This window comes from Emydura macquarii, unplaced genomic scaffold (assembly GCF_026122565.2).
Source record: "Emydura macquarii macquarii isolate MOO-44397 ecotype Brisbane River unplaced genomic scaffold, CSIRO-AGI_Emac_v2 contig_2897, whole genome shotgun sequence".
Lineage (NCBI taxonomy): Eukaryota > Metazoa > Chordata > Testudines > Chelidae > Emydura > Emydura macquarii.
Genome location: NW_027133034.1, coordinates 49,711,564 through 49,783,652, shown reverse-complemented (window position 1 = coordinate 49,783,652; position 72,089 = coordinate 49,711,564). Strand labels below are relative to the sequence as shown.

The following is a 72,089-nucleotide window of genomic DNA, read 5'->3' as shown; positions in this document are numbered from 1 at the left end:
AGGATTACTGTTGCTGAGGACTGAAAGAAATCTAAATACTCCATCACTGTTTAGACTGCTTACAAAAATTAGGGAGGTCTTTGCTAGGGAAAAAAATTACTAGGATGATTCATATGACAGGTATCTGAACCCATGGTTTTCCTCTTTTCTGCTGAAGCTAATAACTGGATTAAAAAGCCAGCCCTCTGCCAGAACTCTTTTCTTCAATCAGGTTTAGTCTACACATTTGTACTGGTTTAGTAAAACTGGTCTATACTTTTCTGTCAACCCTCTTACTTTGGTTTGAGTGGCTTACTTTGATTTGTCTGAAATCTATTCTAAGGCCTTATCTACACTACAAAAACTTGTCAACATAGGATATGTCAACTTTCAGATATAATTATAGCAGTGACTGATGTCCACACTGCTCTCCTTGGGTTGGTGGAGTGCATCCTCACCAGGAACACTTCCACCGACCTAAAGGGCAGTGTGGGGAACTGAGACCCATCTCTCACTCCCTGCTAGGAGCTTAGAGGCTCCTGGGCTCCCTGTGGGCTGCCTCCCACCCCCATTCCCTGGTACCAACTGGGAGCCAGGGCAGCCACGTGGGGACTTCTCCCCTCCCTGGTCCCAGCCGAGCTCCAGCTGCCCACGTCCAGGGGAGCTGGGGCAACCTCCCTGCCTTTCTTGTCAAGTGGTGAAATTGACAAAAATGACAGCTCCTCCACTGCTATAAGGAGACACAAGGTCTACAGAATAGAGTCTATAAAATAAAACCACCTTGTCGAGAGGTGTAAGACTTTTGTTGGCAGAGCTAGGGTGATGCAGTGTCAGCTGGGCTCCCCAGGACATGGGCGGCTGACACTGCGTCACCCTGGCTCTGCTGACAAAAGCCCTACACCTCTCGACAAGGTGATTTTATTTTGTCAGAAAAAAGGGTAGTTTTGTTGGCAGGGATAGCTGGTGTACACACTAGTCGACTTTTGTGGACAACTCTGTAGTGTAGACCAGGCCTAAGTGACCTCACCTGAACCAGGAATATTTCTGGTTTAAACTGAAATATGTGTCCACACAGCCTTTTGCACTAGTTTATGGTGTGATTTTTAAACTGATTTAGTTAAAGGTTTGTCTACACCGGTGTGAGGGGGCTAATCTACAGCTTTAGTCCAGTTTGAAAATGCTTGCCAACACACAATGCAATCCATTTGTAGCACACTGACTTCTCTATTGATGTTGACCTCTTTCAAAGCGAATGAATTTTGCTGCAAAGTGAGTTAGGTTGGTCCATTATTTGTGTGCATGCAATGCTGCTGCAAACTACTTTGGCAGTCTTCCAACAGTTATGCCGCACCATGTGTGGGCAACCACTACTAACATGACTGTTTACCTGTGTGCCCTCCGCAGCTCCTGGGGTCAAGCTGACCACATGTCCCCACCCCATTTATAAACTGGTGCACAGTCAGATTTTTGTCCATTCACTCCTGATTCCAGTTTGTCACAGCAACTGCAATATTCCTGAACCCCTACAAACATGTCTCCAGCAGCCACTTGGAGCTGGGATGAAACCTTGGATCTCCCCACCATCTGGGGAGAAACACTGGAACAGGAAGCACAGGGACAGGAAAGAGCTCTCCCATTGGCTTAATAGCCACTGCCTCTCATGGAGGCAGAAGTTATGTTTGTAGGAGAAACTCTCCTGCCAACACAATGCTGTCTACACTGGCACTTAGGTCAGTATACTTTACATCGCTCAGGGGTCTGGATTATTCACACTCCTGAGAGACAAATTATACCAAAGTAATTTGTAGCATAGACATAGGTCTCTCACCAACAGGAGTTGGTCCAATTAAAAAAAAAAAAGAGAGTTCTCACCCAACTTGTCTTCTCCTTAACACAGAAAATAAACAGTCTCGTATGGCACATGATGCGGTTAACATGCTGTAAGTTTTTAGGTATCCATTCCCTGGCACATGATTGTCTCAATCTTTATATTTTTCACTCATTTTAAAAAAGAAAAAAAAAAAAAGGAAAAGAAAAGAACATAGCTCTCCAAGCCCTTTTCTATTAGCCTATAAGTGCATTTGGAGCTGCCTGAAGTGCATGCTTTCTAGACCCAAGTCACTGCAATTCTAGTGAATGTGCTCTTCATTCACACACTGGAGTGGATATTATAAAGATTCTACTGGTACCTAGATTACTTGCACACTGATACCCATTTCATGGTTTAATGTGTTTGGATGGACTGTGCACTTCAGACAACTGTGGACTAACTTTTCAGCTAGGCTTCTAGCTGGTCTCCATCTATGTGCAACTCTGCATGCACATTCACCTACATGGGCCCAAATACTTGCAACGTTCTCCCACAAACCCATTTACCTAGCAAGCTTTGCAGGTACAAATTCTAACATTTGCACATGTGCAGGCACTAGAATTATCAAGCATTTGTGCTGACCTTTGCATCTGCAAAGCGTGGGCATAGCTATGTATGTACACAAATGGAGGTTGTGGGCCTAGAGCAGATGTAATGAACAGACAGAACATTAAGTGCACCCTGAAACCATCCTGGGGCTCTAGTTCAGAACTGGCTCAGAAGGCAAGTGCCTTCCTCTGGGGTTATATCTACATTAGCATTTACCCCACTGCTGGTCTAGCACCAGTGCAAATCCACCAGTGGTAGCAATGACAGAAGTGCGAGTGAAGATGTGATGGTAAAAATGCCTGCACCCCATCATCTAACCTTGTTGAGAGCTAAACCAGGCCTAAGCCAGCTGTGGGATAAAGGCTGCATTCACACTGAATGTTCAGTACATTCATTTCCTTCCTTATTCCCCTTCTACCCTTATTCCCTTTCTACAAGAGCTCAGTGTTTTTCTGAAAACGTCTACGAAGCACTAAAGATAAAAAGGTGAAATACTTAGCACTTAGTAATAATGCTTTGTTGGTGTATAGCACTTTTCAACATCACAGGGTTTCAAATGGCTTTACAAACATTAACTAAGCTGCACAACACCCTGTGAGGCCGGTCAGGAATAGATGGTGAACTGTGAAACAGCAGCCACCTCCATAATGGAATGCAGCAGCAGTTTACCAGTGCACAGCTAAGACAGGAAGTGAAGAACACTATATACAGTTGAAAGCGTAGGGGAAATTTAGCTCTCGGAGATGGGATTTGGCCAATATAACCACCATGTGACAAGGACCTTGGTTGTACAACTCCTCTGAAAGATGGCACTTCCAGTAGCATTAGAACATTGTCTGGGTACTGACTTAAGGGTTGATCCTATGATGTGCTGAACACTCTGGCCCCAATACAAGCATCCAAGTCATGAGCTTCTCTTTAAGCATGAGTAGTAAATGAGACTTGAAGTCAGTAGGCCACCTCACATACTTAGAGTTAAAGAGCCATTTATCGAATCACCAACACCACTTCCTGCTGCTTCTTTAGATGTAGCTCATAATTACTCATTTCCATCTTGCTTAGCTTGTGAGGATCACAGCTAAAGCAGTATAGCTGAATGATAAGTAATTTTTAAAAGGGTTTTAAAAATACACTACAAAAGGTTGTTATTCTCAGGGGTGTTCTAACGTGCCTTTAATGGTTTACTAATGCAAATCACCGCCTTTAGTGCTGCACTAAAGCAGAACAGCAGAGTACAGAATGACAGAAGGCCATAAAAATTAAACAAGTACATCAGAAGACATAAGATAGTTAGCTTGCAAATGCTGCTGAGCAGCAAAGTACATAAAGAAGTTACTGAACTGTAAATAGGGGATTTTCCTATTTACTACCTCTGCCCCACAACAGAGGTGAAACAGCATCGTGAAAACAAAACGTCTCTACAACCTCTGCCCTTTGTTAAGCTATCAGCATCAGTACAGCAGCAGCAGGCGACCAAGGGATGTAAAAAGAACAAACCAGAATCACATGTTTGTTTTATTTACTTAAGAGTAGCAGAGGGAACATACAGAACAGAAGCAACCCAGGAAAAGAACGAACTAGTACGTTGTAGTGCGTTACAGCCAAGTGTCCCGCTTCTGATTGTAAGACCTTCACCAAGTTCCACCAAATAATCACCAGTGCATCATCTCCTTTATAAAATGTGTATGAAATTAGTGGAGCAGTTTAAAACATTAAATAATGAACAAAGAGAATATCTATGATACATATTGGACTGGATTTTTCTCTCCTTTACAAGAAGTGGAATCGGGAGCAATATCACTGAAATCATAGAAGTGTGGGGCTGGAAGTGACTTCGAGAGGTCCTCAGGTACAGCCCCCTGTGCTGAGTCAGGAGCAAGTAACCCTAGACCAGTGTTTCTACACCTTTTTGATAGCAGGGACCAGATTTTTGCCTTCATAGACTGTCAGGAACATCTCAGGGACTGGTTCTGGAGAAACCCTGACCTAGTCCATCCCTGGCTGGAGTTTGACTAACTGGTTCTTAAAAACACTAATGATGGTGATGCCACAACTTCCCTCAGAAGCTTACTCTGAAAGCTAACTACCCTTCTAGTTAGCTCTCCCAATATATAATCTAAAGCTCCTTTTTTCTACCTTTAGTGGACATGGAAAACAAGTGATCAGTCCTCTTTATAAATTCCCTTAACATATTTGAAGACTTATCAGCTCCCCTCAGTCTCCTTTTCACAAAACTAAATATACCCAGGTTTTTTTTAGCCTTTCCTCATAGGTCAGATTTTCTAAGCCATTTAACGTTTTTGTTGCTCTATAATTTGTCCTCATCTTTCCAAAAATGTGGCACCCAGAACTAAACTAAGCACCCCAGCAGAGGCCTAAACATTACCAAGTAGACTAGGGCAATTACCTCCAGTGTCTTTTATATGACACTCTTATTAAAGCACCTTCCAGGGGAACTTCTACTCACCACAGATGGCATCTCCTGCTGGCTACTCTGAGGATTAGTTCTTTCAGCTTAACTTCTTCTTCTTACGGTGCCTCAACCCATCATCTTGATCAGTCAGTCTGCAACTGCTCTCTTGCTCCAGGAACTGCAGCTTCCTCTTCACAAGTCAGGTCTCCAGCCAGGTCACTATGAGCTTTCTTTTTCCAGGGTAATATCAACATCTGCCTCACTGTCCCAGGCAGCCCGTAAGTCCACTGCCCTGGCAAGGCCACTCCCTCAGTGGCTGGAGCACATGATCCCAAACAACCTCCAATCACAATTGTATATAATTTTTTAAATTAAAAAAACTCTCTGCTCTGGCCAGGCAATCACAAATCTTCCTACCACTCCTCTAAGCTACTTTCTACCTTGCCTATTTCAGACTTGCAATCTCCACCCTTCTAGCCAAACCCCTTTCTTCTGAGTCTGCTAGACAATTCCCTCCTTTTGACTCCAAATCACTTTCTCTGCCTTATCCTAGGAAAAGTATCTGCAATAATCTTCCCTACAGTCATCTTTCTACTACCAGCTCCCTGGTTTTATAGAAACCCACCTGTTCCTGCACAGGTGAGCGTCCCTTAATTAGGGCTCTCCTTTCATCCTAAATATCCCCCAGCTTGCAGCCTAATAGGTTAATTGACCCATCTGGCCTGTGTTAACCCGTTCAAGGCAAGTGTGGGGAGCACACCCCATCACAACACCCCACAATAATAATAACTGCTTCACATTGTTGATTCATATTCAGTTTGTGATCCACTACACCTTCAAGATCCTTTCCAGCTTTCCTACCACCTAGCCAGTTTATTCCCCATTTTGTTGTACATTTTGTTTTTCCTTTCTAAATGCAGTACTTTGTGCTTGTCTTCATTGAATTTTATCTTGTTGAATTCAGAACAATTCTCCAATTTTTCAAGGTCATTTTGAATTCTAATCCTGTCCTGCAAAGTGCTTGCAGCCCTTCTCACCTTGGTGTCATCTGCAAATGTTATATGTGAACTCTCTGCTCCACTATCTAAGTCATTAATGAAAATATTAAATATTGACCTCTGTGGAACTCCACTAGGTATGCTCCCCTCCCCCAGTTTGACAGCAAGGCATTGCAAACTACTCTTTGAGTACAGTCTTTCAACTAGTTGTGGACTCATCTTATAGTAATTTAATTTAGATCTGTCTAAAACTGTCACATGGGACTATCTCAAAAGCCTTAGTAAAATCAAGATATATCATGTCTACTGCTTCTCACCTATCCTCTTAGTCAGTCAAAGAAGGAAACTAGGTTGGTTGGCATGACTTGTTCTTGACAAATCCATTCTGGTTATTTCTTATTACCCCATTATCCTCTAAGCGCTTACAAACTGATTGTTTAATGATTTGTTCCAGTAACTTTCCAAGTATCAAAGTCAGGCTGACTGGTCTAAAATCTCCCTGGTTCTCTTTGTTTTAAGGATAGGTACTATGTTTGCCCTTCTTCAGTCTTCTGGGACTTCACCTGTCTTCTAGAAATTCTCTAGATAATTGCTACTGCTTCCAAGACTGCTTCAGCTAATTCCACAAGTACCATAGGATGAATTTAGTCAGGTCCTGCTGATGTGAAGACATCTAATTTATCTAAATATTTTTTAACTTGTTCTTTCCCTATTTTGGCCTGCATTTCTTCCCCTTTGTTGTTAATATTAATCATGTTGAGTATCTGGTCACGTTTAACCTTTTTAGAGAAGACTGAAGTAAAATAGACATTAAACACCTCAGCCTTCTTGATGTCATCAGTTGTTAGATCTCTTTCCCCACTTAGTAGAGGACCTCCACCTTCCTTCATCTGCCTTTTGCTCCTGACATATTTAAAAAACCTCTTCTTTGTTGATACTGGATGCTTAGTGATCAGTGTGGATACCAGAGAGACACAGTATGCCCGATTTGCAGATCAATAAGGTTTAATGTGCAAGGTTTTCTATAAATATACTAGTTAAATACAAAGCCTAAAATTAACTACAGTATATCATACTCACTAAACCTAGAGAGCTAAGCAGTCACTCAGAAGGCTGTATAGAAGAATGGCTTTCTTCAGGGGCTCTGCCAGGGAGTCAGTGGATCCTGTGGTCCGACCAGCAGCATCTCCCGTGGAATCAGGCACTGATGGAGCGAATCCCTTTATTTAAGTGGTAACTTTTTATACCTTTTAATACACAGCTTTCACCTAATTACCTTTTTACTAATTATTACATATTTTATTACCTACATCGGTTCTGACCCTTGACTACATTCTATTCTCACTATGATAATTGGGGTCATCAAAACAACATCTGGTGAGAGGAGGGGCAGTGAGAAAATATACCCCTTGGCAGTGGAAAAGTGTAGCCCTAGACGTTCAAGGATAACTTGTTATTCCCCTCACCATTATCTATGTGCAGCTGCAAGCATGCATGTTATGCACTTCATCTTGTTATGTGCCGTGGTATGCAGAAACTGAGACATCGGCAAGATTACTCAGTGTCCTATTTGTCTCTGCCAGCTGGAAGATGTCAGGCTGCAGAGGCCAGAATTGGTCAAGCAAGCAACTTAAGCTATGCTAGGCCTAGTCAAGCAACTCAAATTGCACTGGGCCTCCAACATTCTTATTGACTTTTATGTGCCCTAGCCTTTCTGATTTTGTCCCTGCATGCTTATGCTACTCTTTTGTACTCCTTCTTAGCAATGTGTCCATGTTTTCACTTTTTGTAGGATCCCTTTTTGATTTTCAGGTCATTAAAGAGCTCCTGATGGAGCCATATTGGCCTCTTACTCTTCTTCCTTTCTTTCCTTTGCATTGAGATAGTTTGCAGCTGTGCCTTTAATATTGTCTCCTTGTGAAACTGCCAGCTCTCCTGAACTCCTTTTTCCCTTAGATTGTCTGCCCATGGGATCTTACCTACCATTCTCTGAGTTTGATGATGTCTGCTTTTTTAAAAAGTCCACTGTCCTTATTCTGCTGCTCTCACTCCTTCCTTGCCTTAGAATCATAAAATCTATCATTTCATAATCTCTTTCACCCAAATTGCCTTTCACCTTTGGATTCTCAACCAATTCCTCCCTGTTGGTCAGAATCAAGTCTAAAACTTGCTGTCCCCTGGTAACTTCCTCCACTTTCTGAAATGGATGGGTTTATACTGATGTAAAAATAGTATGAGAGGAGAATCAGGCCCATTGATTCCTGAAGATAATACTTCCAGTTATTTAATGTTATTAGTTAGTAACCATAGTTCATAGTGACTTTCAGGCTCAAGTACTTTACAACACAATGAGTTAAATTATTATAACAAACACATATAAGGTGCTATCACCCTGGAATCTGGGATCCTTGTAAGGCTTAAAGTAGGTTATTAAATCCTGAATAAGAGGACCAAAACACCAACATCCATGCAGAAATCTGGAGTTGGTACATTAATCAAGCCGAAATCCATTAAAAGAAAGAAAATTAAATAATAGTGCAGAAGAATTTATTATAGGTGGGGCTTGTAGTACTGCCTATTATTAAGGTTTCCAGACACTTCCCATCATAAGAACCTGTTTTCAGTTGCTTATAACTTTGCATAACTTTAACCCTTTGAGCTGAAATTTTCCATGCCTAGTATTTGCCTCAGACTGAATTTCTTGGGGAAAACATCAGTAAAATGGTTTATCTGTTTCTGAGAACTAGCCTAGAGAAAAACATTCTTTTGCCTGTGTTAAAAAAAAATTATTGAGACCTTTTTCTCTGAAATACTCTACTACCCTATGCTCTGGAGCGGGAACTTGAAATTGGCAGGGGGTGGATGGCCTTTGTGTCAGGGATGTGCCTTTTGCCATTCCTATGGAAATCCACCCAATTTAGCCGCATTTTAAGCCTTTGAGAAATCACAGGTCACACATGCTCAGTAGAGACTTGTTAGAGTTTAACAGCTAAAATCTTCAAAGACGCTGTCCTCCCAAAGAATGCTTGAGACTCTCACAGCTGCTAATACTGGCCTGACTGAGCATGCCCACGGCTACTGGGTTGAAGTGGGACTTTCCCTTTAATGGCTGCTCCAGGCCAAGGTGGGGCTGAGCGCTGTAACTGTGAGCAGAGAATCTGTCTATCTTGTGATCTAAATCAGTGGTTTCTCAACCAGGGGTATGTGTATCCCTCGGGGTAGGCAGAGGTCTTCCAGGGGGTGCATCAACTCATTTAGATATTTGCTTAGTTTTACAATAGGTTACATAAAAAGCACCATGGAAGTCAGTGCAAACTAAAATTCCATACAGACAATGACTTCTTTGTACTGCTCTATATACTATATGCTGGAATGTAAGTACAATATTTATATTCTGATTGATTTATTTTATAATTATATGGTAAAAATGAGAAAGTAAGCAATTTTTCAGTAATAGTGTGCGGTGACACTTTTGGATTTGTATGTCTGATTTCGTAAGCAAGTTGTTTTTAATTGAGGTGAAACTTGGGGGTATGCAAGACAGACTCCTGAAAGGAAAAAGAAAAGTAGTCTGGAAAGGTTAAGAGCCACTGCTCTAAATGACTCCCCTGCTGGCATCCAGGCAGCATGGAGGAGGAAGCCAACTCATTTGAATATGGGGGTGGCGGGACAAAATCTGGACCAGGAGAAGGGAAAGGAGTAGATTGGGACAAGGACTCTGGTGAGACTGGGACTCTAGGGGAGAGGAAACTGTGCCTGGAAGCTACAAGTGGGAGACTGGGACTGTATGAGCAAGGAACCATAGGCAACCTTAATTCTGATATTTCCTAGTTTTTGAGTGCTTGACTTTACACATTCATAATGTTCTCTTCATGTATTTTTGTGTGTAATATAATAGCTAGGGTTCTCTTTTTCCTCTCTTATACTCGTGGAAAGCAGGAGTAACTCCACAAAAGTCAATAGAGCCACACTGAGGAAAAACTGGTGTACATGAGAGGACATTCTGACTCTATAGTTACATAACTAATGGAAACCTAAAAAAGATGCTAAAAACATGAGTGTGAAAGTGTAAAGTGAAAACAGTAATTATAATTTAACATAAAATTATATTTTACTTTTAGCTAGAGTTGTAGATACCAAAATAGGCTTTCTGTCAGACAACTGATTCACTCCAGTTGAAGCCACTCTAAGGTAGCATTCTTTTAAATGTTTCCAGTTCCATGTGCAGGGCCAGTTAGACAGGCAGAACTTCAGGGTCTCAATGCATGGATGAGACAAGGGTGTTCAGAGGCAGGATTTATGTTTATTTGGAAACCTTTTGGGACAGGAGGAGCCTATACAGAAAAGATGGGCTCCACCTAAACCAAAACAGAACCAGATTTCTGGCATGTAAAATTAAAAAGGCCATAGAGAAGTTTTTAAACTAAGGGTTGGGGGAAAAGCTGACAGGTGCCGAGGAGCACATTGTTCAAACAGACACATTCCTTAGGAGGATTTATTAAAATGGATGATCTATTTCCTAAGCAGGAGAGGATAAAAGTTGAAAAAGCACAGAGCAGAACTAAAGAGAAACAGTCAAATGAAATAGAGTCCCATTCAAGTACATTACATGAAGGTAAACAACTAAATATTGATAAATTTTGTAAGTGTGTGTGAGCAAATGGAAGAAATTTAAATACTAAGATGGGTAAACTTGAGTACCTAGTATTAAATGAGGATATTGATATAATAAGCATCACAGATGGAATGATAATAATCAATGATACATGGTAACACCAGGGTACAAAATATATAGTATAGAATCAAGTATGGTAAACATCTTGAATGAATCAAATAGTATCATAGAATCTTTATGGATAGAAATTCCATGCTTAAATAATAAGAATCTAGCAGTGGGAATATACTACCAACCACCTGACCAGGATGGTGAAGGTGATTTGAAATGCTTAAGGAGATTAGAGAGATTACAAAAACAGAAAACACAATAATAATGAGGGATTTCAACTAGTCCCATATTGCCTTGGACCATGTCACCTCAGGATGGGATGCAGAGAGAAAATTTCTAGTCATCATTAATTACTGATTCTTGGAGAGCTAGTCCTGGAACCCACAATGGGAAAGACAATCCTTGATTTAATCCTAAGGGTAGGACAGGATCCAGTCCAAGAGGTGCATATAGCTTAACTGCTTGGTAATAGCAACCATAATGTAATTAAATTTAACATCCTTGTAGGAGGGAAAAGAAAACCCACCACTGTAGCATTTAACTTCAAAAATGGGAACTATACAAAAATGAGGAGGCTAGTTAAATGAAAATTAAAAGGAACAGTCACAAGACTGAAATGGCTGCAAGCTTCATGGAAACTTTTGAAAAACACCGTAATAAAGGCTCAAACTGTATGTATTCCCCAAATTAAAAAAAAAAAAAAAAAGCCAAAAAATGCCACCATGGCTAAACAACAAAGTGAAAGAGCCGGTTAGAGATATAAAGACATCTTTTAAAATTTGGAAGTCAAATCTTACTGAGGAAAATAAAAAGGCACATAAACTCTGGCAAGTCAAGTGTAAAAGTATAATTAGAGAGGCCAAAAAACTATTTGAAGAGCAACTAGAAAAAGATACAAACTAACAGCAAAAATTCTGTTTATATCAGAAGCAGGAAGCCTGTTAAACAATCAGTGAGGCCACTGGATGATGCAATTGCTAAAGGATCACTCAAGGAAGATAAGGCCATTGCAGAGAAAATAAATGAATTATTTGCATTAGTTTTCACTGCAGAGGATGTGAGGGAGATTCTCACACCGGAGCCATTCTTTTTAGGTGACAAATCTGAGGAATTGTCCCAGGCTGAGGTGTCAGTAGAGGAGGTTTTGGAACAAATTGATACATTTAACCAGTAATAAGTCACCAGAACCAGATGGCATTCACCCGAGAGTTCAGAAGGAACTCAAATATGAAATTGCAGAACTACTAACTGTGGTATGTAACCTATTGCTTAAATCAGCCTCTGTACCAGATGACTGGTGGATAGCTAATGTAATGCTCTTCAAATTATTTTTTGGCCAATTTTTAAAAAAAGGATCCAGAGTCGATGTTGGCAAACAGAGGCCAGTAAGCCTAATTTCAGTACCTGGCAAATTGGCTGAAACTATAGTAACAAAGAGAATTATCAGACACATAGATAAACATGATTTGTTAGGAAAGAGTCAACACGACGTTTGTAAAGCAAAATCATACCTCATCAATCTATTAGAATTTTTTGAGAGGGACAACAAACATCTGGACAAGGGTGATTTAGCTGACATAGTGTTCTTGGACTTTCAGAAAGCCTTTGCCATGGTCCCTCACCAAAGGCTCTTAAGCAAAGTAGGCAGTCATGGGATAAGAGGGAAGGTTCTCTCCATGGACCAGAAACTGGTTAAAAGATAGGAAACAAAGGGTAGGAATAAATGGTCAGTTTTCACAGTGGAGAGCAGTAAACAGTGGGGTCCCCCAAGGATCTGTACTGGGACCAGATATTCAACATATTCAGAAATGATCTGGAAAAAGGGGTGAATAAAGAAGTGACAAAGTTTGCACATGATACAAAATTACTCAAGATAGTTAAGTCCAAAGCTGACTACGAAGAGTTACAAAGAGGTCTTACAAAACTGGGTGACTGAACAAGAAAATGCAGATGACATTCCGTGTTGATAAATGCAAAATAATGCACAGTGGAAAACAATCCCAAGTACACTTACAAAATAATGGGGCCTAAATTAGCTGTTACCACTCAAGAAAGAAATCCTTAGAGTCATTGTGGTTAGTTCTCTGAAATCTTCTGCTCCATGTGCAGCAGCAGTCAAAAAAGATAAAGTTAGGAACCATTAGAAAAGGAATAAATAAAACAGAAAATATAATGCCACTATATAAATCCATAGTACTCCCACACCTTGAATGTGGTTGCCCATCTCAAAAAAGATATATTAGAATTGGAAAAAGTACAGAGAAGGGCAAGAAAAATGATTAGGGGTTATGGAATCCATATGAGAAGATATTAAAAAGACTGGGGCTGTTCAGGTTGGAAAAGAGACAACAAAGGGGGGATATGATAGAGGCCTATAAAATCATGAATGATGTGGAGAAAGTGAATAAGGAATTGTTACACAAGAACTAGGGGTCACCCAATGAAATTAATAGGTGGCAGGTAAAAACAAACATAAGGAAGTATTTCTTCACACAATGCACAGTCAACCTGTGGAACTCGTTGCCAGGGGATGTTGTGAAGGCCAAAAGAATAACTGGATTCAAAAAAAAATTAGATAAATTCCTGGAGGATAGGTCCATAAGTGGCTATTAGCCAAGATGATCAGGGATACAACCATGCGCTTTTGGTGTGTCCCTAAGTCTCTGACTGCCAGAACCTGGAACTAGATGACAGGAGATGGATCACTCAATAATTACCCAGTTCTGTTCATTCCCTCTGAGGCATCTGGCACTAGCCACTTGCAGAATACAGGATATTGGGCTAGATGGACCACTGGTCTGACCCAATATGGCCATTCTTACTTTCTTGTGAAGCCAAGCAAAATCAAGCCACTTCAAGTGTCAGCTTTACCTGTTTTAAGCTTTGAACTATTTTTAACTGTATTTAAAAAAATATAAAACATTTAATCATTCAAATTAGAAATGCACAATCTTAGACTAGTAGTGTTTTGAAAACAAGACACCATACTGCCACATGTAAACACTTCTGTAATTGGACTGTGACCATGTAAATCATTATGATTATCACAGCTGCCAGCTGACATTCCAAATCTCAGAATCCAAGCAGGGGGCAAATACTTCATTCAGGGGCACAAACATTTGCTGGCTTTTAAACATGTGGGAATAGAATGTTCTTCCTTGGCTAATTACAGTGATCTAGACAATCAAGGAGGTGGGTGGTGGTGAGGCGACAGAGTGATTTTCTTATCTTGCGTTCACATTGTTCTTCTGATGCCAGGAACAAATATTTTAATGTTTTCAGTGGTATGAAGAATTAGCAGGTGTGTTTATTATTTATTTATTTATTTACTAATGTTGGCCTGTGGACATTTGCGGACAGATCCTCAGCTGGTGTAAATAAGCATGTATTCACGGAATTCAATGGAGCTGATTATACCAGTTGAGGATGTGGCTCCTACTTTTTGGGGCATCCAATTTGCAGGCTGTTTTATCTTCCAGAATATCATATCCCATGTTTGTGCCACATTTTTGTCACATTCATGTGGTATAATCTCTTCCCTCCCAAAAACATACAAATAAAAACTAAAAAAAGAGAGCAAAATCACATGACACAACAGTTAAAGTCCCAAAGATAACACATCTTTATAAGGTACAATTCACAGCGGCTTACCTAAATTAGTTGTGGCAGCTAATAATAATAATACTATGTCAACAATGACAGAAGGCTTAAAGGTGCTGAGAATTGAAACTGACAATGTGCCTAAATACGTTTTCTCAAACCTTTCAGTATATTACACTGAATCAAGCCTTCTGATCATTATTCCTGATCAAATCTAAAATGTAATTTTAAATGGTGGCTATTGGGATTTAGAATTTCCCAAAGACAGCTGTTAACAGCGTCTAGAGGAAAGCTGGTGCTTTGAGCACAAGCTATGGGACTGCTGAATAAAATAGCAGACAGATCAAATTTCAGCACAATTCTTTAAGTGTAAATCTTTTTAAAACCTGCGTGATGTACACAAATAGGGAGAAAGAGAAATCTCTCTCAGGTACAAGACGGCTAATCTTAGTTTTGAGACCAGCTAAAATACGGGAGGGAAAAAAGCAGTTGCCACAGCAGAGAATGATTACAATCCTTAAACCAAATTCTGAAATCCTTGTTCAGTTTTCACTTAGTCCCTACTCAGGCCAAATTCCAGTTCAAGATCAATGGGAACTCAGCATGAGTAAGGTCTGAGATAAAAATGAATTAGGAGTTGAGGAAGTGGCAGAGCCCCTAAGGAGTGTTCCATATAGCGAATACAAGGTAAAGTAGATAAATCTGAAGGGCTATCAAAGCCCATTGAGGAATTTATTAATCAATGACTCAGGTGGAATATATTAACCCATAATGCATTCCAAAGACTTCACGTTGTCTACAAAAGACTAAAAAGATCCCCAAACACTTGATAAAATAAAATAAAAATAAAACAAAGAAAAATATTGTAACACTATATAAATGCACTAACCAAAGCTTTTCTACAGAATCTACCATTGTCTCATGAAGCATATTGTACAAATCAAAAAATGGTAAATTCCATCGCCAAATCATTGCCATATAAAGATAGAGGAAAGGTTTAAAAAAAAAGTATTTATACAACTAAATAACAATCATCTCAGAAAACATCCACCTATCAGCTGTGCATTCCATTCCCTAATAAGTTCCTCAAACTCTAAATCCTAAAGGGATGGGAAAGGAACTGGTTCACCCAATTATCTGTGCCCTGGAAAAAAGCACACAAAACCAAATGCACTGCACATATCATTTCCTTCCGTAAAATCATTTATTCCATAAGATCATTATTACATTGTAAAAGGCCCCCACAATAAAAATCCATAATAATAATCAAACAGTGCACACAATCATAATCTCCATTGTCACACAACAATCCTGTCAGGAAACTCTCCAGAAAACCTGGGTCTTAAGGCCCTTGACAGCAACAAATATACACCGTATCCTCAAAATAAAACACCTCCATAATATTTTCCCGTTAAACCTTTTGTTGAGACCCGATCTCCTGACATCATAATTCTAAATAAAATAACTTTCCATGAATACTTCAGCCTATTTGTATCTGTTTCCAAGGATTAGTCCCACAGGCACACAATACCAGGAATTTGCACAATGTCAGGCACTGCAGGGTACCAGGAGTTGCACACTACATAACATGTGCTAATGCTTCAGGGCTTGCATGTTGCACCCTGAAAATGGCCCAGCCATGACTTTTATGTTTCACTGGGCACAGTATTCTTTTTGAACCTATTGTTTATTTGCTATATGCAGAGCAACATAGGACCTGTCAGACTGGATCATGCCTGTGGCCCACCAAGTGCAGATTCCTGGCTCCAGCAGTAGCCAGAACCAGTTGCTTCAGGGAAAGGTACAACAAACCCTGAAGTAAGAGGTTATTGCAAAACCTGCCATCAGAGAAAATTACCTTTTACCTCCCATGACCCCTTAAAGCATGAGGACTTCGAGAACTCTTAGTTGTCATTTTAATCCTTCCCATTATAACTCCGTATGCTCTTGTTATCCAGCTAAATGGCCAGTCCTGTTCTGAATCCTGTTATGTTCTTGGCCTCAATGACATCTGATGGCAATGAATGTGATGCTGGCAGACCAGGTGCCAGCTCATGCCAGGGTCCCTAGGCCTCATTGGACATTGACAAATGCATAGCTGGAAAACAGTCTGGCTCATCTGTGTGTGAGTATTGTTAAAACAAGCATTAGATTTATAGAGCTGTGGTTAGTGTTTGGACTTTATGAAATGCTTGTAAATTGCTGCATGCAATAATCTCACTTATAATATCTGTATCCCATGTTATACGGTAATATCTAAGTGTTTGCTCTGTAACTATAAAAGTGTTTGCTATAAAACTGGAAACCCCCCCCAGTCAGGAGAGAGGCATTAGTGTGAGATACTTGTTTACCACAAGAGATGTCATCTTCTGCCCAACAAAAGAAGGCCTAAAGACACCAGACAAACCATTGTGGAACATCAGTGGACAAAAGACTTTGTAGACTGCTCTCCCCAGCCATGAAGAAGGGATGTGCACAAACCTCAGTCCATCCCACTTTGAACTCTGGGGGAAGGGAGTAAAAATCCCAGATCACAAGGAACTGTATGCTGCTTGAAATTTGGAGAGGGCAATATTTCTAAGTCCATGTCTATATGTACAGCGCTGCAGTGGCGCAGCTGTAGTGATACCACTACACCGCTGCAGCGCATCTGGTGAAGAGCTCTCTTCCATCGGCATAAACAAACTACCTCTGCGAGTGGCAGAGGCTATGTTGGTGGAAGAAGCTCTCTCGCCGACATAGTGCTATGCACATGAGTGCTTATATTGGTGTACCATGTTGCACAGGGAGGTGGAATATTTACACCTCTGAGTGACATAAGATTTCTTGACATAGGCTGTAGTGTCGACATAGCCTAAGTTTAAGCAAGGGATCCGCAAGCTGTTTAGCTTGGGTTGGCTCTAAAGGACATATGGAGCTTGCACATTACAGCAGATTCTATTACGTTTTGAAACCTAAGACTGTAACTCACTTGTGTGTAGGTTCACCTGCTTTAAACTTGTAAATAACTCTCATTTCTTTTTCTCAGTTAATAAAACTTTAGTTAGTTTATAATAGGATTGGCTACAAGCATCGTCTTCAGTGAGAGATCTAAGGTACAATTGACTTGGGATAAGCGACTGGTCCTTTGGGGCTGGGAGTAACCTGAATATTGTGATTATTGGTGCCATTCACCATCTATCACAAAGGCAGGCTTGACTGGGTGGCAAGATAAACTGGCATGCCCAAGGGGGCTGTCTATGTCTTTATGTTAAGGCTGTTCTAGTGCTTGTGGAGTTCATACTTGGTTGGTGAAATCTAATCATAGAACACAACCAGTTTGGGGTTTGTGCCCTGGGTTGTAACAGTCGGCCCTGACGTTGGCCCCCACGTTCATGAGCCACTTCAGACATCTTGACAATGAGTTCCACCTGCTAACTGTGTGAAACAGGACTTCCCTTCATCAGCTTTGAACTGAGTTTCACAAAAGGTTGCCTTGCTCTTGTATTACGAGAAAAGGAGAGTAGATGTTTAACCAAGCTCACTTCTGTATACTATTCATTAGACCACTCTTATCATGTCATGTAGTTTGCTCTGCTTTTGGTTTTCTTGGGATTTTCTTCTGTCTGTCTACTAGGTATTTATATGGCCCCCATCACAGTAGTATACAAGTGCCAACTAAATATTGTTTATTTATCCGCACAATACCTTGTAAGGTAGAGAGGTATTATTATCTCCATTGTACAGCTGACAAATTGAGGCAGCGAGCTTAGGGGACTTGCCCAATGGTGTCACAGGGCAGAAAATTATTACTATTATAACTTTTATTGGTATGATGGTAGTACCTAGAGACTGACTGAGCATGGGGCTCAGTTGTGCTAGGCACCATGCAAATGCTAAACTGTCTTGTTGCCATTACAATCCAAAGTGACAAGAGAGAGACCAGGTGGAAGGGAACAGATTGTAACACTCAAGCAAAATAATCAATGTGAAGGTGGCAAATAGGAGGTTAGTGCTACCATTTTTGGGGGGAGGGGGGGAGGAGGGAGGAGATTACTGAAAGACAAAGGAAAGGGGATGTTGAAGTGATAGGATGAAAGATCAGGGCAGGGAATTAGTTTTTTAAAGCAGAACACACCATTAGGTCATCTAGTCTGATCTCCTGTTTATCACAGGCCATTCAATTTCACCCAGTTACTCCTGTATTGAGCCTAGTAACTTGGGTTTCACTGAAACGTGTCTTCCAGAAAGGCAGTTTGTCTTGAGCTGAAGATATCATGAGATTGCGAATCCACCACTTCTCTTGGTAAGAGGAGGGAGATGAGCCTGGAGGGCAAGTGGAATGAGGCTGAGGTGAAGAGACCAAGAGGGGTTTGGAGCAGGCAGCCATGAGGAAACAACATCAGAGTGAAAGCTGTGGAAAGCAGTCTGACGCTGATCACCAATCACAGTTGCCAGTTCCTGCTGGACCACCTGTTGAGCCTGATTTCCAGGCCTTCAGGATGCACTTGGGTCACAGGTTTTTCAGCTTTTCAATCCTGAGGGCTAAAAACTTCATTTTTAATTAAAGCAGAGACTCTCAGCTAATCACATGCATCCAGGAGCTGGGGCGTTAGAAAAACATCAACTGTGGCAAGACTCCTGATAAAATTGTGAGCATAAAATGGTAACTAACACAGCTTTCTTCTCCCAGTCCACATGGCTCCAGGGTGTACTGCATGTACAGTGCCCCCATGGTGGAAACAAGTGGGGGCAGACAGTTGTATGTCTGGGGGGAGCTGGAAAACAGTTGGCCTTACCTTTCTCCTTCCCCCCACAATGCTACAGTACCTCCTAAGGCTGCTTCTGTGTCTGTTCCTGCTATCTTTAGATTCAAGCAGGTATTGAAACCAGCTCTCTTGAGCCCCAATCCAGCACCTGCCCCATAAAGCCACACTGTGAGTTGCTTTGCAAATAATTGATATAGGCTGTGAAAAGCAATGAACACAAAACAGGAATTAGGGAAAATTCTCAAGCTTTTTCTTCCTTAGTGCACCACTCCAAATGCCAGCTCTGAAACAGCTGCAATAACGATGGCAGGTCCCAGCACACTGGGGATGTGTAGTCTTAAAAACTACTAACCCATTTTCTGTGTTTAAAAACCCCTCTACTTTTCTGCCAAGACCTGGGCTTATGATGCTCAGATTTCCCTGCAATAGTTGAGAGGCTGGCAAACATCACTCCACAAGAACTAAGCAGGGAGAGACCCATGACCCCAGGTCTTGGCAGATAGATGAAGGAGGAAGCAATTTTCAAATATAAGCGTATTTCAGATTTTCAGTGCATGCCTGCGCTGCGCCTGCTGTGGCTGGTTTTGGAAGGGAGACCTTACTCTGTTTGCCTACTATTTCGCTGACATGGGGAGAGCCCCTGGAGATGTGCTTGTGTGGCCAGCACGAGTCAGGAACTGAGCATTATGCCTTTAAGAGAAGCACATGACGTGTGGGATCCGCTTGCCAGGCAGAAGAAAATGTCTCCGTGCGGCTTAGCTGTGGCAGAGGCAGAGGACAGAGTTTCCCAGGCCGCCTCCTCCCCGGATGGTTAGGTGAGTGCTGCTGCTGCGGGCTAGGTCAGATCTCACTGGACAGGAGTGAATTGGCTGGCTGGGATCCTGCACAGCGCCGGGAGCACCTGCACACTGTTGTCCTGTGCTGCGGATGGGGCGCTGTGAGCGCCTGCCTGCAGCCTGGGCTGACTGATGTGCTCCGGTCTCACGGGGCTGCTCGGTTAGCACGAACGCGCCAAGTGCTTTGAACAAAGGAAGGGGAAACGTGGCTGTGCCGACAGCAGGGGGCTGCCGCGCTGTGCAGCTTTTCTCCCCCCGCCAGAAATATGAATGAGAGCTGCCATTGTAATGTAGAGCCCCTGGCCACGGGAGCTGGGGCTCCAAACATGCCAAATGTTGCGGGGCCGATGATGCAAGTGTGAGAAATGCCCATGAACCACAGTTCTTTGCCGGAAATGTGGTGGTGTTTCAGGTAGGACTGGGGTGGGCCATGTGATCACCTCAACTGTGGCACTCCAGCACTAATCGCACTTGCCTGGCTGGAAATTTAAGGTGCTTCTGCTCCACTGGAAATTGATGGCAGTTTTCCAACTGGCTTTTGAATTGAAGAGTTTTTGGTTTACCCCTTTTTTAATATTTACTTTCAAACTTCCTTTTTATTCATTATGAGACTTGCATCCTACCGTATAACCTTGATTCTTTAAATAGCATTTTGTGCTATTTGCTTACTTTATACAATTTGATTTTTTTTTTTTTTTTTTACAGTGCCCAAAGAAGCTGAAAAAGCTACAGGAAAGCCAAGAAATGTGCCCCAAGTACTGCATTAAAATGAAACATCTCAAGAGACAGTATGTCTGGCCCTGGGTAAAAAGGTATCTTTAGCTCACCCTTCGTTATTTAGTTATATTATGTTAGTGCCCAAAGGTCCATCAGGATTGAGGTGCTATTGTATCAGGTGCTGGACAAAGTTGTTAGATGACAGGTCCTCGCTCAGCAGAGCTTGCACTTTAATTTAAAACAAGGTGCAACAAGTGAGTAGTCACAAACAATAGGAGGGAAGGTGAAGGTAACAGCAGAACATGTAGTTACATAGGCAATCTATGTACATGACATGATAGTTCTAAAGCAATATTTTATTATACAAATCAGAACCCATCCCAGTCCTCTATCTAGCTGCTTTGCTGAGCCTTCTATGTTTGAAGAGACAGGTTCAGTCTGTCTCAGCATGCAATTGCAACAAAAATATTGACCATCTACAGGAACAATAGTGCAGAAATTTTGATTGCATGATCCTGTCTGTTTGGTAACATGAGGATATCGTGTATACACATTCTTATAATAGAAAACGTACTGGTTTGCAACTTTCTGCAATCAAAGTTCATCCTGTCTTAAACAGATGCTCTACTCCCACATCTCATCCTGGTGGCATTCTTTCATTCTCAGCCATTGAGCTCAGTGGCTTATGTGTATCTGATACAGCTGATTGAGGCCCCAAAGGTAAGAAGACATTTTGTTCCTGCCAGAATACAAACCCTATGCATTCAGTGTTGTGTGTCTTGGAAAAATGCTTTGCAAATATATGACACAGCTGAGCCTTTTCTGAAATACTAATATGGATCCAAAAATGCACAGAACAGGGTGCTGTCCTGAGTTTTAGTGAATGATGGCATAGCTGTTAATTTTCCCTCTAGTTTTGTCTAGTAGTTGTCTTCAGGTATTTCCATATTCTTTAGTATTATTCTTTCACTATTCTATGCAATGCTTTAGAAATGTATGTTCTGAGAGATGTGCCAAGTAATGCTTCCAGTGAAATTTATTGGTGCTCAGTATTCTTACCAGTCTGTTTTCACACCTGGTGCTGGGACAAAGCAACACTTTTTTCTATAACTGGGTGATCATAGAATCATAGAATTGGAAGGGACCTCAGGAGATCATCTAGTTCAACCCCCTGCTCAAAGCAGGACTAACCTCAGCTAAATAATCCCAGCGAGGGTTTTGTCAAGCCGCAGCTCAAAAACCTCTAAAGATGGAGATTCCACCACCTCTCTAGGTAACACATTCCAGTGCTTCACCACCCTCCTAGTGAAAAACTTTTTCCTAATGTCCAACCTAGATTTCCCCCACTGCAATTTGAAACCTTATTTTGCTCCTTGTTCTGTCATCTGCCACCACTGAGAACAGCCTAGCTCCATCCTCCCTGGAACACCCTTTCAGGTAGTTAAAGGCTGCTATCAAATCCCCCCTCATTCTTCTCTTTTGCTAACTAAACAAGCCTAGTTCCCTCAGCCTCTCCTCATAAGTCCTGTGCTCCAGCCCCCTAATCATTTTTGTTGTCCTCCACTGGACTCTCTCCAACTTGTCCACATCCTTTTTGTAGTGGGGGGCCCAAAACTGGACACACTACTCCAAATGCAGCCCCACCAATGCCGAATAGAGGGGAATAATCACTTCCCGCGATCTGCTGGCAATGTTCCTACTAATACAGCCCAATATGCTGTTAGCCTTCTTGGCAACCAGGGCACACTGCTGACTCATATCCAGCTTCTTATCCACTGTAACCCCCAGGTCCTTTTCTGCAGAACTGCTGCCTAGCTCATCGGTCCCCAGTCTGTAGCTGTGTATGGGATTCTTCCGTCCAAAGTGCAGGACTCTGCACTTGTCCTTGTTGAACCTCATCAGATTTCTTTTGGCCCAATCCTCCAGTTTGTTTAGGTCCTTCTGTACCCTGGAAGATGGTAGATATCCTATCCCTACTCCCCCTATCTTAGTGTCATCTGCAAACTTGCTGAGGGTGCAATCTACCCCATCCTCCAGATCATTAATGAAGATGTTGAACAAAACCGGCCTCAGCACCGACCACTGGGGCACTCCGCTTGTGACCGGCTGCCAGCTAGACATGGAGTCATTGATCACTACTCATTGAGCCCTATGCTCTAGCCAGTTCTCTATGTATTTTATAGTCCATTCATCCAACCCGTACTTCTTTAACTTACTGTCTCTCACAGTATTCTTATCAGCATCAAAAGCTTTGCTAAAGTCAAGGTATATCATGTCCACTGCCTTCCCCACATCCACAGAGCCAGTCACCTCATCATAGAAAGCAATCAGGTTGGTCAGGCATGACTTTCCCTTGGTGAATCCATGTTGACTGTTCCTGATCACCTTCCTCTCTACTAAGTGCCTTAAAATGGATTCCTTGAGGACCTGCTCCATGATTTTTCCAGGGATTGAGGTGAGGCTGACCGCTCTGTAGTTCTCTGGATCCTCTTTCGTCCCTTACTTGAAGATGGGCACTATATTTGCTTTTTTTAAAGTCATCAGGGACCTCCCCCAATTGCCACGAGCTTTCAAAGATAATAGCTAATGGCTCTGAAATCACATCAGCCAACTCCCTCAGCACCCTTGGGTGCATTGCATCTAGCCCCATGGACTTGTATATGTTCAATCTTTCTAAACAGTCTTGGACCTGTTCCTTCAGCACTGCAGGATGTTTACCTCCTTCCCATTCTGTGCCGCCCAGTGCGGTAGTCTGGGAGCTGGCCTGATGGTGAAAGGGTAAGGGTCTCATTAACAGGAGAGACTATACCAATATTTATGGAGGATTGAGAAGGTAAGGCAGTTATATCCAGTACTGAGTCTTACTGGTTATAGCCTCCAAGATTAAAATAGTGCAAAAGCAACTCATGTTCCTCTCGTAACTTGAGGGGAAACAATAATGCCTTTGCATATATGGCTTGCACAACCTGATGACTGTTTTACTTTGGAAAGTGTTCTTTATAGTGATAAGTTTAAGGGAGTAGGTTGTCTAGCCAAAGGCCCTATTTAGCACTCTACTTAAGCTACACTCTCATTCAACTCAATGAGTTATGACTCAAACCATAAGTGCTGAGTAAGGAACTTGGTACAGTAGCCTGCTGTTTAAACCACTTTTAGACAAAAGGTGGTTATTTAACAGAGATTACTTCTATCTGCTATTTCTCCTCCACAAATATGAAAATGATGGTTTGTTAGAGTAACACTGCTTTTCCTTCAACAGGTTCTTCTGACAACTCACTGTGGAATTTGTCAAACCTACATTGACTTAGTTTTCAAAAATTTTCAGTTGTTGACCTATTTTTAAAGTGATGGAGAGACAAGGTGGATGAGGTAGTATCTTTTATTGGATCAACTACTTTTGGTGGAAGAGACAAGTTTCAGAGCTTCACTGTGTTTTTCTTCAGGCCTGGGGAAGATAACCCACATGTCTGAGCTAAATACAACTTGGGACGGATTACTAAACATGAGGAATTCACACATGCTGTAGGAAACCACTGAACATGGAATGGGCAATAAGGTTAACACGCAGTAGTACATGGTACAGATTGTTGTAATGAGCCATAAAACCAGTGTCTATTTCATCCATGGTTTTTAGTGTCCAGCAGAATTATGAATTTAAGTTCCCAAACTTGTCTTTTGAAGGTTTGTGCAGGTTTCCTGTGAGGACTGAGGTCGTATATGGAGTGATTGCTGTGTGTAAAATGTTCACCCATGGATGGTATGATGTTTTTGTCTTATTTTTCTGAGTTAATTCAATACTTTAAACTGATGATCATTTATAGAAAAAATGGACCAAGTTACAGCAATGAAAAGATATCTAACTAACATTGTATATCTTTACACACAACTCTTCTCCCAAAAGAGGAGTGGAGAGAAAGCTATTACTCTGTAAAATTACATTTCACTCAAATTGCTTTTAATCAATTTGAACTCTTTGAATGTACAAGTCAAAAATCCTTCAAGACAAACTGTGAGACACTTATTAAATATCTACAAAATATTGGCAGTGGAGCAGTTCTCTTAAAACTGTAGCAATTAATACTTAATACTCAGGTTCTAACAAACTTTTGGAAAGACAATCCAAGAGGGAAAACTACTGCTTCTATTGTAATTGAATACTTTAGTTACATTACTGTCATTTCACAGTAAAATCTGACTAGTCTTTGCAATGGTATTTTATTTAATGTTTAATATCAAGATCTGGTTATTTCTGTCAAGACTCTAGATTTGCAAGCATGGGGCATTATCTTTTTTTCATTTGTCCTTTCCACCCACTATAGTTCCCTTTCCTTTACTAAGTTATGAGGCTTCATATATGCTACCTTCCTTCACGGGCAGAGGGGGTGAGAAAAATGTTAGCTAATGCTAGAAGGGCAAAGTGTTGCAGAAATAGGCAAATAAAAGGGAAGGTGCTGTTTTCATCTGAACTTTGAAAGAAGACAACTGCAGGATCAGGTACTGAAGGAAAAATTTTCAAGGGACCTATGAGGTTGACAAGCAAACCAGTTTTTGGACATAACTGATTTACATGATTATCTGCCTGAACCACTGATCTGAAAAGTAAGTATTTGCTAGCAGCAGTGAAATACAGTACCTGTAATTCCTTTGTTGTGGTGATGCAGGTTCACCAGGTTCTTACTGCATATGCATGGACAGGAATACATTTCTCTTTGCAAGGAAAGTACTTTCCTCATTTCAGATCAAACCTCTCCTTTAAGAAATAACATCTTTTTTTACAAACTATTTTGTTGCATTTTTCTAGTAACGTTTTTTTGTTTTTTTTTTTAAAAAGGATACTTGGAAAATTAAGTTCCTCCCTTAACTATAACAAAAGCTTCAGAATGCCTTGGAATACAAGTCACACTTCTGGAGCTACAGCTTCAGAAATGACTATGTTAATTTGTTACCATGGAATATAGTCTTACAGAAAAGTGCTAGCACTTAACTATTCTGGTAATTGTGATGTCTTCAATTTACCTGTAGATTATATAACAATATTGTGTACAAAGACTAATGTTAAATTATCTTTGAAGACATCAAAATATTACAGAATTGAACAGTTACTATGGACAGTCGAGCATTTCGAGAAATAACTGTTCAAAATATTAGCTCTGAGCGAGGTATTTTTCAGTCGCTGCTTTCAGATTATTAAACAAAGGCTTTAAACTACAACATTAATCAAAGCATGGTTATTTCATTATACCCTCCTGTGGCTGTGATGAAGAAAAGAAATGCTAAGATGAATGACTGGCAGCTGTTCTGGCCTCAGCAGTCTATTTGCTATTGGACAGTTTAGCGGTGGTAAACTAGGTGGATGTTAAGTCTGCTCACTGGTCCCCCTTTCCAGGGGCAGAAATATCAGGACATTTTAACCTGAATGAAAATAATTAGGAAAGTGTCCTAATTTTGAAGAGAACTCCCACATCCAACATATTGATAAGTTAATGTCAAGAATCACACAATTTAAATTGACAATATTTTGTTTATTGTGTTTAAGAACATAGTCAATAAATATCAAGTTTTCAGTTTGTTTTGCAATCCTTTTGCACTGAAAGGATGATTTTTTTTCCCCTGGCATGTAAGCTCCATTGCCAGCAATGGGTGCATCAGAACAGCCAGCCTCAAGAGGATAATAAATACTTTAATACTCTTAGACAGCGGGTTTCTGAACATACCCCCTTCTAAAATGGTATGTTACAGATTTACTACACAAGTCGGACAACAGATTCTTCACAGAAGAAAATGACTTTACTACAAACTGTCCTCTGAACATTATTCCTTTACCAACAGTGGCCATTTATTTCATGGAACACAGTATTTAGAAATACAAAGTAGACAGGGATTGTTAAAAATATCAGGAATTTAATTTCATATATGAAGAGTAAATTGAGATGCATGTGATCAGTACTGAACTGTATGAATTTAGTTGTGGTGTGCCTCTTGCTAAATTTCAAAGCAATTTGGACCAGACATACACAAGAGAGGAAAAGGCAGCATTTAAAAATCTCTTGCATGGTTTTGTCGGGTTTTTTGCTTGTTAGAATATTAAAAAAATAATCTGCATAAGTCTGAACCATTAAAAGCAAATCAGAAAATAGTTTTAATTTCAGTGGACTATTGTGTTAAAAAATAAACACACAAAGAAAATTCCTTCCCTTAACGAGCATCACATTCAAGCACTTTCATTTGAACATCCCTCTAAGCAAAACCTGCATCAGTCTGATTTATTCATTGCTTATTCATTTAAAAGTGTTTTAAAAAAGCGTGAACACTAGTATAAACCAAATAAGACTACAGTTAAACTTGTATACATCTTTCAATCTTGAGAGTATTCACATCTGTATATTACTTATCACCCAACTTCTAATTTAGCAAAAAATAAATTCTCTCCAACTCTTTATATACATGAATCATCCTGCTCTGGAACTCAGCATTTCATTCTGTAGTCCCTCTAACCCAAGGCATAACTTTGGGTGCATCTTTCTGTGTTTTAGCTTCCTGGAAGCTTTCAGCAAACCTCTCTCTTGCTTTATCCCAGTTCTTTTTGTTCTTGCTTTTGACAATCTGAACATCTTCAACTGAAGCTGGTCTACTTGTACCCAAGCCTGCATGCATCTTGTGTATCTGAAGCTGGATCTGTCAAACATATTGAAAAGTGTTAATTATGAATTCCATACTTCAACATTACTGTACATCTATCAAGTTTTGCAACATTAAGAAACCTGTTATTCTGTTTAGGCTCCAAAAATAAAAATACCCAAAATCAAGAATACATACAACCTGAAGAACACTGAATTCGTGTTAGTAAGTCTGCTACTCACACAATTCATTTTAGAGAGCTGCAAAAAAACAAACCCCAAACCCTGAACTTGTTAGATGCTGAACGATGTAAACAAACACGAGGATGCAAACAGTTTATTTTTTAGATCTGTGAGGCACAGTCCACCCTCTTCTTTTCCTTGCACGTGCCAGATTCTGACTATAACATAGCACCCACTACCCTAAAATCCAAATCCCATATCTATTCCCCAGTCCGCACTCTGCTGCCCCACGAGGACCCTCTCATCTTTGTAAGCCCTGGCATAGCAGCTGTGCAGGGTGCAGAAGGGGTACATTGGGGGAGGTGCAGCAAAACAGTGCTGCACAGATTCTGGGCAGCTCGGCTGCCCGTAGGCAACCGGAACTTGAACAGAACTTCCCACAGCTCTCGAAGTTGCACTTTTTTGGTGGGAGTTGCGGGAAGGAGGCCAGGGCAGCCCAAAACTGGAAGAATGCAACAGTGGCTTAAAGCCACCTCAGGTCTTCTCCACTCCTCCCTCCACTGGTTGCAAGTTCTGAGCTACGCCACTGCGAGGCACAGCAAAGTATCTTATCCAGAGTCTCTCTTCTAAAATATTTGCATGCCCTCGATAATAGGTGGAACAAAAAAGAAATTTCAGTCTTCCTCTAGGCTGTGTGTGAAACATTAACTGACCTAGTGATTAGCTGTCTTATCTCCCCCAGCCCCAACCTCAATTCCCTAACAAACAATATACACACTGCTAACATTTTCCCAAGAAGCACAGCAACTATTGATATATAATTTCAAAATACATGATTAATAATTTAATAGTAAGTAACTGCCCTGCTAAAATTCCCCACAGCCAGTTCTCTGAAATCCTGTAAGTTCCTCATGACTTATAATGAAACTAGCATTTTCAGTGCAAATGAATTTTTATATTTCTGTGTAACTTGTAAAGCAAAAGTCGAATAACCTACTGGATCCTTCATTCCGCCGCCATCCTTGCCTAGCCCTTCTCCTTTTTTCCATCCCATCTTCTCCAGCATTTTACGACCTTTGTTGCTATCACTGATTTCACTTTAAAGGAAATTAAAGTTAGTTAATACACAAAAGGGACAAAACACAGAATTTTAACTCTATTTCTAACTGGGGCCAAATTTTCAAGTGTGTGCACAACTGCTGCTCCTGCAAACTAGGCAACTGCACTTGCAAGCATGGTATGCAAGCATGAGGGGTTGTATATGTTCATGTCTGCCTCTAGACTATGCTGAAACTTTGTTCAATTTCTGTTGGAATTCACAAAATCTGTTTTAAGAATGAAGTGACCTTTTTGTAGTATACACTAGCCTCACTAAAATCGATTTAGTCTCTGTTGTGAAAATTGTCATTTTAAGTGAAGGTTTTGTTCTAATCGTGGCTAGCAATATTTTCATTAACAAAAATTTAAAAAATTATCAGCAGTCAGAAGCGATGCATGGAGGAGGCATGTGGGGTTATGTGCCTCCCCCCCCCACATTTGCTGCTTGGCTTGTATTGAGCATGCTCACATGGATGGAGCATGCTCGGTAACACTGCTGAAGCCGGCTCCCCTCACTCTACCTCTCCCACTATCAGCAGGCACAGGTTGTCTCTGTCAATAGTAACTTTTGTTCCCCAAATTAATTGCCTCCATAGATCCTCACTGTACAGGTTAAGTCCCTGGCAGCTTGACACCCTGTACTATCATTACAAACCCTACACATCCCATATCCAGAGCCCTTGGTTTCCCTATCCCAAACCACCAACCTCTCTCGGCTTCCATCATGACAACCATCAAAACCCTCTTGTGTCCACCAAGCCCTAGTGTCCTACCTACAAGTTTACCCATTTGACAGCCTTTACTTGCCTTGTCTTCCTGTGCCCTGGGTTTATCATTAATCTCCTCTTTAAACAGCACAATAGGAAATGTCTACACAAAAATACTTTGTTGCCTTATAACTAGGTTTGGCTCAAAGGTATATTCTACAAATATAATCAGAAGAAAAAACAGGGATATCACCAGTTAAGGCTACCTTAACATCCAGAGCAACGCCAATATCTCATGCCTTACCACCCAAACTTCATAATCCTCAAAGGCTTATTTGCCACAACATACTTCCTTGAAATTTCAACATACTGCTCCCCATAATTGCATACATTCAATTCCTCTAAACCACATTCAAATACAGAATCTTACGGATAATCTTGGTGAGATTATGACTTGTCATAATTAAGTGTGTGAAACAATGTGATTTAGAAGAAATGGATATATTGCATTGAGTGGTTGCATGTTGGAGATGAAAGGAAGTTCTGGATGAAGAGTCTGAAGAAGGATGATATAGCTGAGGTTAGTCCTGCTTTGAGCAGGGGGTTGGACTAGATGACCTCCTGAGGGTCCCTTCCAACTCTAATATTCTATGATTCTATAAGTGTGGATGTTACAATTGATAAGGCACAGGAACTGAGGTTGTTGTGGATATTAATGTAGTTTAACTGGTTATTTCCTTGACTTATGCAAAGTTAAAGTTTTTTGTGTGGGTTAATGGTAGCCTAATGTGAATTTGGGAGTCAGTGCAGTAACCTAATATATTATTTTACAGAGCTCTCTTACACTGTATGTTCAGCCCAACTGATATCAAAACAGGTTACCATTATAAATTCACTTTATCACCACCTATAAATGTGCACAAAAGGTTTGCTGTGTATCAGCAGAGCATGGAATAAGTTTTTACACACTTACAGATGGACAGAAGCTGGAGTATCATCCCTTTGAAATGTCCCCTCACTTCCAATGGTCTCCCTGCGTTTTCCTGCTCTGTCTTTGTAATTTGGATTTTTCACTGCTTTGTTGTCTTCATAGTCTGTATTCTTTACAAACACAAGAATTCCAATGGGGCAAAGAGATATTAGTGACTGGCTTAAAATGCTAATTTTTTGAAACCTGTTTTACTTTTCACCAAACTAGAATAGCTTCACCATATTTTATTAATTCAAAACCTCATGACTAAATACTATAGAATTCTACTTCAGTAATTCTATGCTGCCACCATCACATGATGTGTTATTAGCAAATACATCAGTTTTATGACAGTTTAATTAAAACAATATAATCTCTCTATAGTACCATGTTCCTGCAGTAATTAAATGCATGTGATCTCCTGGCATGAAGAGTCAAATCCCTCATATTACGCGCAAAACCATACTGACAAACCACTGGGAATTTCATGTGCTGCAATTTTATATCTCTGAGTAGTGTCCCAGGAATCTTGCTACCCAGGAATCTTGCCACCCATTATTGTCAATTTCTACAGAATAATTGAGATTCTATACTTGTACAGGTTCTGTGTTGATGACATTTGATTAGTTACTAAAGTCAAAGGACCCTGAAGACATCCTATTCCCCACATGAATGTGCACTACAGAGGAGCTGGTTGTGACTCCATGTTAAGGTTTGGTTCTAAAATGTCCTTTTAGAATGCACACATGTACACACACGTTATATATATAATACAGCCTGTGTATATAAATACATGCACACAGACCTGTAGCATGCCTATATATATGCACATTATGTGTGTGTACACAACACATGCACCACATAGAGAGAGAGAGAGAGAGAGAGATGGATATATATGCTACACTATTGACTGAAACAATATTATGCCCCCACACCCCCAGTTTTGTACTATAGCATGGAAAAAAATAAAACAATAGTTAAAACATGGCATCTTTTAAGATAACTGCTTAAGTGAGACCCAAAGAACCTTCAGATAAGCTTCAGAACACTTCAAGTATTTCTTTATGAGATGGTGGAAATAAGAGACATTTAATATATATATTTTAAAATCCTGTCTCTCCTCCCATCATTTCTTCTCCATTGCTTTTCCTTTTTCTCCTTCCTTATTCCTCAGGCTTCCTCCTTCCAACTCTAGCTTTTGCTGAACTTCAGTGCTCCTTTCCCAGCTTGTAGTAAGCAAATCACAGGATCTCTCATCTTCAAAGGGGCAGAAATCTGGCTTTACTCTCAAATCACTACAACTGATCATTTTTTGCCTGAGCCCCCATGACAGAACTTCCATCCCCCCCACGTCTCTTCCTCTTTGGAAGATATTTATTTATAAGATAGCCGCTATAATTAGTGTGTAAGACTAGAAGGTCTCATTAAATCAGCATACTTTTAAAAAGTTGCATGTTTGAAAACTTTCCCTATTAAAATATAGTGTTTAAACTAGGAATCACAGAGTAGATACAAACTCCACAAAGTTCAAGCACTTCGTAAACACTTTTATTGTGAACTTACCTGTAAACCATATTTTACCCGTATTTTTTTTAATGCTTTTCTTCTAACTATTTCTCTCTCTTCTTTGCTCAGTGCTGGACAAGCTAAAAGGGAGAACACAACACCAGATTTAATTGGCTAATAAAGTAACACTGTTTTGAAGTATAGACAGAATTAATATTGTAGAAAATTTTGTTCTAACTAGTGTTGTTTTATGGCTGCTAAAATGATGAATTATCAATACAACTGAGTACAAGCACTTCCTTTGTCAGGACACCAATAAGTTCCAGCATGGCAGCAGACAACCCTTCAATATTCAGCTGGAGGACTTTTAAGTGTCCACCTATTACTAGAGAATCATCCCGGAACCGGTTTGACCGAGATCTGTGGCTTGAACATCGCTGATAAGAATGCTGTAGCTTGGCTTGACTGAATTACATAAGCCAAATAATAAATAATAATAGTATAACCACTGGATATAATAGATTTAAGATTCCTTTGTTTTATTTTTGTGTTCCTAGATCCTAAACAAAAACTGGTAGCTGCAATAATATGAACAATTGGGATTGTTGTATTTCTGTTACAAGTTAATTTCAAGAACACAATGCTTCTAAATAACACAAATCTTTTAACATATGTATTTATATATATATACTCTATGTATATGTACTGAGAGGAAAATACACCACATAGTATAGAAATGTACCCAGTTGACAACAGTTTTCTTTTTTGTAACTATTTGAAATACGACTACCTTGTTCAGAAAAACGGGTAACTATTTTACATCCTATTTTATTTTCAATTAATTTTGTAATGAAAAGAGTTACTGTCAATACCATATCCAGCAATATTATCACTTACCAGAAGATTCCTTTTTCTTATCGAGACGAAGATGTGCTCTGACCTGTCCTGGTTCACATCCATCACAGGTGTCGCTGCCAGGATGTATGTGGAAGGATAGTACAGTTTCTCCAATCTTTACTTCATCCCCATGTTCCAGAACATAGGGGTCACATTTTATTTTAGGCTATAGAAAAAGAATAATACAATTTTGTCAGCTGTATTTATTAGAATAACAGATAAAATGCATCATTACATGTATTTCATGAATACTGCTTATATGTGAGTCATTTAGTTTTGTCTAGTACATAATGACACATTTAAATTGGTATCTCAGTAATCTAGCTACATTTTTAACTCGAGCAAATTTCCCATAATTTCTAATACAAAATAAATATGAAAATTTACCACAAGTACACCTAAAAACTGCAGAGAAGCAACGAAATTATCAATGCATTGAAGAAAAGCCACTCAGTAAAATCATCAGTGGTGATATGTAAGTCAGAATTTCCTTTAATATGACCATATGGCTGATATACTTTTCTATAATACAATATATGTACCTAGTTTCCTAATCACAGTAAATTGCAATGCTCACCTGTAGAATCTGATTTCCATTAACAACTGTGCCATTCTGACTGCCTTGATCCACAAGAACATAATTTTGCAATTCATGGTCAAAATATACTTCTGCATGAAACTAGAAAAATAGAAGAAGTGAAATAAAATGTTTCTACTGCACAGCATATTTATATATATCAACAAATTCCAGGATTTATTTTAGTGGTCCATTAACACACCTCTGGTACTGTAAGTTAAGTCACACAGTTGCAGGCTGACTAGACCAAATTGAGATGTGCATGAACAGAAACTAGTATCTCTAGAATACTAAATTCCATATTGTAAGCACAACAGTATTTTGTAGATTGGGCCATATAGTTTTACAATAGGGAACAATCATGCAATGGCAGAGAGATCGATGAAGATGACCTCATAGATCTTTTCTGTCTCTAGGTTCTATGAGATGGCTAAACCTGGAGGTTTTTAATGATTTTATTTTAATCTTTTTTTTTTTAAAAATGTAAATTAAAAAGTGATCCAGAAAGCAACAAAATGCTGCCAACTATTTGCAGGTGAAGGAAAACAATTTAGTGACACTAACTTTCTATGGTTCCACTGGTAAGTCACTTAACTTCTCCCTGCCTTAGTTTCCTCATGTGTAAACTGAGAATAACGCCTGACCTCATGGTGTTATACTACATTAGTTTGAGATTCTTGCATGATAGGCATTTTAAAGCAACTCAACTGCCAACAAAGATTTGGTGAATTTGGTTATTCACACCAAGAGGTAAATAAAAAAAGAATTATGGTGTTACAGAGAAATAAAGAGATGCCAACCTTGTTCTGAGACTTACGGATGTTTATGAAAAAAAGTAGGGAGGTTGCTTGGACCAGCAGCAATTAACGAAGCTAAATACGGGTAGAGGGTCTGGAGTAGCATTTGAACACTTGCAGTGCAATTCAGTGCTTACAGAGTAACTGGGGCCTCACTTCTTTTCTCCCCCCATTGCAGAAATCACAACCTCTCTCCCCTTCCCTCTGAAAAAAATGGTTACTAACCTTCTGTAACTGTTGTTCTTTGAGATGCGTTGCTTATGTCCATTCCAAGTCGGTGAGTGCATACTTCATGCACAGTCGCCAGAAGGTTTTTCCCTTAGTGGTATCCTCACTGTTGTCTCTAGTGCCCTCTGGAGCTGCGCCTGATGGTGCCATATATAAGGCTCAGCGGACCCCCTGCCTCTTCAGTTCCTTCTTGCCAGCTGACTCCAACAGCGGAGTAGGCAGATGGGTCTTGGAATGGACATGAGCAACACGTCTTGAAGAACAATAGTTACAGAAGGTTAGTAACCATTTCTTCTTCTGAGAGTGTTTGGCTCATGTTGATTCTAAGTAGGTGACCCTCAAGATGTTACATTGGAGGAGGGATCGGAGTTCAAAGCCCCGCAGATTGTAGTACTGCTCTGCCAAAAGAAGCATCATCTTTGGCATGTTGTTTAATAGCGTAGAGTACAGCGAAGGTATGAATAGATGACCAGGTTGCTGCTCTGCAAACGTCCTGGATTGGGACTTGGACCAGGAATGCCGCCAAAGACGCCTGTGCCCTTGTGGAATGAGCTGTCAATGCTGGGGCAAGCACCCTTGCCAAGTCATAACACGTCTGCATATACGATGTGATCCATGAAGAAATTCTTTAGATGGAACAGGGTGGCCTTTCATTCTAGCTGCTATTGCTATGAAAAGTGGTGGTGTTTTCCTGAATGGTTTTGTCCTCTCAATATAGAAGGCCAAGGCACACCTGACATCCAGAGAATGCTGCCCATGCTCCCAACTATTGGCATGTGGTTTTGGGTAGAAGACCGGGAGGAATATGTCTTGGTTTGTATGAAATTTGGAAACCACCTTTGGAAGGAAGGCTGGGTGAGGGCAAAGTTGAACCTTGTCCTTGAAGAAAGTTGTGTAAGAAGACTCCGACATGAGAGCCTTGAGTTCAGACACCCTCCAGGTCAAAGTTATGGCCACTAGAAAAGCTATCTTCCAGGGTAGATAGATAGCTGTTGTTAAGGGCTCAAATGAAAATACCTTCAGCCTTGACAGCATAAGGTTAAGGTTCCATTGCGGAAATCAGCTGATGTATATGAGCATATAGCCTGTCCAGGTTCTTAAGGAAACACCCAACTATGGGGTTAGTGAAGACTGAATGGCCTGCAACCCACGGGTGAAGTGCCAATATGGCAGCCAAGTGGACTTTTATTGATGACATCTATTGCTTCAGATGTAACAAACAGTCCAAGATAGAGGGTATTGAAGACAACATAGGTGGGATGCCCTTCTGAGCCACCCAAATAAAAAAAAAAAATCTCTGCCATTTAGCTAGGCAAGTGGCCTTCGTGGAAGGATTTCTGCTTCTAAGGAGGACCTCTCTAACTGGTTCTGAGCATGCCAGTTCCAGAGGGTTCAGCCATGGAGCTTCCAGGCTGTGAAATGAAGAGACTCACAGTTGGGGTGCTGAAGGCTGCCATTGTCCTGGGTGATCAGGTCCCGAACTAAAGGCAGAGTGATTGGGGCTTCCACTGAGAAGTTAAGCATGGTGTACAAGTATTGGTGTACAAGTGGCCAAGCTGGGGCTATCAGAATCACAGAGGATCCTTCCTTCTTGATCTTCAGCAGAACCTTGTGAAGGAGTGGGATAGGCAGGAACACACAGAACAGCTGCCCCGTCCACAGGATGAGAAATATATCAGCAATTGATTCTGTGATTCTGGAAGGTGCAGAACTGCAGGCACTTCCTGCTGAGCCCTGTTGTGAACAAGTCTATGCAGGAAACTCTCCATTTTTGGAAGATGTTGCTCACCACATCTGGGCGAACAGACCACTTGTGACTGAAAAAGGATCTGCTGAGGCTGTCCGCCAATTTGTTCTGAGCTCTAGGAAGGGCGGATGCCTCCAGGTGTTTCAATCGAGCAATGCAAAAATTCCATAGTCTAAGGGCTTCCTGGCACAGGGGAAAGGAGTGTGCTACACCCTGTCTGTTTATATAAAATATCACTGTTGTATTGTCTGTTGTGACTGAAACACACTTGCCTTCCAGATGGACTGGTATGGCCTGACAGGCCAGCTGTACCGCTCTCCATTCTCTTACACTGATGTGGAATAAGAGCTCTGCGTGAGACCAAAGACTGAGTCCTGAGCTCCCCAGCCCATCACCGAGGCATCCGTCCGTAGGCACAGGGAGTGGTGATGTGTGGAGAAATGTACTCCTCCGCATACCATGCACAGGTTGAGCCACCAATCTAGGGTTTCAATTACCGAGGAGGAAAATGAGACTACTCTGTGTGTTCCCAAGACAGATGATACATTGAGGCTAGCCACGCCTGAAGTGGCCTGAGGCATAATCTTGCATGCTGAACTACACATGTGCCCTAATAGCTTCAGGCAATTTTGAGCCATGGTGATGGGGTACCGTTTTAAGTCCTCTATGATGCCACATAGGGACAGGAAACAAGATTCTGGGAAGAATGCCCTGGCCTGACATTAGTCTAACACAGCTTCAATGAATTCTATCCTCTGCATTGGTGTGAGAGTCGACTTTTGCTCATTTACCAAGAGCCCCAGGACTGTCAAATGTTGACCTTATAAGGTTCACATCTGCCTCCACCTGCACCATGGTGCATCCCTGGACTAGCCAGTCATCAAGATCAGGATAGACTTGTACCTTCCACTTCCTCAGGAACACAGCAACTACTGCCATACACTTGCTGAATACACAAGGGGCTGCAAATAGGCCAAAAGGTAGGACTGTGAACTGATCGTGGGTCCGACTGACTTCGAATCAGAGAAACCTCCTGCGACTTGGGACGATGACCACATGGAAGTACGTGTCCTGCAAGTCGAGTGTGGCACACCAATCCCTTGGATCCAGAGAGGGAATAATGAAGGCCAAAGAAACCATGTGGAATCTCAGCTTCTTTGTGAATTTGTTGAGGTTTCACAGGGAGGGTCTGAACCTGCCTTTGGCTTTTGGGATTAAGAAATATCGGGAATAAAATCTCTTGCTCTTCAGCTCCCAAGGAACCTCCAACCGCTCCTATTCTTATGAGAGCTTGCACCTCTTGTAGTAGAATTTGCTTATGAGAGGGATCCCTGAAGAGGGATGGAAGAGAATTGGAGCGAGTAACCCAGTTCCACGGTGCATAGTACCCAGCATTCTGATGTGATCTGGGCCCATGCATGGTAGAAATGAGATAGGCAGTCCGAATATAAAAAGGGTGGTGGATCCAAGTCTCTGATTGATGCATTGTCCTGAAGTGCACCCTCAAAAGTTTTGTTTGGAACTGGAGAATTGCCTCGCAGTCCAGGCCTTTGACTGGAGGAAACGTGAGGAGGCCTCCTCCTGTAATTCTTACCCCTCTTTAGATTATAGTCTTGCCTACGTTGGGATTGATAAAACCCAGGCAGGGGTTGAGGTTTGAAATATCTCCGTTGAGGTGTCAGAGTGTGAAGGCCTAGGGACTTCATAGCCTTAAGGACTCATGGGCTACCTTGAAGTTTAGAATCAGTCTGTTCAGAGAACAGTGCTGGTCCCTCAAAGGGGAGGTCTTGAATAGTTTGCTGGAACTCATGAGGGAGGCCCGAGTCTTGTAGCTAAGAACTTCTTTGCATGGCTATGCCAGATGACATGGTATGAGCTGCTGCATCTGCCAAGACGATTGCTGCCTGGAATGCTGCCTTACCCTCATCTACTAGGGCTATGAATTCCAACATGGAGTCTAGTGGTATTGATTTCACGAACTTAGAGATGGAACCTCAAGAGTTAAAAGTGTACCTGCTTAAGATCACTTGCTGGTTAACAATGCGGAGTTGGAGCCCCCCAGTAGAGTACACCATCCTACCAAAAAAGGTCCAACTTCTTAGCATCTTTGGCCTTTGGCATGGGGCCCTGCTGACCCAGCCTCTCACGCTCATACACCACTACAAGCGATCCCGGTGGAGGATGGGTGTAAAGGTACTTATGATCCTGGGAGGGCACAAAGTATTTTCTCTCCACCCTCTTTGCCGTAGGAGGCAAAGAGGCTGTAGTTTGCCATTGTGACCTCGTCGTGTCACTTACGGTCTTTATTAATGGCAAAGCAACTATGGAGGGACTCACTGGGGCTAAAATATCAACCATGGAGTCTTCACTCTCCGAGACCTACTCTATTTGGAGCCCCATGTTCTGTGCCACCCTGCGCAACAGGTCCTGGTGAGCCCTGCTATTAGCCACAGTAGGCGCAGCCTCTTCTGCTCCATCCAGGGATGAAGCACCAGCAGCAGCTCTGACGGGCACCGTGCCCTATCTTGACCTTCGGCATCCAAGAGGTCCTGTGGTATTGGTTCCTTGTCCTCAGTGCCAAAGTCAAGGTCCTATTCTGTGCCAGGCTCAATGCCGGGTTCGGTGCTATACGGTATGTTCCCAACTGCATGAGTTGGTAGGGTTCTGCTCTTGGAAACAAGAGAGCAACTGTTCAGAGTGAGACCCCTGTGCCTGGTGGAATGCCCACGGAGTCCAGAATGGCAATTGGGCCGGCATCTGCCACTGGGGAGGCCAAGGCACAGAGAGGGGTTGTGCCATCTCAACCATCTGCTGTCTGCCTGAACGGTGCCAGTTCCTTCTTGACCTGTATGACTCCGCCTCCGGTGCCAGGTGAGTAGTGTTGCGGGGAGGGCAACTGTGGCATCATGGACAGCTTGTCTATAGACTATACCAGGAGCTTTTTTGAACCCAAAGGTCTGGGGTCCTGGTCTTGATACCACCCAGTAGGGGATGTCAGTGTCATGCCCTCTATGAGCTCTCTCGCTGCCTCAAAGGTCTCAGCTATGAAGGGGAGCTGAAACTCCTCCTCGTGGCTCTCCTTGGGTGGGGAGTTCAAGGGCACTACACATCAGCATTGCCGGAGTCAATGGTACCAAGGGTCCGTGACTGGAGTGGCCTGACGTGGGTTGCACAGCACTCATGCCTTTATGCCCACGTGTTTTCAGCATTGGCGAGCATCCTATCTACCTTCTTTTGCTTTTTATGCAGGACCAGGGATTGAGAGTGGTGCCATGTCTCGCCATGTGAAGCATCCCTGGGTGCCAGTGATATATGCTGGTGCTAAGCGTCCTTCCTCAGTGCCATATCTCTTACGGATGCTGGCGTGCTCCACAACGAAGCCGAAGTGCTGGGTCTTGGTTCCACTGGCTTTTGCTCTGAGGATCAGAGACCTGCCTCCATTAGGATAAATTTAAGTCCTGGATTATTTCTTTTTTGGTTCTGGGGTGGAAACCCCCACAGATCTTGCAGCGATCCCTCTGATAGATCTCTCCAAGGCACTTGAGACAGGTTGAATGCAGATCATTTCTTGGCATAGGTTTCTTACAGGCCCCACATGGCTTAAAGCCAAGGGACTGAGGCATGCCCTGGGGATCGGGATTTGGGGGGGGGGGGGGGGGGGAAGATCCTGATAAGCAGGATCCTTACTAATCTATCTATACTAATCTATCACTACTAACATTAATGTAAACTATTTACAGATATGTATGAAAAGAGGAAGAGCTTGCTGAGGCAAGGGAAGAGCAATATTCCAGCGACGGTCATGGGCAGTAAGGAGGAACGGAAGAGGCAGGGTGTCAGCAGGGCCCTATATTGGGTGCCATGATGGTGCGACTCCAGGGGGCACCAGAGCTGACTCTACAAATACCACTTGGGGAAAAAGCTTCCAACAGCTGTGCATGTGGCGTGCACACACACCTACTTGAAATCAACATGAGCAAGCACTTGAAAAAGAACCAGGAGCCTTGCCCCCCCAACACCCCTCCACTCTATGGTCAAGAGGTAGCTGACCCTCCCTTGTTGTGTCCCTGAACCTGCCACCCCCAAAACAGGGAAAATGGTAGGATTGGCCCTAGGAAAGCTACCCTCTAATGCCACCTAAAGCCTTTAATTACACTGGGTAGTCCTGGGCCTGGAGCACCTTCCTGGATGATCCTCCTCCTTTGTTATGTTCCCTCTCTCCTCCTGTCCTTCTGGTTTCTCCCCCCAGCAGACTATGCAGCAAGGATCTGATACAAGGCAAGCTGCAGTGATAGTCAATGGAGTTTGGGGTGCAGGATTCACAGCTCAAGCCACAAGCTGCATGTTGCACTCCAGTTGTCCAGTGTGGCGCCTGCTAGTGCACTCCATGTCCAGCAGGGTCCACATGGGGCAGTTAGAGCACAACATACCAACTGTGCACCCATGAATCTAACAATGCCCCAAATGATTCAAAATCATTGTGGTGTGCCTCTTATCAGACCTTCACTGCACAGTCTGCACACGTGCCACAAGGGTGGTGGTAAAGAATGAGACCCCACACTATGGGCTGTTGGTCGGACCCAAGCCGTGATGAGACAGACTCACTTTTTTTAAAATGTGCACACTTTGTAGATTTAAAACCTGATTTAATAATTTCATAATTACATGTAAAAATCAGGATTATGAAAAATAGCATTAACATCTCTATATTGGGCTGCTATATATTCCTGATACACACAATACTTTCCCAAAGGTTCATTAATAGTCATCAATCACTTAACCATCAGAGGAGTGAGGTTTTGGAACTATCTTCCAATAGGAACAGTGGGGGAAACAACCTAACTAATTTTAAAATAGAGCTTGATACATTTATGAACAGGATTATAGGACAAGATTGGACTTTTTCCTTCCAGTAGGGTTCCTTCCAGACTTATGATACTACCAATATAAAATGGATTTTCACTATTTTCAGTGGAAACCACTTAATTGGGATGCTGGTAAATGGCATGGCTGATTAACTGGAGTGACTGTCAGGAAACAGATTCAGTAAAATGAGTTTCAAATACTACAAGCAAAAGAAAACTGGTAGATCTAGTTTGTTTAAATAGCTTATCTGGTTCTGTCTGAATCCTATTTACAATAGTTTACAGGTGTAAAGGGTGTTGACATAGCCTAAATGTCAAACTTGAAATCAATGTTCTCATTTCATATTGCTTTTCTTAGTAATCCTAAATACTAACTAGTTGTCCCAAATATGCCATTACACATGTAATATCATTACACATACAATATCTCAGCTAACTCAAAGAATTCAAAAAAAAAAAAAATCAACATTTATATTGTGGATTTTTAAGTTTTTCATTTCACTCAACTTCAAAGTTCAAATTAAATTGCTGGTTTTGGTCAGTTTTACTTTGTTTTACATTCACTGGGACAGTGCTGCACTGTTTCCAAATCTGCAGGGAAATTATTAAAACATTCCTCTACTCAAAGATTGATTACAAAATACTTTTTAATATAAGGGTTGGCAAGACACAAACAAAAATTTTGGCCTAGTTTTTTGACAGTGTTCTTTTAAATTCCTTGATCTATGAGAACACAAAAATAACTGAATTTAAGAATTACCTTACTGACTCCAACTTCTGGAATCTGGAGGGTATGTTCCATATCTTTCTCTCTGTAAAAACAGATAGTTAATTAACTTGATTTTTGTCATTCATAATTCTGTAGCTTACATCATTGTACCAGAGAGATTTGAGATACTTCACATTAATTTGGTTGGTTTAATTTCTTAAAGTTTTTAATATAAATCAGTGACAAGATACATACTTCATACAAATTGTAATATCAAATCACAATAGTCCTTTCTGAATTAATCAAGAACCTTTACAGAAAGCTATTGTGATGCAATATATGATGGGGATAAATTATGTTATTGTGCTTGTTACTTCTTTCTATAAATACTAACCCAAGCATCAGACAGTTAACATACAATAAAGCTGAATCTTTAAACACTCATCAGGGAGAAATGCTGATCCCACACAAGACACAAGGCCTGTAAGAAAATGGCTTGGATTGTGACGAGGCCACACAGGGGAATCCTGCATCCTTTGTGCTCTTCAGTTGGTCTCCACAGTGGTATTTAGGACAAAAGTATGCATTTCTAGCATCAGTCAGGGGATATGACCATTGGAACTATAAACTACCCTAGATCCCTTGGCCAAAATTCCCATATAGTGGACTGCCATTATAGTCGGGGAGCCTATTGTAGTAACTGAGTGACTGTACAGCTACTAAAGGACCTGGGGACACAAGTTGAGAGTTAGGGGGAATTTCTCCAATCTCCACACAGGTGCATATTGCAATGTCCATTTACTGAGCTTGTAGAATCAAATCCTATATACATATAGCACCATCAAAATGCCACCAGCACACTATACAGCTGAAGGAGAAATTTTGGCAAACACCACTGGGCATATCACTACTCTTGCATAAAATGCATCCAAGAGAACTCTGATATCCACAAGGAGCAGACAGGACATTTTGAAGATCTCATCCAAAAGATACCCATGCAAAATAAACAAACTCAATTTATGTATTTCAGAGAGATGAAGAGTTGAGTCAACCCTGCTGGAATCTGAATGTGTGAAGAGACCAGGGTTCCATCAAAAATATCCGACATGCTTCACTCTGAATTTCTGAAGTATATATTTTTACTTGTGAAAGAAGCACTTAGTGGCCTCAAAGTTATTTACCTTTGGAAGGTGACACTAGCTTTCACTGAACTCACTAGAGTCAATCACACTGCACTCATTTGCAATCTTACTGGTTAATACTGTACCAAACTTCAGAATTACTAATGAAAGAAGATGAACAGAAACCTCATGACTCATCACACAACTTTTCAATGCCAGACATGAACCAGGACTGCATAGATTCCAGTCAAATTTACCTTCCAATTGTAGCAGCTTTCACAGCCGTGATGATATAAAGTGATCCAGTCTGCAGTACTGGTGATCTAATTACAATTACTCTGATACAGGGAGGCCAAATTCTCTCTTCATCTATATTTATAACAAATAAGCATTAGTAAAAAGCAAAGCCTACTGTGATATCACAATCCCCTAACTTTTCAGATGCTTGAGAAGGATTTAGCCATACCTCAACTGCAATTACTTCGTATTGTCTGGCAAAATCCTGACAGAAAAACTTTGATTAAGCTATTCTTTAAAAGGCCTATTTGTGCATTTCCAGACCAAATTATCAGTCAGAAATGTTTTTTCTCAATGCATTGGAATAGGCTAACTTTGATTACTTGCATGTACTGAAGTGCATATTTATTTCAATCCGCATAAAAAGTAAGTTTGTATAATTTATTGACGTGCTATTAATTTATGGTGTATTAGGGATAGTTGATTAGGGATAAAACATCTTTAAAATGTAGTTCTACTCTGAAAATACAAAGTATATATATAGTAAATATAAATATTTAAAAATACATTATTCAACAAACATGCTCCTTATTTTTATTGAGTTGTATTTGATTACTTTAGTAACTGAAGTTTAGTTTTTACTACTTTTCAGCACTTACAAAAGCATTACAGCTAAGGGAAAATGAGCTGCATTCTGTTCCTTCTTGTACATCAAGAGAATTATTAACTGAATTCCAATTGCGGGGGTAAATTCTGTGTCTTCAGGTACACGTGCAACAGCATTGTCTTTATTGAGGTTGAGCAGGTATAAATGAGGGCACAATTTGAAGACACTGGGTTACACAGATGCAAGGGTAGAAATCAGCCTGCAGTTTTTTGGGGTTTTTTTATTTCTCTGGTGTTGATGCACAAGCAAGAAGGAATACAGCTGGACTTTCAGATCCTAGGTGGAGTTTGCAGAATTGATAGTTAGAAAAGCATTTTTTAATAAGTAAAAGGAGACAAATTAACCAAGGTGTCAGAAGGCAAAAAGGACCAAATTACCAAGATGCTATTTTTGCAGTCACTTTTCAGACTAGTGTGTTCTAAGGATTTATTTATACCAAAAGAATCTGATGGTCAGAGATTACCATGCATGTAATTCTGACATTTACTGAATATCACCAAAACTTACCTCTGAAGTCAATGCTCTAAAATGAAACTGCAATATCATACCAGTTACATGGGATTCATTATCAAATAATAATTATACTAGAATTCTCAACCAGTTATGGTGGAGTTCATTTCATCTATATAAAGCCTAAGTAGCCTGGCTCTAGTTGAGTGAAGGAAGGATGTGAGATGGAATTTCCTAACTGTAGCCAGGTCATGGGGTTGCAGTACAAGCCCCTTGCAGCTACTACTCAAATCTGTGGGTTTGAACAACAGCTGCAGCCCCTCCATGCACTTTTCTGTAACGTTTATGGGCCAGAGGATCTGTATAAAGGCAGATCTTGTGACCTCTTCCACAAGACAGTGGGGCTGAACACCTTTACATTACCCTATCTGGGGCCAATATGAAGACACTTTGGCAATGACTACACACTGCACTATGAGCTAGGGGTGTGATTCCCAGCTTGCATACCTATACTCATGTTAGCTCTCATCTGAACTAGCACACTAGAAATAGTACGGCAGCCATGGTAGCATGGGCAGTGGCAGCACCGGCTAGCAGCCCTGAGCACAAACCTACCTGAACCCTGTGGGTATGTACTTGGGGCAGCTAGCCTATGCTGCTGTTGCCAATGCCTCTGTAGTTCACTACTATTTTTAGCGCACTAGCTCAGATAAGAGCTAATGCAAGTATGTGTATGCAAGCTGGGAATCACACATCTTAGCTCGTAGTGTTGACATTCTTTTCTGTAGCCCAAAGGGGTATAGAGGCCTCCCTGTACATCCACTCCCTCCCTAGCCACTTAAACATGGCCAAAGTAGGACTTCAAGTAGTCTGGAGGGACTTGTGCTCAACCTCTGCAATGTACATAAGCTTCGCCCTTAGTGGATTATATGGTATTTATATGGAAAAAATTTATCAGTAGCAACAGAAGTTCTATGCACTAATTGGAGAATTGATCCCAGAAAGTACTGTAAACATAGGTCTGATCTTCATTTTAGTATACATAGATTACATTCTCTAGTGCATATCTATTACAGCATTAATTCCCTGTCCAGAAGCTCCTGTTACAATTTTCTCTACAAAAACAATATTCAGTCTACGTAAGCAGAGAAAGAGCATCATGTTAACATCACAAAATAACGAAGATATACCCATATGACAGATTTTACAAGAACAAAATCCATATTTGTTTTTAGTCCTAACACCACCGGAAGGAAAGAGTGGGAAGAACACAATAAATATTGGCTAAGCTTTTATATTTCACTGAAGACAACAGTTTTTAAAGCTAATTCTCAAGTCATCCCTTTTCAGTTTTATTTTTATGAGTCTATCATTTTCTTATAGTTTGCTCTTATTTATTTACTGGACTTCTGGAAAAACTATAGAAAATACTGTATATAAAAGCCATAATAATTCACCTTCATTTTCAGAGTCTTCTGAATTTACACTCTCTTCACTTGTTACTTCATCTTCACTGCTATACTCCTCACATTCAGAGTCAGTAATTTCACCTTCTTCTGGCTCACTGTCCGTCTCTATTATTTTACTGTCATCCATAAATGTAGTGATATCTTGTGTTTTTCTGTTAAGATGTGAATTTATACTATCTGTGATAACTGATTCTTTGCCTGTTAGTCTGTTTCTTATATCAAATTCCACTTTAGCCTTCTTTCTTGCATTTGGAGACTCCTCCTCAGTAGAACTTATTTGCTCATTAGTGGTGGAAAGGCAATTCAGACTTCTGGGTGATTTCTGCTCTTCTGTGTCCAAATCCTGGAGAGGATTTACAGAAATCAAACTTGAGGAATTTAACATTATCTTTAGGGATGGAATTCTTTTAATCTCTATAAATAGCATGGATTTAAATCCTTCACTAGATGTTATTTTATAACTACTATCAAGAGATTTTTAAATCAAGAAACTTGTTTGCATGTGAGAGAGAAGTTCCAGATGACACCTTTCACCCATGTCAAGTTTATCCAAGATCTTACGGCTATCTTCAGTTCCTGATGTTGTAACTATCACTCTCTTCTTCTAATCCCTTCGCTGACCCCTCTTTCTTCGCAACAAGCTTCAGGATTCTTGTCCTCACTTTGAAAGACCTGTGCAAATCCATCCCAAATACATGTCTGTTCTGCTTTCATCTCTCTTAATTTCTCTTTCCCCCCTCACTCAATTCCTATGCTCCTTCCAAACTTCCTTAATGGTTCTTCATCATCCCTTCCTCCTATTGCTGTCTTCTCTCTTTTTTTCACACTGCTCCCTATGCCTGGAACTTCCTGTTATGTTTGCAGATCGACCTTCCTTTCCTCCTTCTTTCAAACTTGCATCTTTAACAAAGCCTTTCATTAAAAGATACTGCAAAGGTAGTTTAATTTTTCAAGTTCTCATTATAATGCCACAGACGATTCATAGTGAAAATTATTTCCTTACTGAAAGACTTTTCTCCATTACACACACACACACAGAGCTTTGTTGAATGTTTGTCCATCAGTGTTTGGTTGATGGCACTCATTTTGATTTTCCTTCACAAGACCATCAAAAATTTCTCAAGTCAAAATATTAAAACAACACAAAGAATTACATAAACTTTTCCAGTGCTTTTAAGAAAAACTGTCGCGATTCTGAATCTACCAACCCTGACATTTTTTTTGAAGTGACTGAAAAGCTTTATTAAGTAAATGAAAAACAGTTAAGATCCCAAATTATGTACTTATTTCGAACTTAGAACTCAGAATTGGATTGCAATACATTCAATACTACTGAAACAGAGCAGGTAAACAATGTAAAAAGTGCCTTTCAAGTATTTTTAAAAAGATTATTTAGCTCTTATAAATAACATTTTACATTTAAAAGTACTATATAATATGAATTAATCTTAACATCAACCCTGTGAAAGTAGTTTTTTCATTTTATAAATGTGGAAACAGGCAAAGAGAGGTAAAGTAACTTGCTCAAGGCCACCAGTCCAGTCAATTGCAGAGTTGTACTTAGAACACAAGAATTCCTCCCCATAAAAGCATTCTAAAAGACTGCCCTAAGAAAGGGATTCCCCTAGCTAGTATAGGATGTCTGCCTCTTTTAAAGATACACTATCAGATCAGACTCTAGTTACAAGCTCAGCTAAAAGAAAAAGGATTCCGAAATATTTCCCAGCTTTGGGCTCAACCCACGATATAGCAAAGAACATTTAAGTGTACATGCAAATTTAGCTATTTGGGGACTTTGAAAAATTTTCAAATAGCTTTTCTATTTAACACACATTAAATTCTCATTAAACTGCAATTCTAGAAGAACCTTAGATACTTCCAACCAAAGGACCACCATTGCGTCACTTAGATCTGCACAGGAAGGGTGGGGATGTGTGTCTCAGAGCACAAATCTCCCCCTTCTGCATCAAAAAGGGATTCAATTGATTGCCTCAAATACCATCAGTGCCTCCTGGGTGGAGAAGGCAGAGGCCTGCTTATAGTAAGAGGGAGGGGGGAATGGATGCAAATCATTCCTGCTCCAACTCCACATAAAAAAGGCAAAAAAGATGATACAGCTGAGATTGCATTATCTTTTCCACATAGCCCTCCCTGGGGATGCCGGGGCTTCAAGTGGCCACGGCTGGCTCTAGTAGCCAGGAAGGGATAGGATCAGAGGGTCATTGGGAATCAGAGCCAGTGTCATTTATTTAAAATTGTAATTAGTGTTGCACCAACTTGGTTGGTGAAGAGGTTGTATAGGTCACAAGTGCCTGAGAGAGAATTATGTTAGAAGCTTCTTTGGTCACTTAGATAGCTTTTAATAAAGATATTTTAAAATAGCCTGGTCTATATAAAGATACATGTGTATACACAAATTGTTCACTTTAGTATTTATGCAAATGTGTGGAAATATTGTTTTAGCATCCCTTCAGATGTTGTATATTAGAAAATTGATGGTTGCCTGCCTCAAAAACTGGCCAGTAAGATTAGATGCTCTTGGATGAAAACTGCAATATACATTTTAAATTCTTGTAAGCTGATCAAATGTTAAGAAAAAAGCATGACACATACCTCCTGTTAGTTTCCTGAACAGTATTTTTTTTTTAAAAGTATCAATGATATACTCATGAAACTGATGCAACATTCTGATCTCAGCAGTAACTGACTACTCTCAGTTTTAAAAAGGAAAGCAAATCAACATACCCAATTAATAAATTCTGATCTAAAGGCAATCTCCCCCTCCTTCTGACAAAAATGTAGCATTACATGTGAACTAACTGCCTCAACAAGTATAGATAGTATAGGCTTTCAGCATATTTCTCCATGTAAAAGAAAAAAGGAAAGTCAACTTTAGAAATGTACTGAAACATCCTCATTCAGCTGTTTAACTGAGGCATTCAGCTGTTTATTTAAGTTAGTGCAGATATTTGCAGATCACCTTTAAACCAACAAAAAAAAAGTACATTTAGAGTTACATTTTTAATTTACAATTTATGGGCCCAGTTCTGGTCCTATTGAAGCTCATGGGAGTAGGGTCAGGACTTCATTGCCCAGCTGTTTCAAATGTACAAAAACTAAGTGCAATCTTATTCATGATATATACTGAATACCCATGTTGTAAAGTTTTTATGAGACCTGATCCTCACAACCACTGACTTAATCCTGATCCTGCAAAAGGTTCTACAAGCATCAGTCCTATGCATGTGTAAATTCCTACTGAAGCCAAGTATTGAAGACAATGGGACTCTGGGAACATAAGGATCTGTGCTTGTAGATCCCTTTGCAGGATCAGAAGCTCAGACTAAGTTCTTTAGGGAAGGTATATGACTTTATACTTGTTCATAAAGCTCTTGGCATGCTTTGGGTACAGTAATAAACACATTTAAGAATCCAGGATGCATGAGATATTTATGGCTTTGTTGGGTTAATCCAACATTTTTGGAAAGGTCTGGGTTTTATTTTTGTTTTTTTAGATGGCAGAATAAAAATCGTTGCTTCCAACTTTCCATTCTTAAAAGGAACAAAGTTTGTTCCTTCCTTTATGCTTTCATGCACCTCCATTACAATGTATGCCCTGGTGCTCTGTAATGTTAAATCTGGAAATACTCTTCAATTGATTCTTAAAGCACAAGGGCATCTTGACTGAAATAAGGCATCTGAAAAAATGCAAAAGCAGTGACATACTAAAAGAGTAATGGTGCAGAAGCAGCCTTTTCATTATACATCAGTTGAAATATTAATGCAGAGCATAACATCTCTGTAAATGTGCCCGAACACGTGTAGCGGATTAAGACCAGACTTCATTCAACCCAATTACTGCTTAGAGGAAGGAACCAGTACTTTGTTTGAAAAAGCTGAGACAAATGTCAGTTCCTTCAGATTCAGAGAAATGTAAACTACAGACTTCTGATTTTTCAACTGGAGGATTTATAACATGCTCATTCCCAAACTGGTGACAAGGTATAGAGAATCATATAGCTAAGCTTCCACTTGTTTGATGCCACCATTCCACTAGTTCTCCCATCATCATTGACTTCCAGAAAACCAGAACCCGAGTTTCCAATGTAAAAAAAATAAGAAAAAAGCTTAAAAGTCGAGCCATCTTCATAGATCATAAAGAAGTTTAAAAAAAAAAAAAATTAAGGCCAAAAGCCCCACCCTTGTCCTTTTTGCCCATTGGCAGGCACCTTTACAGAGCAACCAGCACAAATGTGACTGTTGCCATAAGAACATTAAAGGTGATTCTTGGTTAGTCAAGACACCATATATTGATGTAGCAGGATGCTTAACATTTCTTTTGGCAAATGTACTTTATATAAAAAGTCTTGTCAAAATTTTCTGCAGATGTATGGATTTGTACAACATTTCAGTTCAATTAGAAAATAATTTAAAACTGGATTTGATTTATGGCAAAGAGGTGCAATTAATTAATCGTATTTCCTCCAGGTAAAAACATATTTAAACATCAACTACTTAGCTACTAAGAATTTTTTAATCTATCAGGGTTAAAGGTAAACATCCACAGACTAACGTGTTTGGTGTCTCAACTCTACCTTCACCAGAAGCTGCCAATTCAAAAGAAGAAATCTTCAGATTAGCCATGGTTTCTGTCAACTGATGTACCTAAAGACAGGATGAATAGCAGCAAATAGTAAACGGCACACTGTAAAAAATATCATCTGTTTCAAGAGTTCTATGGGAAATACCTGCTACCAAACGCTGTCTCCTGGAGAGATAGCTAAGATGTGTCTAATTTTGAGATAGCCTATTGCATTCTATGTCAGAGAAGTGAATCGTATAGTCAGCAACGCATCAGGATAAAATATAGGACAGACACGATCAAAATTAGTTTCTATTGTGATAAAATAAAAGCTATGAATATATAACTTTATAAAAATTTGCTCATGAAAAAGACAAGATACTGGATGCAGCCAACAAGCCTCAAATATAACAATTCTGCATAAAGCCTCTCAGGCCCCAATCCGGCAAACAGAGCCACTCGAAGACGTCATCTTTGCATCTGTGTGGAACCCTTGGCTCCAGTTATAGGACAAGAGGCATATGTTTATCATCATTTTTTCAATCCTTGTCCTGTTTTTAAAGATTGTGTGTTTTAAAGTAAATGAATATGGGAGAATAAAAGCTTTTTTCTGTGTATGAAGAGGATCTTCCGTCAATATTATTCTTTTTCAATCCCTCATCACCAGAAGAAATTGAAATCTGATCCAATGCCTACTGAAGTGAACTGAAAAACTTCAATTGACTTCAATGGGTATTGCACCAGGCCCTTATTGAGCAAGGTGAACATAAATGTATCTGATTGTGTGTCCTATCAAAGGCAGAAGTTAGCATAATCTATTAAAAACAATTTCTTGGGCAGAATTATCAGTTTCATGCCTGTAAAGAAAAAATGTCTGCAATAAGTAAATATGGAGATCTAAAAGAATGAGTATCCTTATAAAGCTATGTTATCTAAAAGAAACTGGCATACATTTCTGTAATTTATAAAAAAATTAAACAGAGCTTTGTTTTATAGAAGATATTAAGGATGACAAAAATTTTCAATTTTTTTGCAATAAAAGCACAATATTTTATTAGAAGCCTTCTAATGGCTTTCAATTATGTAATTCTACTTCTCCAAAATATGTAAAAGTGTGGGGAATTTTTTTTTCTAAAAATGACGTTTAACCTTTTGGATGCCTACACTTACATTTCTCTTTAAGGAACATTTCAAAAGTTGGAAATATATTGCTCATTATTGTGATGTTAGGAAAATGCAGAGATTAAACTGATATCTGTTTAGATTTATTGAGACTGTAGTCAATAAATGTATTCAATCACCATAGTTGCAAAAACAAATACTAACTAAAGAAATGCAGTTGGGAATAAATAAGTAAGAAATTAGTTAATGTAGCCTTTATTAGATTAACTACTGAACTATGAAGAAAAATGGTTTAAATGGAATAAATCGGTAAGAATCCATTGATTACTTTTGTGGAAACCAACCTACTGTATCAGTACTGTATGTGGCAGTAAACTCATAACCTAGACTGTCTCAACTCTGCTGAATTTCCTTACTCAACTCTGCTGAATCTCCTTACTTTCTGTATTTGGAACCCTCTCAATACTTGTATAAAAATATGTACTATCAACAATTTTGTTTATATTTAATAAGCTAGTAATTAAAATGCAGTTCTGCTCTGAAAAGTCACTTTGTTAAAAAGTATGGATGGGACTCCATGTTTTTTTGTTTTTCAAATAAACCTTTGAGATCTATGTAAACTGCTAACTCTGCAAACTCAAACTAGAATCTGCAAGTCAAGCTGGGTTCCTTCTGATTATGTATCACCAGAAATAAAGATTCTGAACTTAAGTTACCAATTCTGTTAATGATGTGCAAATCAAAATAAAATCCAGCTCATTCTCCCAGCTATACTGGCTCTGGAAGAGAGAAATGTAAAGTAAAATGTAATAAGTTATTTAGCCAATAAAGTAAGGAGATATGACTATGAATGCAAACATAGACCAGGTCTACTGAGTAAGAAGCCACTTTTTTCAGTCACTTTTCAGAGTAGAGTTCTCCTGCACTTTAAAGTAATTGGTAACTCACTGTGAAATAACTAGAAATAATTTAATTTTCAAAATAACTAGCATTACTAGTCAAATGAACATTTCTAGGCAAACTGTACTGTAAGCTTCTATTACCTATCCTTGAAAAAACCTCATTGCCATGGCTGTACCTTATATTAATTTCATTATGACAAAACACACTTGTTTAAGATTAATGATACCAAATGATAGGACTGTTTATAGTATAAAGCTGTGAAAATTTAAATTGCTTTTCTCTAAAAAGAATGCTTTCTAAAACAAAGGGACATGGACCAGCATCTCTTGACTATACAAAATATATTCTCTGATCTCTAGAGTGACAGGAAAGCATAATAGATCTAAATTTGTACATACTGATACATAAACTTGGAATGCAGGACAACAGATATGGCTTTTTCAAATAATATTTAAAATAAGGTATCCAGCAAAGATAATGGTTCAAAAGTGAGATTTAGTAGCAAAACTATCTGCATAAGATACAACACTTGAACCATAAAACAACTCATTACAAACAAACCTTGCTCATTTTCAGATAAAAAGACATCTTTAAAATGCTACATTAACTCCTATAAATTGATTATCTTGTGCCTCAAAAAAACCAGACTAGACAATGAAAACAATGTTGCCAAGAAACACTGCATACCTTATCAACATGAATTAATGACTTCTGACAGCAGCAGCAGCTAACGATAAATTCTACAACAGGAAAATCTTTCCTATTTATGTAACAAGTGCTGTCAATTTCTACACAAGCTGGTATTTTTCTTATTACTCAATACATTTCTTTATATAATATGATTATCACTGAAAATGGAAGTATTACAATTCAACTAGATAAGATGCTTCAAAACACAATAAAATTTTATATAAAATTATATAAAAATGCTCAAAGAAAAACCTTTCAGTGACTATTTTCAATATAAATTTTCAATATAAATGTGATTAACATTGAGACTATTTTTATACTAAATTTTTATTTATGTTTTACCATTTGTTTGTATTTACAAAACAGAAAAAAGTAATTACTGTTTACTTTGGATAACTTTAACATTTTTTTTCTTACTTATTGTGCTCAAAAAGATAAAACCACTACATTTAAGAAAATTGTGCACTCATCTATATTATTTACTTTGGAATTTTTCTTCATGTTAATGCATATCTTGTTGCCCAATCAAGCTGTAAACTAATTTGCCTGCTTGACCAAAGTACATAATTAAAAAGCACCTAACAGTAAAACACATTATAAATTGTGGATGTTTACCTCCTGCCTTTTGTCTATAGCATCCAAACTCCACACAAGAGATTTAATTTGCTAACAAAATTTCATATATAAAAATGTCTCACTAAAATCAAATTAATTCAATCCAAGAGGCCATATGGAATATGATTACACAGTAGAAGTGGAAGAAGCCAAGTGCAATGTGGAAAACCATCAAAATGTGTTGATATGCTTTTGCTAGCTAGGGTAGAGGTTCATGTTAAGAACTTATGATGTTTATTCTTGTAAATATCATTAGATATGTGAAAACTGATCACACAAATAACTAAGTGGTCTATTCTTTCCCCCCCCCCCCCAACAGAAAAGAGTTTACCATTATGACTTTCCCATCTTGCAGCCTGTCATGAGCTGAATTAAGCTCTGCATCTGTAATATACTGGGGAAGAAGTGGCATCAGCAGTGTTATGTTTTCACATTACTGTTGATTTGGACATTCTGTACAAAATACTCCTGCCCCCCTGCACTTGCTTTCCTCCCACAAGGGTGCTAGCTGCTCAATGCATGCTTTCAGACTGGGATGGCCTGCTGCCTTTGATATCCCAGAACCGAGATCTACTCTATTTATGGCAACTGTTGTTAGATATGGAACTGCTTCCACTAATACTACAAAGGAGGTCACTAGAGGCCTCTTCACCTAAAAGGAAAGAAAACTAGAGATTAACCACACTGTGAAACCTGTATTAAAAGCAGCCCACTCAAGGGCTCTGACAAAAATTGGTTCCTTAATGGAGATGATCTTCTAATAACAACGGAGCACATCTGAACTCAGTAAATTTCTGCATACTTTGGACAGGTCTCAAAACAGCAGGTTGCCAAAAAAAAAAAAAAAAAAAAAAAAAAAAAAAAAGTTGCATCCTTCCCCACCCTCTCTCTCAAACAGAAAACTGGAGGGAGTATGAGTGTGAGCAAAGCTCATAACATTGCAGTTGCTTCAGCTAAAGTACCCCTCCAAGTTATTTATGACAAAAAACTTTTTTTTTTTTTTTTTTTTTTTTAAAAAAAAAAAAAGTAGAGAATTTAAATAATAAATGGCTGATTCTAGTAGAAAATGTATGATACATGCTAAGTAATGATCCAAAATTTAAATGTGGATGCACTTACTGACAAAGTAAAACATTTTAGGACCATTATTTTTAACCCATAGATGCAATCAGATCACTACTAAGTATATGCAATTACAGGTGTAAATAACTGCACCCACAGAACTGGAGGCCATTTTTATAACTTTAGGCTTGAGTGTCTCGTGGACCCTGTTTAATACTCTATCTTTTGATTTCGGTCAGGGAAGTAATTGCAAACAAACAGATGAAGCCTATTTTAGGGGGTTGACACTTAGCATTTTAAGTAGCTGGGGATGTGGGGCCAGAGACCTGAGATTTGTGTCCTTCTCCTCCTTCAGGCATTTGCAGCACCTACTTCTGCAGTCCTTCTAGTGCTTCATTATTAGAATTAGCTGCTTTGTACAGTACATAAAAGGGATCAGTTTGTGGTGCGTGAAAAGATGGTGATTATGCCAGTGCTTCATCTTCTAAGAAACAAAAAGTTTGGAAATATGAAGTAAATCCCATTTCTAAGTAGCTTTCATTTATTGGCACTGCAGATAAACCTCAACTACAAAGCACTGTCTGTGGTGATTACTGGCTAATGGCAGTTTGAAGCCTTGTAAATTGAGACAAGACATCCTGGACTAACAGGTAGTCACTCGATTTAAGAACTCAAGACATTAAAGCTGCCAAAAAGTACTACAAGCAAGCATGCCACAGTTAAGAGTCAAGAGCCTTAAAGCTTCTAATACTGTGTCATACTAATAAGCTTCACACCACAGCAAAGAAACTGATTTTGCCAGCTGCAAAGAAGATTTGTTCCATTATGTTTGGGGAAAGTTCAGCTGTGCAGGTTGATGCCATTCCACTGTCAAATGACACAATGAGTTGCAGAATTTCAGAACTCAGTGGTGTGAAAATCAAGTGTTGAAATATATTAAGATGAGTCAATATCATGCCATCCAACTTGAGAAGACAACTGATACTGCTAGAGCTACAGAACTGCTTTTTATGTGAGTTTTGTGCACCGAGAGGCATTTCTGAAGAATTTCTTTTTTGCAAACCTCGATTTCAACACACACCAGGGAACAGATATCTGCAATGCTAGATAACTTCCATTTGTAAAGGCAGTTTGAACTGGGATTGATGCCTTGGGATTTGCAGTGATGGTGCTTGATCCATGACAGGAAAGCTTAGTGGTTTTATCACCAGAGTTCAGTAAGAAGCTGCCAGTGCCAAATGGACACTAAAGAGAAGCCTTGGCTGATGAGAAAATGCCCCAGCCTTGAAGTCAGTTATGCAGCAAGCAGTGAAAATAATCAATTTTATAAAAGCATGGCCACTTAATGCACATTTATTTTCAGTTCTGTCACAGGAAACGGGATCTGATCATTGTGATGCTGGCAGACAAGATGCCAGCTCATGCCAAAGGCACAGGGCCTCACAATATGCTGACAAATGCATAGCTGGAAATCAGTCTGGCTTACCTGTGGGTTAGTATAGTTAAAACAGATATTAGTATTATATGAATGTGTTTAGTATTTAGACTTCATGGAATGCTTGTAGGATGTTTCATGTATTAACCCTACTTATAATCTCTATCCATTGGTATAAAGTTATATTAAGTATTTGCATAATAAGCCTCTGTAATTGTGTAACTCACCAAACAGGAAAAGAAGCATTAATTAAGGAAAAGTGCTCCTCCTGCACACAATGGTCCACTGAAAGCAAATGAAACATTGTGCAGTATTAAAAGGACCTTGTTGACTGTATTCCCACCTCTCTCCAGGAAGGGGAGACATACACATGAACTTATCCCCTTAACTTGGATTCTGGGGTGAAGAAGATAAAAATCCCTGACAAGTAGAAACTGAATTTTTGTGCTGTCTGGACTCTGAGGGGCAAACAAACAAAAGATCCCCATGCAGCTTAGTATGGGCCAGCGTTAAAGGACATATAGAGCGGCTTACTATAAAAGCTTATATTACTTTTCTTAAATCTAAGACTAACTCATTTGTGTGTGTGGATTCCTATTTTAACCTTGTAAATAACTCATTTCTTTTCTTAATTAATAAATCTTTAGTTAATTTATTATAAGATTGGCTACAGGCATTGCCTTTGGTTTGAGATCAGAGTACAATTGACCTGGAATAAGCAACTGGTCCTTTGGGACTTGAAGCAACCTGAATATTATTGTGATTTTTGGTGTATGGTGACCACTTATATAGTCCAGCTTGCGTGGGTGGCAAGATAGACTGGAATGCCCCAAAGGACTGTCTGTGACTCCATAGTAAGACTGTTATAGTGCGCTTTAGGAATTCACCTTGTATTGGATTGGTGAAATCTAATTATAGAACATATAACGAGTTCGGATTTCTGCCCTGCTTTTTTTGAGTCTGCCCTGAGGTTGGCACTCTCAGTTGTGAGCCACTCCAGACAGCATGACAATAATCACCACCTACTACTCCACACCACAAAGATGGTTATCAAGAGGAAGAATACTTCACCTTTTCGAGCTATGTGAAGAAGTTGTATCAGTTAAGATTAATTTAAGTCTGATCTAGTTAACCATCTTCATGACTGCCCTTGTTTAGCTCTATTTGCTTACTTGGTTTAGGTTTTCAATCATCTGAATTCACTAAATACATCTATGCAAATGAAGAATGTCCTTCTCCTAACACGCAAGTTAACAAATTCTATTAAAAAACAGGACATTTGGGCCTCTTGATTTGCAAGTGGAAATTACAATGTTTCCCACATTTTCAGATTTCCTCTAGGATTGTAGGTGGCACTGATTATTCTAACTAGGCTTGGTAGAACTTGATTTTTATTCTTTTATAAATTTCAACTGCTAATATTATTGTTTGTTTATTTTTAAGCTTTTATTTTTAGCTATTTAAATGTTCACACTTGTGGAAATTATGGGAGAAGGGGGGCGAGACAATAATTTAATGACAGATGTTGAGATTCAAGTTTTAACACTATTAAAACATGAATTATCAACATGTCAAAATACACAAAGCAAATATCCTTAAATCAAACTCTACTAAGTTCTCAAGTAGCAATTTTCTTACTTTGCCTATCTATTATTATTGATGGAAATATTTTTCTTTGGCATGTGTGTATATGGTAAAACTGACATTTACCAACAAAAATCTAATCCTTCCAAGCCTAATTATGATGATCTGCAAGCTGTCATTGTGGAATATGTGATGGGATTGAAAGAACAATTCAGCTACTACTTCCAAGACGACTGCAGCTCACTTGCTTGGGCTCATGATCTGTTTCTAATTTCTGTAAGTTCAACCCATCTTTCAGGGGAGGTAGAACAGCAAATAGAGCTCAAATGCGACAGCAGATAAGACCACCATTTTGGCACTTGTTCTGTCTCAAACCTCTGGCTTTCAATTACACAGGAATTCCCAGAGCTCTCTTCGGTTCCTACATTATGCTTCAACATATCTATGCAAAGTTTCCAAACTTGCAGCATTGAAGACAAAGTACAGAAAATGGCTCCAAGTAGAGGATGACCTACAGCTTTGCCTTTCAAACACTCAGTCTCGAACAGATCCACTTTCCAGTACCAAACAAGCCCAAATCTTTCACTGACTGACATCGGCGGCACTAATGCTGGTAAGGGGTGTTTTTATAGTACCATTTAGCTTGCATTTTGAGTAATTTGCCTGGTATCTCCTGAACAAATGCATTAGCAACACCAGGTGGCAGTATTCCCCTCATTATTGTAAGGGGTGGGTGAGGGAGTGGGAAGAGTTCCAAGTTAAAAAAAAGCTAATGGAGGGCTTGATTCAAAAAGACTGAGAACCCCTGCACTACAAACATGAATTTTTTTTTTTTATTCTAAGGTTTCAGACAACATGGCTGGCTGAAATTGGAGATGCTCATGTAATTACATGGAAGAAAATAGATAATGCATTCTGTTTTAGCAATGCAAAATAGCAAGCTCTGTGAACTGAGGCAATCAATATGTATAATTAAATTTGTAGTGGAAAAACAATTTAAAATTCAAATGGTGTTGTTCTGCAACAATCATTGACATAGCAAATATTGGTATGCATTAGGAAGATGTTTCTTTAATTCTGCTACGAGTGTCAATGGCAACCGAACTTTTACCACTTGAAAATGATAGACATTTTTCAAGTCATTCACTTATAATGTAGTATACAGTTAGCTTTCTTAGCATTTGAGAGACAAAATACAGTAAAAAATCTAAACTCTTCTTAAAATAGACACTGATTTCAGTGGCCATTTATGTATTAAAATGTATATCACAACAGTTCAGTTGACACAGAAGATGACAAAAAGATGGCCTGAACACATGGTATCTGAATAGAAGGGTGTGATATAAATTAATTGAAATAATTTCATGGAGATCATATTGGTTCCAAATGACTAGAGATTCAAGAAGATGTCATGGAATAGGCTTGTGGGATACAGGTATTCACATTGATTTTTCTTGTAAATGAAAAAGGAATTTAAAAACAAAAAAAGACATTAAGATGACATTAAGGTTCTGACATAAAAGCAATCACATTTGAACTAAATCTGCTACTGCTTCCTCAATTCACCCTGTTGTGCTTATCTACTGCCAAGTTATCACTCGTGTGAGTTTAAAATGGTGTATATACTTTGCATTGCAATTACAGTTCAAACTGAGAAAAACAAAGATATCCTGAGTTACAGTTTACCCCTCAGTCCTTCAATCAGAAAATTATTTTAACATGTTTTAGTGTTAATTCTTAACTTTCAGTGGTGCACTGGTTGTATTTTGGATACATATCAATCATCCAGTTCACAAAATGCGCACACATTTCTTAATCCCAAGCTGCATCACAGAAAAATAATTTTTGCATTTGATAAATCTTTCAAGATTTGCAAAGAAATTACCTTATATTCATTTGCAGTAATCCATTCTGGATCTTTTCTTTTCTTTTTCCCTTTTTTATCCTTTGCCTGTTGAGTGGTTGAAGCCTGGTAAGATTGCAGATCCACTCGTGAATGAAACTGATATCGGCCACTTTCAACATCACAGTAGTAATATATTCCAGTGGTTGGATCATAATAAAGTTGATTTTCCTTCAAAGAAAAATAAAGCACAATGCATCCTTTAATCTGATTTATGTACTGCTGAGTGAAACATCAATTAATAAAGAACTGTATATAAAGTTCAAATCAATGTAACAATGCACTAAATATCATTACCTGCTTTACATATAATTATAGCAACAGTCATTGGACAAGAAAACACACACAGTAAGTAAAAGATCAAGTAACTATGATGCAGAATGAGACTGGACACTATGACCCCAATCCTGCAAACATTTACACTAGGACTGTCAAACGATTAAAAAAATTAACCGCAGTTTTAAATCACACTGTTAAACAATAATAGAATACCATTTATTTAAGTATTTTTGGATGGTTTTTACATTTTCAAATATATTGATTTCAATTACAACAAAGAATACAAATTGTACAGGGCTCACTTTATATTATTTTTATAACAAATATTTGCACTATAAAAAAGAAACAAAGGACATAATATTTTCAATTCACCTCTCTATCATGAAAGTACAACTTACAAATGTAGAATTTTTTTTGTTATATTACTGCACTCAAAAACAAAACAATGTAAAACTTTAAAGCCTACAAGTCCACTCAGTCCTACTTGTTCAGCCAATCGCTAAGACAAAAGTTTGTTTACATTTATGGGAGATAATGCTATCCACTTCTTATTTACAATGTCATCTGAAAGTGAGAACAGGCATTCAAGTGTCACTGTAGTAGCCGGTGTTGCAAGGTATTTACGTGCCAGATATGCTAAACATTCATATGCCTCTTCATGCTTCGACCCCCATTCCAGAGGACATGCTTCCATGCTGATGATGGGTTCTGCTCGATAACAATCCAAAACAGTGAGGATTGACACGCTTTCATTTGCATCGTCTGAGTCAGATGCCACCAACAGAAAGTTGATTTTCTTTTTTGGTGGTTTGGGTTCTGTAGTTTCCGCATCAGAGTTTTGCTCTTTTAAGTCTTCTGACAGCATGTTCCACATCTTGTCCCTTTCAGATTTTGGAAGGCACTTCAGATTCTTAAACCCTGGGTCGAGTGCTGTAGCAATCTTTAAAAATCTCATCTTGGTACCTTCTTTGCGTTTGTCAAATCTGCAGTGAAAGTGTTCTTAAATCGAAAGACCTATGCCGAGTCGTCATCCAAGATGCCATAAAACTAAATATATGGCAGAATATGGGTAAAACCATGGAGCGGGAGACATACAATTGTCCCCCAAGGAGTTCAGTCACAAATTTAATTAACACTTTTTTTTTTTAAAACAAGCATCATCAGCATGGAAGCATGTCCTCTGGAATGATGGCCGAAACATGAAGGGACATATGAATGTTTAGCATATCTGACACAAATACCTTCTAATGCCAGTTGCAACAGTGCCATGTGAATACCTGTTCTCACTTTCAGGTGACACTGTAAATAAGAAGCAGGCAGCAGTATCTCCCATAAATGTATATAAACTCGTCTGTCTTCGCGACTGGCTGAACAAGAAGTCGGACTGACTGGACTTGTAGGCTCTAATGTTTTACATAACTGCTCTCAAAAACAAAACAATGTAACAAAAAAATTCTACATTTGTAAGTTGCTCTTTCAGGATAGAGATTGCACTATAGTACAGTACTTGTATTAGGTGAATTGCAAAATACTGTTTTTGTTTATCTTTTTTACAGTGAAAATATTTGTAATGAAAAATATAAAGTGAGCACTGTACACTTTGCCTTGTGTTGTAATTGAAGTCAATATATCTGAAAATATAGAAAAACATCCAAAATATTTATAATAAATTTAAATTGGTATTCTATTAACAGTGTGATTAAAACTGATTGTGATTAATTTTTTTCACTGAGTTAATTTGTTTTGCGTTAATCACGTGAGTTAACTGATAATTGACAGCCCTAATTTACACACATGCTTAACTTTACTTCTGTGAATTGCCCCACTGGCTTCAAATGTTCGCAGTATCAGGGCCTACCACATCAATAACAGATTAACAATACTAAAAATAAAACATTAGGAATAAGCATCCCTAAAAGAAGAGAGTAATACAAGTGGTGCAGGATTGAGCCAAAATGGTGAGTGTTGGAAAGCTTGTGAAGCCAAGGTCTATGCTGTAGCTGTTCTTTACTTTCTAGTGCCGTCAGTATAGCACCTTTCATGAGCATTACATACATTTACAAAACATGACTGAGTTTTCCCATGCAGTGTTGCAATTGTAAGAGTCTAGTCCTCCTTCAGTATAGAACTTCCATTAAGATTAATGAGAATGCTCTTGCATTCATAGCAAAATAGACCCCTTACAAAAGAAAAAGACATCCACCCTCATAAATGAAGACATCTATATTGCTGAAGCTGAATAATGCTTGCAGCATTTTGATCCACTTGGCCAGAGATCTTGGTCTATGACTACACTACATCATTTGCAGCTGTGCTGCTGTGGTACTTCTGGTGAAGACGTTCTAAGCTCTTCTGTCAGCTTAATATCTCCTGCATCCGTGCTGAGGTCAGTAGAATTTATGTCGTTCGGGAGTGTGGATTATTGACACCCCTGAGTGACAAATTATACCAAAGTAATTTATAGTGTAAACATAGTCTTGATATTCTTTTTATTTTTTCCCATAATTATTTTCAATTAGTCGTAAGAGCATGTAGCTAAATGAAACTGTTTCCTACACTTACTCTGAATATACTTTTGGTAGCAGGGAAAACAATGAGAGTCCTGTAGCACTTTAAAGACTAACAAATTTCTGCAGGCATAAGCTTTTGTGGGCTGCAACACATGAATAATCTGACAAAGTGGGTTGCAGCCCATGAAAGTTTAAGCCTGCAGAAATTTGTTAGTCTTTAAAGTGCTACAGGACTCTCTTTGTTTTTGCTGTATACAGACTAACACGGCTACCCCTCTGGAACTTGGTAGCAGAGAAATCTCAGTTGACTCAGGGCAGGCTACTACAATTTGTTTGGTTCCAAAATCTGACTTATTTTTAAGCTCAAGTTTCTAACTCTATTTTTAAAATAAAGATTCAAACAGAAGCTTTGCTACTGTAGAATAATTTGCTGCAGAAATAATTTTCTCCATAATAAGAGGTATCTTTGTTAATAGTATAAAAATGTTAACAGTACAGAAGGTCTGAAAGAAACTAGATAAAGGCCTGAATTTGCATTTTATGCTGACATTTATCATTGCTTACACTATAAATTCAGCAACTGCACTTTTAAAATTGCATATGTGCACTAGATGTTTGCACAAAACACTGCAATTCCATGTGAGGGACCTGAGAGTTTGAGAGAAGCATTTGCACTGATTTTTGGATGAGTGAATGTCAGTTGGTTCACAGAAACTATAACAACATTAAAAATTTAATAGTGCAAAAATTATGGAACACACTATTAAGAATTCCCTAAAACATGGCAAACGTGGTTTATGCTGTTCTTCACATCAACAGACTTTTTATTTTTTTATTTTTCAGACTGAACCACTTAAAAACATCTTGATGTCCCATGAAAAACATTCAGCAGAGTCTGACCTCTGTGGCACTGGTTTCAATGTAGACTTAAACCACTGAAAACAATGGTATTACTCCAGTTTTGCCCTTTGTTTAGAAAAAACTTGCTTGGATATGAAATTTGCTGTTTTGTTTTTTTTTATTTTATGTTATTTCTCATATTTGCATGAAAACAATCTTCATAGAAAGCACACTTCTGAAACTAGTGCTTATTTCTACCTGAAATCACAGATAACTTTATAAATAATCATCAAGCTGACAAGTTGATAGGTACTCTCAATCAACATTTACTTTGAATTATAAAATCAGTTTGGGTCTTGGTTCTCTGTTGATTCCATTCATTTTTATTACTCCAACTTTTGTTATATCAGGCAAATGGTACAGACCCATGTATGCAAAACCAACAATTTTGAAAAAGAAATTTACCGAATTATAGTAGAATCCAGTGCTATGGTCATAATACAGTCCAGTATTCTCATCGTAAATAAATCCAGTCTGTGACACAGCAGCTTCTGCAGCAGCTCTCAAGCTTTCTGCTAATGTACCTTCTGCTAATGAAGTATCTTCTGGTTCCTAAGATCAGAGAATATAAAAAGTGAGTTGCCTGTTACAAGATCAGCTTTTATTATTTCATTGTAACACACTTCAGCATTTTAAAGAAATATCCATTTTAAGAAACTGATTAAAATCTAGTACCTTTGGGATCTGGATGGCTCAGAGGATTGTTAATGGAGGAAAAAGGATGCACTGAAGTCAATGGCAAAAACTCCCACAGATGGCAATGGGGCCAAGATTTCACCCATAGTCTTTCATTTTTCATTAATCAATTCAAAAGTGACTCAGGTCACTGATAGTAGCTTTTCTTCACTACTATCTTTATAAAACAAGTTTTGGTTCTCGGTTCAGTTAAGTGTTTAAGTACTAGATGCAAAACCAGCACCACAACTGAGATACTTTGAGAGGTGCAGGACTGACAGGCGTAGAGTGAACTCCTTTCACATCCATATACATGATCCACTACCCCAGGGAGTAAGGCAAACTGACAGTATAGGGAAGTGGGAGAGCTGGCACTGCTAATGCCCATGCTTTATCTATTCTGTTGATAAAAGAGTTGAGTACTTTCAATCTAATACAGTAACCTACATATCCTTATGAGCACTGCAACTATGCCCATATAGACCTACCTATGCATTTATGTGCTCATCACCATGCTATCTGAGTAACTTATAAATTCAGTCACACACTATATGAAGAGTACATTTATTAGTTTATAAAAGGTTAATAAGTTAGTAATAGATATTATAAGTATGTTACAGACATGAGTAGTATGTGATAGAAATAGATACTTGTAAAACAGAAGGCATTATAGATGGTTATATGCAACCCAATGACTTGGGTATCAATCATTTATTAAAAACATTCATAGATCATTAATTACTTATAAGTGTACCCTTAATACAAAGTAACAACAAACTCTATAACATAAAAATTAATGTCACTGGCTTGGGTCCACCTCTGCTGAGATCCTCTGTTCATGCTTTCATCCCCTCTCCCATTGACTGATGAAGTGCCTTTCTCTAGAACCTTTCCAAATTCTAGCTCTCCAGTTTCCAGTGTATGCCTAATGCTGCAGTCTGCCTTCTCAAGCATACAATGAAGTATAAGCACAACCCACACCTCTTCTCAAACTCCTCCCCTGGTTCCCATTCTTTTCAGGATCCACTTAAAAACTGCTCTGTTTTTAAATTGTGTAAACTAGCTGCAGCGTACTTCAGATTCTATGGTGAGAAGCACAGTATGAAATCTTTGATAAGACACCTCAGACTGTCTTTTTCTCTCCTCTGCTACTTCCCTCCAGACTTCCAGTATGGACCCTCTCCCAGTCTTTTTTCACAATTTCACAAATAATGGTACAAGAGCCTTCTCCTTTGCAGTTCCTACTCATTATCAGAACCTTACCATTGTTTTGCCCCATTAATTCCATCTCTCTCTTTTTTCCTCAGGTTGCTATATTCATTCTATCTTCCCACACTCCCCTCCAATTCAGTACCTCTGGCTGCAACCTCCATTTCCCTGTCCACTACTGCCTACCTCTCCAGCTACATCTCCACCCCATCTGCCATGTTCCCATACCATGACCGCATATGTACACACACACACAACCTTTAAACTGTTCCTTAAAAGAAAAAAAAAAAATCCCATTTGGCTCCAGCTTTACAGAGATGGCCAAATCAGTGTACTGCTATCCCTAGAGGAATGATTCTCAACCTATTTACCATTGTAAATAACTTTACACATCTAATACTATCTGTATGGCCCTGAGGATGTCACATGGTCCACAGCTGTGTGCTGAATGGGCTGCAAGCAGCCCACAGGTTGAGAACCACTGCCCTAGAGGATGCAAGATTATGTGACTACTTTTTAAAAAGCCACAAAATTATAAATGATGTCGTGTGTTTATGGTTCCACATAATGCAGATTAGAAGGATGCCATCTGTGCAAAAACATGTTGCAATTACAGCTCCTAATCTAAATTCTATTCATCTTAAATTTTCTTGCTTTAAAATGTGCATACATCTTTACAATTCCTAATCCCTGATCCTGCACCTAGAGCCACACTGGTGGACCTGATTGTGCAATAAAACTAGGGTCCCAGTTCTGAAAAGAAGAAAAGTTTGTAAACAATCTTCGGTACTGGATCACTGAACAGCTTTCTCATATAGTAATATCAGAACTGAAGTTAGACTTTCAAAATCAGAGACATGTTGACAGATTAAGGATTTAAAACACACAGTTCTACTACCTGTAAATTCTTGATTAAGTTATCCCCTTGTCCACAGTCAGCAAGTTCTGAGCTACCCATGTGTGAATGAATATCACCACCTGCTTGAGACTGCTCTGTAGAATTAGGATTGGGACCTTCACTCTCATGGTTCTGCTGCACTGATAGCTCAGATGCATTATCTTGAGGATCAATGTTGTTACAATAATTCTGATAATAGTAATAATCTGTAGAAAAAAGTTTAAATTGCATAAATTAGCAAAGCAACATTTTACACAAGCCAGTCTAGGGCCCTAATGCACATGCTTCACTTTTCACACCTAGGTAGTCCAACTGAAGTCAATTACCACGTAGCATGAACCATTTAGTGTTTACCCAACTTTTGTTGAGAAAATGAAAACTTGCTTAAATGTACTTATGCAAGTGTATGCACAAATCAACCTGTTATTTATTCTTCTATTATGCTAGTGCATAGGAGTCTCCACTAAAGATCAGCATCTCATTGTGCTAGGCACTGTACAGACAAGTAAAACAAGCAAACAAACAAACAAAAAGATGAATCCATTGCCCTGGAAGTTCACAATCTAGAAATCAGATGGCACACAAATGGATGAAACAGAATGGATTGGGATGATGAAATAACAGTAAAATGAACTGTGTTTAGTAGAAAAACCTAAACCTCAGCTCAACACTTGCCTAATAGCAGAACTGGGACCCTAATAAATACCAGACAGTAGTGATTTAAATGCATCACAGCAGAGACTGGTTTTAGAGGGATTTAAAAGAGGCTAAGGGATGATATCACAGATCCTAGCAAGTGCCCCTTCCCAGTCACTGACTAAGGGCTGGTGTAAATGAGAGTTTTGTCGACAAAGGTCAGCTTTTGTTGACAAAACAGTGGAGATGTATAGACTAAAATGCTCCTTCCACTGATGTAACTCCCCTGCATAGTAAAACCAACATAGTAAAACCATTTCAACAAGAGGTGTAGGGCTTATGTCAACTTACTTAGGGTGAAGGAGTATCAAGGTAGACACTGCATCCCTTACATCACATCAGCTGCGGGGCTGTCATTCTTGTCAATTTCACCACTCTGCTGGAGCCCCCAGAGAGCTAAGCAGCTGGTCTCTGTCCCTGGCTGGGAGCAGGGCAAGAGCCCAGGTGGCTGGTCTACACTCCCGGCTCAGAGTGGGGCAAGAAGCCTGGTTGCTTCTCAGCTTCTCCAGCTGAGCCATGGAATTGACATGGTTACCTCATTTCTGAGAAGCGCAGAAGCCCCAGCTGCGGGCAGGGAACCAGGGGGGGAAAAGGCTCCTGGTGAAGAATCGGGAGGGGAGAAGTCCTAGGCTGTTTCTCCCATGCAGCTTTGTGCCAGTGGGGAGCCAGAAGCCTGGGCAGCTGGACCTCACTTCCCAGGGGTGAGAAGCCCTGGGCGGCTTCCCCCTGGGAACGGGGAGGAGGACTCCTGGCAGGTAACGAGGAGAGATGCCCAGGGCTGGCTCCTGGGTCTCTCAGCTCCCCTCACTGCCCCTCTTGGGTCAGTGGAAGTGCTCCTGATGAGGATGCACTCCACCAACCCAAGGAGGGTAGTGTGGACAACTGCCAGCAGTAGCTGTAAGTTGACCTATGTTAGGGTCAACTTATTCTTCTAGTGTAGACATAGCCTAGGACTGCTCTGAGGGGAATCCAAGCCTCTCTGCTCTGGATCCCCCAGGGATGTGTTAAGTTTCTACAGCTTCAGCCAACTGCAGTACTAGATTCTCTCTTGGGCTCCTCTGGCATATTTCCTGGGTGGGCACTAACTCTCCCTCTGCTACCTGTTCTTATAATCGGGGCTCATCAGCCCAAGGTCTCCAGAACCAGCAATGACCCTTGCGATATCCCAGTTACTTAACATGCCCAGAACTCTGCCACAAAGGGGTGAGGCTTCCAATTTAGTTTAATTCTCCCAGGGGCATGCAGTAGCTCTAAAGCAGTCAGTATGCACTTTGTACAACAACTTTATGCTTTTACACTATCATGTAAAGCACAGGAGAATATAGTGCAGGGGTTGGCAACATTAACAAAGGGTCATGCCTAATCTCCGCCCCCCCCGCCCCTCTCCCAGTGCTGGAGGCAGTGTCGGCAACAAGGGTGGGTCTGGAGCCCCTGTTCCGGCATCAGTGGTGGGGGCAGGCATGGAGTGGCATGGCTCTGGCCAGGGTGCCGCATGCCACACAAAGTTGGCACGCGAGCCACTTTTGGCACACATGCCACAGGTTGCCAACCCCTGAGATAGTGCATACAAAACAACTAACACTAAATGCATGTCCCTGCCTCAGTTTCCTCATCACTCCAGGGCATTATTTGGGTTGTGATCCGAGTCCCTTGGGCCATCCAGACTCTGGAAAGCAGGCAGGGCCCTCCTGCCCACTGAGGCTTCCACATGCTGAGTGCCTTTTCCCTCCTAGACTGGAGAAAATGGACCTTGAGAAGACCAGCTTCTGCCCTTTTAAAGCTTTCATCCCCACATCCAGTGACCCTCTTGCTAGCTTCCTCACATGAGCACAGGCCCCTGTCAGGCCCCCTGCTAAACCAGTTCTTCTGCTCAGGAACCAGTCTTTTATGTAGAGTGAACAGATTTGCAACTATTGGGTATTTAATGGTCAACCGCCCTCTATTGTTATTCTTTTGCCACCAGCTTTTGGAATGCCAACCCAACATGAAGGCAAACAGACCTTGGAGAAAGACAGAACATTCAAAACAGTTTCCAGCTTGACACAGAGGATTCATAATCTCACACAGAATTCAAAATTTGTAAAGACATATTCCCACTTCCTCACAGATGGCTTTCCAAATTTTGATGAAGAGGCTTTTTTGCAAGTATAGAGGGCAACGTGGTTACTTGAGGAAGAAGCAGACAAGCAGACAAAGGTAGCTACAACACCAGCAGTACAAAGCTGGGGTCAGCAGTTTGATCTAATAGACATGGCTGGGCTTAATAGTGAAAGGCCTTAAAGGCAGTGACAAGAAGTTGTGTTTGATGCAGGAGAGCTATATGTGCATATAAAATAAGCTTCAAAAATGGAGAATAATATTCACATAGCTAGTTATGTTAGTGAACTACTTTAACTAATTTATTAAAGTGCTAAGGATCGGTCTTTCCACTGTTTCCCATTCAATTTCAACTGGCTACCTGATTGTTGCCAAGAAGCATAGTCTTCTGTTTGCACTTCTACACTAGATGTATCTCTCTCTTTCTTCTTCCGATCATGGATTTCTTTACTGAGCTCTTCAACCTGCAAGAAAAAGGGTACATTAAAAATATTAAAACAAAGATGTTATAATTATCCATCTCAGAAAACTATACTGTTCTATTTTCTTGCAGATACTATAGAGAAATAAATATTTAAACCTATCATAGATACCATAACTTACCTTACTTTCTTAAGATCCTAAGGTACTAGACCAGTGAGCGTCATAACAAAAGATGACATTCCAGTCATACTAAAGTTATACTGATTAAAGAAGGAAATGTGAGGAAACGGATCTAACTCCTAATTGTTTTTAAGGTACAAGATGAAAAATGGGTGTTTGTATTTTAATGTGACCCTAACAAGGATAATGTTTATCATCTTAACATACAATAGTTAGTGATGTGCTTTAAATGGTGTAAACATTATAAAACCTCTGTGATCCATATTATCCCAAATCTTTACTAGGCTGTCTTCCATCTTTTTCCTTCTCTTGCTCTTTAACTTCTTCCCCTCCATGGAGTGACTTTCCCTTTTGATTAAGGAACCAGGCTTGTAATTCTAAATACTATATAGAATATACTTGTAGCTGGTGGTTTCAAAATGCTGGAACTAAGTTCCAGTGCTGGTCACTCAACTTGAGAAGCTGAATTAGAGCCAACATCCCTGGGACTTTCCCTGAACTGAAGAGTTTTACACCTTATGATTGCCCAGTACTGCAGATGAGGAAAGAAAGAGCAGCTCAGCGACACGATGGTCTAACAGGGCCCAAAGCTGGTCAAAAGCCAGAGGGAGCATGGGGCTTGGCATGGAGACCTGGATCTCAAAGGAAAAACTCAGGAAGAGATGAGATGTCTGGCTGATGGAGAAAGTGCAGCCCCAGCAGGGGAGGGGAAGCTGGTTGACAAGTGGGGGAAGGGGGCTATCTGGGTGACGGGGTGTCTGGAGGACAAGTGGAAAGGAGGGGGCTGGTGAAGGGAGCAGACTCGGCGGGGACGGGAGACTGGGGGAAGGGGACAGACCCGGAGCAGCGTGAGACGGGGTCGGTACCTGTCTCTGCAGCGCCTCGTTGCTCCCCTGGGCCTCCCTGTGGAGCCGCTCCGTGTGGCGCAGCAGCCTCTGCACCCGCTCCAGCTGGCTCCGGCAAGACCCCAGCTCCGCCTCCAGCGCCTCCACCTTCTCTCGCAGAGCCCGCAGCTCGGCGCCCGGCTCCGGGAGCGGCGGGGAGGCCATGCCCGGGCCGGGGCTCTAGCTCCCAGAGACCCTCAGCGGCCGGAGCAGAGACGCAACCGGAGCCTGGTAACAAAGCAGCAGCGGCGGCGGCCCCCCCGCCCGGCGGCCCCCGCCATGGCCCCGGGGCGCTGGACCCCGCCCCCCGCCGACCCCCTCGCGCTCTGCTCAGGCTCCTGAAAAAAAGTTTCAGCGGGAACGAGAGAAGGCTGCAGCCGCACGGACTGGAGCGCGCGCACAACCAGCGAGCACGAAGGGCTGGGGAAGGGAGTGAGCGTGATCCGGAAATAGTCCCCGGGAAACGGGAAGTGGCCCGTTGCTCTGTTTTACTAATGCGCATGCGCGCCGGGGCGCGGCCTCAGCCTGCCTGGCACATTAAGGGAGGGTTGGTCGGGTGGTGTCTTTGCGGACTGGACTGGGGAGAGTGGGCTCAGCTGGGGCGGGTGTTAGCGCCGCATCCCTCCCCTCGGCAGGGTGGAAAGGCGAGGACTCGGCGTTAGTGGCGCTGCTGGAGGGGCAGATGCGGCAGCTTCTCACAGGGGGGGAGGCTGAGGTCAAGCCGCCGGCGGGGCAGGAGAACCTGCTCTCAGGCCTGCTGATGCCCAGGGCGGTGGGGGGCCAGTAGCCTGTGCAAAGCTGGGGCTGAACGAGAGCGCGGGCTGGCTCCTGCGGGTTCCTCTCCGAGAGCGATTCCTGGCCCAGGGTCCGTCTCGGGGCGCGTGTGGCAGGCACCAGCCGGGCGGGCCCCTGCGGAGCGCGCAAGGGACGGGTGGGAAACAGTTCCGGAAACTTTAACGTTCGTGTGTTCGCCACTGCTCCGCTTTAGCGATTCCCAATCCCGCTGCCCTACCTCCCCCCGCTGGCCGGGGGTGCCTGGGCAGGGTGTGAGGCTCAGCACAGGCCGATTCCCCACCTGCATTGTCAGGAGGAGCCGAGGGTGGGGAAGAAGCATCTGCTTTGTTAGCTCCCTCCTCCTGTCCCCCCAAGTTTTGGCACAGTTGGGAGTTGATTTAATCTACGTCCATCTCCTTATTCTTCTTTTCTCCCAACTCCACATCACTGCCAGTGCTCTTGTTCTGGGGGCTTGGTTGGGGGACTTGGTCTTAGCCTTGCTAAGCCACTGGGAATCAGTATTTGGCCTTGTCTGCATTAGCACTTATGCTGACAAAACTCTTGTCCCTCAGGGGTGTGAAAAAAAACACCATACCCCTGAGCAACAAAAGCTTTGCCAATATTACTGCTTGTGTGGACAGCACTGAGTCAGCAGGAGATGCTTTCCCACCATCATAGCTAATGTCACTCATTTACGTGGCTTTATTATGCCGGTGGGAGAATTCTAGTCGATATAATGTGGCTACACAAGTGCACTTGTGCTGCTGTAAGTGTAGACTAGCCCTTAATCACAGTGAGCTGAAAGATTGCTCCTCAGTCTGTGGTCATCACAGCTCCAAGCAGGCTCTGTATCTGACTCAAACCACGCAGAGACTGAGTCTGTTTCAGATCAGGTTTGGTCCTGCTCATGCTTTATAAATTGAAATCTGAACATGATACAGAAACTAGTGTTTCAAAAAAAAATTGACATATACCACTGTGAGGGATAGGGATAAAGTACATATTAAACTACTATTGCACTCTCCTTTCCTGCAAGATGGCATAACTTCTTGCTGGAGCACAGGTCAGAGTTTTATCCTCTAGGAATTCTTAAAGCATTACATAGTCAAACCCAAAAGCTATTGTATTCAAAACCTTGAATGGGAGGTATCATCTGTAATACTTGCAGACAGATTCAAAGAGTGCCACACCATTGATTAGTAACCAAATTATTTATGCTAAATACATGTAAGTGTTGTAAACAGAATATTCCTGAAATAACTTTTATAACAAAAACTCCTGTGTAATATATACTGGCTAGTGATTCTTAGTACATAAACTTCAATAGCTGCTTTTTTTTTTTAACCATATTCATGCAATGAAAGTTTGATCTGCAACATCTGCATTA

General features: G+C 40.2%; 1 protein-coding gene, 1 long non-coding RNA gene and 1 other non-coding gene across 5 annotated transcripts; 2 read left to right on the top strand and 1 right to left on the bottom strand.

Annotated features, from left to right (window-relative positions):
• The first annotated feature begins 19,414 nt into the window (after window positions 1-19,414).
• On the top strand, window positions 19,415-25,959 carry LOC137167249 (uncharacterized). Of its 2 annotated transcripts, XR_010924070.1 has the most exons (4): window positions 19,415-19,698; window positions 20,425-20,531; window positions 21,056-21,156; window positions 23,696-25,959. It is a non-coding gene; the product is annotated as an uncharacterized lncRNA (long non-coding RNA). The 2 variants fall into 2 exon arrangements; XR_010924071.1 differs by lacking the exon at window positions 21,056-21,156 and having other exon boundaries at window positions 19,425-19,698.
• Window positions 23,255-23,375, top strand: LOC137167263 (small nucleolar RNA SNORA47). Its single transcript, XR_010924076.1, has one exon. It is a non-coding gene; the product is annotated as a small nucleolar RNA SNORA47 (small nucleolar RNA).
• AGGF1 (angiogenic factor with G-patch and FHA domains 1) lies at window positions 25,938-70,292 on the bottom strand. Of its 2 annotated transcripts, none has more exons than XM_067569340.1 (14): window positions 69,911-70,292; window positions 68,803-68,905; window positions 65,649-65,854; window positions 63,272-63,418; window positions 59,160-59,348; window positions 49,877-49,946; window positions 42,716-42,827; window positions 41,389-41,440; window positions 32,992-33,093; window positions 32,415-32,580; window positions 31,575-31,657; window positions 30,015-30,142; window positions 28,234-28,333; window positions 25,938-27,111 (listed from the first exon to the last, which is right to left on the bottom strand). In XM_067569340.1, exons 1-14 carry the CDS (start codon window positions 70,091-70,093, stop codon window positions 26,911-26,913), a joined length of 1,842 nt encoding a protein of 613 aa, XP_067425441.1. In that variant the 5' UTR covers window positions 70,094-70,292; the 3' UTR covers window positions 25,938-26,910. The 2 variants fall into 2 exon arrangements, with proteins under 2 accessions (XP_067425441.1, XP_067425440.1); XM_067569339.1 differs by lacking the exon at window positions 49,877-49,946 and adding an exon at window positions 45,270-45,624.
• Between the last annotated feature and the right edge of the window lie 1,797 nt (window positions 70,293-72,089).

What these genes read in the sequence shown, in the direction of transcription:
- AGGF1 (XM_067569339.1), bottom strand. Translation starts at nt 70,093, where the DNA reads ATGGCCTCCCCGCCGCTCCCGGAGCCGGGCGCCGAGCTGCGGGCTCTG. An exon ending in AGAAGACTCTGAAAATGAAG is followed by an intron (nt 42,828 to 45,269) that starts GTGAATTATTAT and finishes TTATAAATATAG; the next exon opens with ATGAAGAGAGAATTTGGCCT. An exon ending in ACTCCAGCTTCTGTCCATCT is followed by an intron (nt 28,334 to 30,014) that starts GTAAGTGTGTAA and finishes TTTCCTTTAAAG; the next exon opens with TGAAATCAGTGATAGCAACA.